This window comes from Halichoeres trimaculatus, unplaced genomic scaffold (assembly GCF_033239565.1).
Source record: "Halichoeres trimaculatus isolate MK-OKI-2021-1 unplaced genomic scaffold, fHalTri1.1 fHalTri1_scaffold_2, whole genome shotgun sequence".
In the NCBI taxonomy this organism is placed as follows: domain Eukaryota; kingdom Metazoa; phylum Chordata; class Actinopteri; order Labriformes; family Labridae; genus Halichoeres; species Halichoeres trimaculatus.
The window spans coordinates 17,350,626-17,406,041 of record NW_027437180.1 but is presented as its reverse complement, the minus strand read 5'-3'; the positions used below and the strand labels follow the sequence as shown (position 1 = coordinate 17,406,041).

The window sequence follows — 55,416 nt, the reverse complement described above, 5'->3', positions numbered from 1 at the left end:
TGAATGTGATATAAACTGACAGACTGGGAAGTGTTTCAAGTACGACCTGGGAAGAGTTGAAAAGAAACCCCCCAACCCACCCCACCCCAAATATTTTGAAGGTTGTTTTCTTTTTGGATTTGCGGCCTCAAGGAGAGATAATATTTGTGAGAGGTAAGCAACTGTGAGGATTATCCGATTTAACAGCCAGTGAGATGGGCTCATATGATCAAGGGGGAGGTTTATACTGGCTGCAGTGCATACAGGCTAAATAAGAGGAGATTCATCAAAAACAGTGTAAGAACTTGTGAAAAACATTTCCAGAAGTTCTCGTGTAGCCTCTCAGTCTGGTGTGAATTTCACTTCTAACTGTCATCATAACTTTGTGTTTCTCTTCAAGTCTCACTCGTCCCTCCTGTGACACCCACCCCCCAGCATGGTGGACCTGTTCATGGACCGGATCCTGCTGAAGAACAACAGAGACCAGGATGAGTTGGACACAGAGCGTGAGATCATCACGCGCCTGCAGAATCGCATACTGATGCTTTTCTTTGCATCTGCTGCGTGTCAGAGCTGCCAGCAGTTTGCGCCCACGCTCTCAGACTTCTTCAAAAGATTGACGGATGAGTTTTATGTAGATCGCTCTGCTCAGCTTGTTCTCCTCTACATCAGGTACAGCACACACACACACGCATACAGATGTGTATTCAGGCGTCGTAGTCATGCAGCAAATTGGGTCTCCAAACTCAAAACTGATCTTCTTGATTGCAACAACAACTTGATTTAAAACTTGGTGTTAATGTGCTAAAAAACATCCTTGATGTCAGGGTTAGATTGGTTTGATTAATGCTGTAATGTGGGATATGTAAAAGGTTGTAAGTTGCATTATGACAAAATACACCAAGGGATACTGGAAATTTTATTTTGCAGGCTAATATGCTAATTACCCATTAGCTAGCCTACTTAACAGCTAGACAACCATCTTTTAGGCGAACCCATTGTAGACTTAAAGTTTAGCCTTTTCTGCTTGTCATGTTGGCTACACAGAGAAAAAAAAGATATTTGCTTTTAGCCACATTTAAGCTAACAGTGACATTAGTCAGTTAGTGTTTGAATGCTAACATTAGCTGCTGTTTAACCATGCAGGAAAAAAAAAAAAATTAGTGGACATATTTCAAACAGAAACCAAGCGTCTGATCAGTGATGACAAATATCGAGCCCGTGTAGAAATGCTAATAATAACTGAACTGCTTGGTGGAAACCAGGCTTTAGTCCAGTCCCTCTAGAGTCCACTCGAGGCTGGCAACAGAACACTGGAAAGCATTTTTACAGCAATAATAATCATGTTCACAACCTGAAAAAAAACAAAACACTTTTGTTCAGTTTTTTTTTAAAAGCTATTTAACTTATAAGTTTTACCTTGTGATGTCGTGACTGACTTGACTGACAGGAGAGTACTATGTAGCAGACTACACATTGGCTAAACGCCAGCCTATTTACCTCATTCTAACTCAAACAAAGCTGAGCTATGTCTGTGTACGCGCGTTTTCATACTGACAGTACGGAAATCATAGTACACTTTGATTTCTCGGCCATTCAAAAAGTTGTGTGTAAAATGCTGGACACTACTCACCCTTCATGGTCACCATCTTGACTATGTAGCAAAAAGGGTGGTAATGGATCAAGCAACAGATGATGGTTTTAATTAATAAACTGTCAAGCAGTTGAAAAAAACGTGTGAATGGTTGTGAAAGAATCATCATTTCCGGAAGGTGTGAAGCAGCAGTGTTTGAATTTAGACAATAGTACGACTACTCGTAAAACTTAGCACACTGTGCTGGCAAGCAGTACACAGTGTATGCAGTGTGCGTCATATAAGTGAACTAATGGAAGTATCTCATTTGGGATAAAGCAACAGCTCGAGTTCAACATTTCTAATATTATCACCATCGGGGATTGGCTTCAAAACGTTTTATCAGCAACAAATGGGTGATGTCATGGACACAACCTCTATATCTTATACAGTCTATGGTTGAAACACCATGATTGCTTACACAGCTGCAGTTGGAAGCTATCATTAGCAAACTTTCTTATGAATAATTACATAGCTGAGAGCCAAAATATGCATTCATTATGCTGACAGAATGATAAATTTGTAATTTACCTGCAGGTAAGCAAGTTAGAAGAATGCTAACATTTGCTGTCAGTCCAGCAGCAGGTGCTTATGATAAACACAAAATACCAGCTCTGAAGTAGACCAACAAAAAATAAATCATAAGCTGGTTCTTAATCTGAAAAAAAAAAAAACAATATAAGTGGGAAAGGATGACTTTTAATGTCAAGAGACAGCAATAGATGGAGAGAATATATCCACTGCTGCACTCACAAAGTTGATTTATTTCCCAGAACAAGATATTTGTCACCTCTGAACACTCTGTGCTATCCCGTATCTCTCAGCAATCTTTTGTTCTTCCATCCAACAGCTTGGACCACTCAGAGGAACAGCAGGAGAGCTTCCTCAAACAGCTGCCCAAAAGGAGCCTGTTCCTGGCCTACGAGGACCCCTACAGGAGGTGAGTGGGACCAACCAGCTAGTTGTGTGCACAACCTGCTGGAGGATGATTGCAATGTAAGTATATCTATCTGTATAAATCCATTAGCCCAGTGCCAGTGTGTTTGTGTGTGTGTGTGTGTCCACAGGGAGCTGGAGGCCATGTTTAATGTGGAGGAGCTGCCCACAGTGCTGGTGCTGCGTCCTGACTGCTCCATCCTTGTCCCCAATGCAGTGGAGGAGATTATCTGCCTCGGCCCAGACTGCTACCGCAACTGGCAGGAAGCTGCAGAGCTCATCGACAGGAACTTCATGATCAACGAGGACTTGGGGCAGAAGTCTATGTGCAGGCTGCGGGACCCAGTGAGGAGAGTAAAATACAAGGTGGAGAGTGACAGGAGGAAAAAGAAAAAGGAGAAGTGGGGGAGAGGGGGAGAAGGGGATGAGGAGGCAGGCAGAAATGAAGGAGGAGCTCCTTTTTGATGGTAAACAAGTGTGCTACGAACCCCTAAAACCCTTTCTGCAGCAATGCTCAGACTGGTACTGTGACTGGTTTAGCAGCTCTGGCAACAGCCTCTGATAAAGCCTAAAGTAATGCACTGGGTATCAACAAGTATTCCTGTAAATAAGCTGATCTCATGTCACAACTAACTAGCCTCAAAGTAGCTTTCAGGCTGCTTTCAGATGAATGATGAACAACCAAAATCAAGTCAATCATTGTTGATCAGCGTTCCTCTCTGGCATGGGGCTTACCCAGAAAGGTGACCTGGGTGGCATAGGTCCAGAAAAACATCTGATCGGCCGCACCTGCCATCAAATCTGGAGCTCTAATTGACCATATTCCAAAATCTAGGTTTGCTTGTAGGTATCAGGAAGAAAAAATAGTATGAAAACACCTCTACCTCTGGTATAAGGGAGTGCAGATATGCCAACAACCCATAAAAAAGAATGTAAAACACTCTCTAAAGGAACACTGGATGCTGCCAACCGATGCTGACCTCAGCGTAGTATTAGCTTTGAACGCTGCCAAGTATAGAGTCAAGCCAAGCTTAGGTCTGAGCCAAGTCTTTGCCATTATGGCTTGTTTTATGACGCCCAGGAGATTATTTGAAACCATTTTCCCATTTCCAAAGACACGCAGCTCTGTACTGCAATGTTTTTTTCTTTTACATGACAATTTGTACCATCCAATCAAAACACACGCATGCATAATCCAAAATCAATGAATTATTCAGCATCATTAAAATAATTTTGTTAGTGACTGTTGTGCTTTGAGTGTTTATGAAGTCTGGCTCTGCTTTACAGGCTGCACAAGAAGCAATCAGAGCCATTCAGAGGGAGTCAAGTGAAATTATGGAGGAACTGCCTTTTTTTCTCCATAATCAGTGCTTTCCTCCTCCTTTCACACTAACGGCTGTTTAGCCTTTGCACACTTCCTTGCACATGTAAACTGCATGGATGGGGGTTTATTTGATCTCCTCTTGCATCATTTCCTGAGCTCTCCAAAGACTAGAAGGTTTTCTTCCTCCTGCTTTCCTCTGACTGACCTGAGCTTTAATGCTGCCATTACTCCTCAAATGCAAATAGGAGAAGCAGTGAAGTGCTCTTTTTGCATTACAGGAGTAATGGCAGTAATGGTTGGAGCAGATGGGGTAAAATTCACAGCAGAGACAGATGATGAAAGCAGAGTGTCATCAGGTGTCTCCAAGGTGTGACTGTTTGATGGGAAGGATTGTGGAAGTATTCACAAAAGGTAACACTTAGAGCTCAACAAAGACCATATGAAAGTTGGTGGAAAAATACTGCATGTCTTTGCTGCACACGATAACTCCCATAAAAGCTGAACCTACACCGGGCTGCTCGTAAAGGACACTGAAGCCTCCATAAACATGAAGCTGTTTATTCCATATCCCCTCCTTTTGCCTGCACAGCACCTTATTGTTGCTCACTCAGAGAAAACCTTTATAATATAGTCGAAGCCCCCTCTATCCCTGCCTCTCTCTTGTCTCTGCACACGTACACACGTGCACGCTGAAACTCACACACGACAGCACACGCACTTTGCGCGCTCCCGAGTGCAGAACGCGCAACAAGCGGAGCAGCGGATGAGAGTGAAAGAGAGAGCGCCAGAGGAAGAAGAGGAGAGCAGGACGGATGCAAGGCGAGGCCAGGAGCGAAAAACCTTACATCTCCTGCTCGTCCAGCTGTTGTCTTTTTATTTTATTGGCGCAGCATCATTTTGAAAGCGTCCTCTACATTTTTTTAGATCTAACCCCCCCGATCCATGCCAATGTCCGTCCTGATGTGCTGCTGCGCCTCATCACGATTCCTCAAGGATACGAAAAGCTGCTGTACTCACGTCGACGCTATTTTCCGAAATAGGCAAGGATGTAACATGGAGAGCGTCTGATCAGTGATGACAAACGTTGACCGGGCTTGATGAGCTGTAAAAATCGACGGAGCGAGGCGGAGCAGCGCGAGTCGACGCGTTAATTTGCGCCTAATTATTGTTTTCGCCTGTGATCCTGTGTTTTTCCCCCTTCATTCATTCACCCATCGGAGCTGTATAAGGCCTGCAGCCCGCACCATCTCTGGGCATGAAACCCGTGGGAATTATGATCCCGACGTGACGCACAGTCACACACACAGCACAGCGGGGGAGACATCGAGCCTCGACAGGACGGAGGGAGGGTGTGAGGTCCGGCCGAGCAGAGACCTGATCACAGGAGAAGGAGGTGGAGGCGGAGGAGGACGCCCTGTTAGTTGTTATTGGACACTAATGACTGGCGAATAGCTCAGCAGAATTATCACATTGAATATATCTTTTTTTAATGCATCGGGCGGAGAGGAGAGGGAGAAAGGGAGGAGAGTACAGTAGGTGCGCGAGGGCGCAGAGAGACGGGATGCGGGAGACGCAGTGAGGAGGAGGAGGACGAGGAGGAGGGAAAGCGGAGGATTGACGGTAAGATATGGATATAGGCTATGGGGATGCACCCCGCCCCTCCTCTCTCTGTCTCTCCCTCTCGCTCTGTCTCTCTCTGAAAGGTGCCCTGCTCCTTTGCTGCTGCTGTCAGGGGCCATTTGATCGCTGTGAGACAGGGATCTGATGTGCTGCTGTTGCTGCCCGGGCCTTTTACCTCTGGCTGCCATTAAGAGCTGGGTCAGTAGTGTAGGAGAGCGCCCTGAAATATTCATGGGCATGTGACGAGCCTCCTCTGGGCCTCAAAGGAGAGCATGCAGGGAGAAAAACGGCATAATCACTCTGGAGGGTCCCACGCTGGCCCACATCAGGGGTCTTTCACAGGAGAGGGGCTGAGTTATGTTGATTGTCACACACACACACACACACACACACACACACACACACACACACACACACACACACACACACACACACACACACACACACACACACACACACACACACATCTTCATTGCAGTGTTTGCTGTGCTGCAGTGAGACTCATAAACAGTTCAACGGGCTCTAAATGCAGGTTTTGGTTGAGTGTTTGCAGGTTTGTTCTGTTGATTGGAACAAGGGGAGAAATAGAGAGGGTCAATATTTCCAGGAGGGGGTGAGAGGAGGAGGAGGAGGAGTAGGAGGCCAGGAGGCAGAGGGAGGAGAGGGAGAGGCAGAGGAGAAGAGATGAATGGGAGAGGAGGAAGAGAGGAAGGACTCCTGCTTTTCTGATACATTTATAACCTTGAGTGTGTGTGTGTGTGTGTGTGTGTGTGTGTGTGTGTGTGTGTGTGTGTGTGTGTGTGTGTGTGTGTGTGTGTGTGTGTGTGTGTGTGTGTGTGTGTTATTGATTATGTGTTAGTCATGTGTGTCATACTAACAGCATACAAAATGTCATGTAGGAGGAAAAACGTGATGAGCTGACTTCATTTGAATACAAAATGTTTGAACTCTCATTTAAAGAAGGTGACTCACCTTGCGTGTGTGTGTGTGTGTGTGTGTGTGTGTGTGTGTGTGTGTGTGTGTGTGTGTGTGTGTGAGCATGAGTGTGTGTTGTTGCTTGCACCGTGTATATTAGGTATGAACAAAAAAAAGAAGCATTTGCACCCGAGCTTGTTTCCATGTAGGGATCATTTACATCAACCACTGATGAGAAATAAAGCAGTGATTTGCTTAAGCCGTTCACACACAAACGCACACAGCTGGGATGACTTTCTGGTCATTCAACTTGTAAAAAGAAACATTTTCATCTGATTTTCATTGGACCACCTCACTCAGGTCATGCTCATGTCTGTATGCATCAGTCAGACACACTGAGTCAGTAGGCCTCTGTTATCTGTGCGTGTATTTTTTAGGCCGACTCACATCAGACACAGCAGCGTCACATGAAAATCACAAGATTTTGGATTGGATATCACATGAAATTACATTCACCTCATGAATAAGAACTGGATTTTTTAGAACCCACCATCAACAGATGCATTTTCTCCAAAATGAAACCAAAGTGTCAACCGCAGCACCTTCACATCACCATACTGCTCGAGCCCATTATCCAGCTCTGCCCTGTTCTGCTTCCTCCAAACAAAAGCTGCTGGATGCACTCAGCCCTGCTCTCTCACACCTCAGCCGACCATCCCCGGAGCACATATTGTGAATTTTCCAGAACAAAACCAAGCTCTGCATCCCTGAGTTTTTTTTTCTCCTTTTCCCTGACATGTTGAAACAGCTCATGTAATAGTAACAGGTTCTGCTGACACACACATCATGTTGAACAAAGAGAGGCTGTAAAGGAAAAACGTGACGAGAGACGGCAGATGTGTCAGCCTGGTTTTTGTCTTAAATATGCCATAAAGCTTTGCTGCTCTGCGTTTGTATCACATTTAACACTGTGGCAGCAATTTAGGTTGGAAATTACATCTGACGTGCACCGCTGCACATTCACCTAATGCATTTTAAAGTTTTTAAAATAACTGTACTGAAAACATTTTCCCCATAAGGGGGAATAGTTCATTAATTTACCCGGAAAATTCTCACGTTTGAACCTTTTACCTGTGTTACATCCACACACACTCCATGACAGTGTGTATTTAGGCAGCATCACACAGGTCGTATGTTGGATAAATGTTACATGTGTCATGTGTAACATTAGCAGTCCATTATAAATAATAAATCATCCCCAAGACATTTGCTTCACTTCACATATTGGAATTCACATTTTCCAGGAACAGCAGCATCTCTTTGACCTTTACAGCAGCGTTTCCCCGCTGTTTTATTGTGGATACTACGAGCTGTGTGTCAGGGTTAGTCACCGTAACACAAAGTGCTATTTTAAAAGAGGATGAATCACCTTTCAAAAATATGTTTAACAGCAGCACAATACTTGCACGCCTGTGTGGTCATTAAAAGAGACTAAAAAAGCTTCTGTTGCTTTTTTCTGTATTTATCTCAGACAGTGATGTGTACTTTATGTTTCTTAAGTGAAACAACCACAAAGGGATATCTGTTGTTATTTTAAACAGTCATCAACCATGATGAACTATAATCACATTTATGTAAAAATACACACATGGCCTTTATTTCTCTAAAGCAGACTGTAGCCTGGTGCAGCTAAAGACACGCCCGATGGCCAGATTAATTTGAAGATGTAGGGAAGTGAAAATGTCATAGATTAATTAGGGGGTAAATGAAGCTGAAATAAGGAGAATACCCCATTTCCTCATGATAATTGAATTTCTCATAATAAGAAAAATAATGATGAAAAACTAACACAAATAATAAATTGATTCAATTTACTGTCAAAACAGAGTGTCTGGAGAAACTGAGATGTCTAACACAGGACACATTTCTCAGTTATTTAATGATTTTGTATTTGAGCTCCAAGTTGAGAAACATTGGAAAGACACCATCACACTAAATGTTCATTGTTGCCCGCCACAGACGACTCCACAAACTACTAACTGAGGTGAAAGAAGTCTGGTTAATTTAACAATGGTTAGTTTACTTCAGAGAAACAGAGAGAGAAAACAAAGGGGATAAGGAGGGAGAGGTTAAAGACTCAAACACTGGAGGCTGTGACAGAGAGACACTGCTCTGGAGAAGGTGCCTTAAAGAAAATCTTGACAGTTCTTTGCTCGGGTTACACTCGCGTTTGAAGACTGACACATGGAAAAGGAAATGTCACAGACTCTGACAGTGATGAGGCAGAAATTTCACCAGGTGCTGCACTGGTTCATGCACTCCTGTTTACCTCATGTTTCTTCACCATCAGTGGGAATTTTTAGTTTGCTGTGAGTTATACCAGCTTAGTTGGCTCATTTAAATAAGAGATCAGTTTAATGAGAGACAAAACAGTCAAGAAGTCTACGGAGCAAAAACTGGATTATATTTGTGCATTGACTTCATGTGGGAGTGGCTGGCACACTCATGAGCACTACATACCCCTGCGTTGATGTGGACATCCTATAAGGACAGTGTTATCTGTATGTTTATTATACTATGTCTGTAGTCACCATAGACTGTAAAAAAAATGGACGTCCTCTTGCTTGGCCCCTTGGTGGCTGGCTGCAGTATAGGTTAAAAAATCTAGCTTTCCAGCCATTCCAGATGGGCTGTGGTCAAACTTTGAAAAATTAATACTCCTCGTAGAAATGTTTCTCACGTCCGATTGTTGTGGTGATTTGAAGATAATATTTGGCTGCCTTGTATTCGAATCCTTTTTTTTGTTCTGAAACGTTTTGTTTGTACGAGGTTAAAAACAAGGTTTTACCTAACATTTAACAACTATTGACAGCTGCCGTCCTTGTGTATTTTTTGGGGGGGATTGTAAAATATTTCGGGAGGTAGAGTCAAGAAGTGATTAGACTCTCGAAAGAAAAAAAATTATTTTTGTCACCCAGCTCCACTCAGATTCTCCCAGAATCCCTCACAGTCTCTACTTAGCAGACTCTGGCTCCACGACTGCTACAATGTTAGCGCCTGTGACGGAGGTATTTTGGCTTCAAAACTGTACAATGGTAAATGTCGGAGCCACGCTGTCCACTCTTTATACAGACTGTCACAGCCATTTTGAGTGTGTTATGATATAACAAAGCTGATATATGTTGCTGTGCATTAAACAACTACTACTACAAAAGAGGATACAGAAAAAATGTCAGAGGAAATGAAGTATGGCTGATATATAACAGTTCTGGAAATGTTGTAAATACTTAGAACACGATACCACCCAGCAGCAACTTGTGTTGCCTTCTGTGAAGGTTTGGGGACTTCACAGACATAGGTTACGTCCTTCATTCAACACAAAAATACGATCAGACTTCAACGACTTCTATGGACAGAGGTCAAACGTGAATTGTAATGTGTGAAACATGATTTTCTGTGTATAGTTCTGTAGAGCGTTAAGTGCATTGGAATATGGGGCTTCCTTTATTTTTAAAATTTAAATAAATAAACCATGCGGAAGCCAATGTAGATTTCATTATGAAAAAGCATTTAACTACATCCTCAAAATTAAATCACTTAATACATTGATGCACCAAAAACAAGACATCAAGTTGAGACCAAAGAGTTCCACAACTTTAAGACTGTTCGCCAAAATATTTTCCTGACACGTTTACCAATTCCTTTCTCCTTGAGATGCTAGAAGAGTGTAGTATCATTTAAAAGTATGTGTTGTTTCTTACCACTTTCTAAAAATCGATATCAATCAAGAGATTTTACAGGTTAAACCTGCACATGTTGGTCTTTTGGCACTGTAAAAATATGCTTGATATGATGTTTCATAGTCAGAGTCTTTGATAATACAGATATTTGATTGATCCTGGAGGAGTACTTCGAGGTATTCCTCCAAAAGATGCGACATATTAGTCATTTATATGGAACACCCAAAACATTAACAACACAACCAAACACTTCTAGAGCTCATCCCCTCAGATCCAACCATCAATAACCAAACTCTTTATGGGAAGGATGGATTTTTGAAATAATTTTTTCATCATCAGACTCTAGTAAAGATAAGGTCTTGTGGGTTGGTAGAGGCCAGCGTCATTTTAAGACCTATATTTCCTTTGTTGGTGTGGAGACGGACATTTTTCACATAAACATTGAAAAAGCACTAATGGAAACAGAATCTTTGAACATACGCAGTCTTTCATGTCAAACCATTCTTCTATGACAGACTTCTCAAAACTCAGAGGCTTTCAGGTCTCAGATTCAGACGGTCATACTTTCTCTTGTTTGGGGATCAGGTTGAAAGAAGACACACTCTTCCTGATGAGATCCTCATACTCTGACAAAGTGCTTATGGGGCACTAAGACAGGTGAGCTTTTAGCACAGTGAGAGTGCTGAGGGCAGGATTACGATCCTGATAAATATGTGAGGAAACTTATCAATGTTTAATCAACCTTCCAGCAGTCTTTAAAAGAAGCTCAGCTCTTTAGCTGAAAGAAAATCCAATAACTTCTCACGCTAAAGTCTTCTCACAAACCGTCCCTGTCTGCCTCATTAAGGGCAGAAATACACAAGTGGAATAACATGGCAGACCTGACAGGGCTTTTGGCTTGTCCAGCCGCCCATATATTTAACATAAATCGCATGTTATCATCCCTCCAGCAATGGATGACTTTGAAAATGACATTTAAAAATGATACGGGTATATCTGGAAGCAATTTACTCCCATTTCCCTCTTACATTATAAACCGCAGTGCTCTCAGGATCATCCAACACTCTGCTCTGAACTTGACCCTGAGTGTCTCCTGTGTTTCTGCCTGCAACAAGAGAGTGATTGACAGAGGGCGACACCTCCACTCCCCTGAGTCCAGCATCGACCAGACAAACATACAGGCACTAAAACCCTGTAAGTGGCTTTGACTGTGGTGTGTAGGCCTCAGCCCTGTGGGAGCTGCAGAGGTCAATGTGCTGGCCGGTCAGAGAGGGCACTGTGGAGTGTGTTTTAAAATTATTTTTTTAAGCTGAAAATATCATCCACAGTGGTGTTATTACTGAGGTGTTTCAGCCAATAAAGTGTCTGCTCTCGCTGTGCTGTCAGGAGTCCAATCCCTCCATCTCGTCCTCAGCTCTTGATTACTCTCTGTCTCCATCGTTCTCTCTCTCTCTCTCTCTCTCACACACACACACACACACACACACACACACACACACACATACACGATCTTCCATTAGGAACCTAACGCTACAAGGCTGTTTTGTCACTTTGTGCTTCATAGCTATCTAGCCTCAGGCACTGATCGCTCTCTGACCAGCGGAAGGGGAGGTTTTGCTCCCTGTGTGTATATGTGTGTGTGTGTGTGTGTGTGTGTGTGTGTGTGTGTGTGTGTGTGTGTGTGTCTCTCTCTCTCTCTCTCTCTCGATCTGTTGATTTTATTGTCTCCACCTCTAACAGTGTGAATCTTTGTACCTGACTCGATTTCACATCAGTTTGAATGATTTCCAACAGACTGACTTTAATGGCTTTCAGGTGTCATTTGCCTCCCGCTGCAGCGAGGCAGTCCACTTTCTTTTTTATTTATTGCTCAAATATCTGAGCAGCCAAACCACACAGGAGCATTTTGGCAGACTTACGTTTGACATCTCCACCAATTAGGCCTGCAAGCAAAGATTGCTTTTATTTTTGATTGTTGGCTTATTAGTTTGATAAATCGGTTAAGATTTTTTTCCTCTCCAAATGTAAAAAATCTTTCAAAAAGTCATTTCAAATTCCCAAAGCATTCAGATGAATTAATCCTTTTTAATTTATTTTTTTCCTACCATCTGCCGTAAAAGCAAACATATTAAATTTACATCAGAAAAATAGCAGAACACTCAATCTTCTCAAGCTGGAGTCTGCCAATATTTACAAATTTTGCTTGATATTTGACTCAATTCAGCACACTTTCTTTGCATGAAAGAAAAAGTGACAGTCATATAGAAGAGTGATAACATGGTTACAGTGAGGGGGAGATTAAGAAGATAAAACAAGTGTCTTCCTAGCAGCTTTATAAATCATTCACTCCTAAAAGCTCACTGGTGTATCATTTCCAGCTCATATTTTGGAGCCAAACAGAGTTCAAATCCATGTAACTGTGCAGAGATCTCTACGATTACGAGATAACAAATATGTCAGGCTGAGTTTAGCCTTATTTAGCCCTCCACTCCCAGGAGGACTTTTAACAGCCCTAAAGCTACTTAAAAGAACTGAAAGGGAAAGCCTGTTTGTCAGGGGACTTTACAAATAATTACTCATAAATCATCTAATAAGTCACTGTTAATTCTGTTAGATGCATGCAGATTAAGGCAGCTTTTCTTTGCACACTGTAAGAGCACATGGTGCTGTGTATGCACATACATTAATGCATGTGTGTGTGTAAAGTATTTCACTCCAGGGTCTCTACTCACACACTCTCACTTAGCGGCTGCAGCTCCTCCAAGTAGGCCGAGCGCTGGCCCGGGGCTGGATTTTGGTTGTACGCAGGGAGCATGGTGCTGCAAACAGGGGGACCGGGTGTGTGGCTTTGTCAAGGCCCATCAGTGTCCTTGCTCTACTTACTCTGCATCAACACTTAAGGGTGTGTGCATGTGTGTGTGTGTGCATGTATTTGTGTGTTGGACGGAGAGAGACGGAGAGAGGGGGCAATAGGGGGCAAGCAAAAGAACATGCTGCCATAAGGGTTTTGGATGAGATGAGACACATTGTGTGCGTGTGTGTCAGTGTGTGTATGTGATGAAAAACAGAGAGGTTCTCATTCTGTTGACTCTTTTATGTGCTATGTTTAGTGTGAGTGTGTGTGTGCATATGTGTGAGTGTGAATGATTCGCTGGTCCTGGGGCTTTTATTACAGTCTTGTTGGTCCAGTAGACTTAAAAGAAAGCAAAAGTCTCCCCTCTCTGTCTTATGGATGTGCGTGCATGTGTGTGTGTATATATGCTCATGTGCATGTGTGTGTGCGTGTGAGTGGGCCCTGTACAAGCCTGAGCGCAAGTCTTTGAAAGCATGTTGGACATTTGTTGAGGACTGACCTAAATCTGTCTGCCATCATTACCTAACAAGAAGACGGAGAGAAAAGGAAGTCTCAAATAAACACACGCAAGCACACATATGTGTTTGTACACATACACACACACACACATGCACCCTGACAGACAGACTGACACACCAACACACACATCATGCTGTGTACACTCTGGAGCAGCAGATTGGGATGATTTGCAGGAGAGCAGGAGATGTAATGTAATGAAATGATGCTGTTCAGCCTCAGTTCTGCCTTCTGTTCAGGGACCAGGGTTCAGTCTGCAGAGGACGGAGACTATAGTCATATCTCTGAAGGATCCTAATTAAAGACTCTTTTTTATTTGGATTTATTTTTAAGAAATATTCTTTCCTGGATTCATATTTTTTGTAGTCTTTGCAATGACTCACATTTTAGTTGCGTGTTTCCCGAGGCATCATAAATCTTTCACTCCTCTATCAGAGAGGAAGTACTATTTATTTTTTTAGACTTCATACTGTCCCTCTGGTACCCCATTAGTAGCTTTACATGATTAACAGCTAAAACAAATCCCTTTCTTTCCTCACACTGGTGTTATGAAGAAAAAACATATTTCAGGCTCTGTCTGAAACACCTCGTCTTATCTGCTGTCTCTTTAAGGCTCCCTGCTCCACAGACCCCCTCCCTTATGCAGTGACCTCATCATTTCAGCAAGTCTCATCAAGATCTCGTGCTGTTTTCAGAACCGACTGTTTTCAGCAATTTATAGACAGATTCAGGGATTTCTAAAACATTTGTAGAGGTTTGAAAATCTATACGTGTAGTATGGTTTCTCCACCTGATCATATTTAAAATATGAGGATTCACGATACTCCCTCTTTAAAGATTACATTATTGGGATAACTGTCTCGCTTTGCAGTGGGAGTGCACTTGCTGTGAACTGAGGCTACACTTCTCATAACTGTAGCTCTTCTACTCCTGGCTTTGACCCTTTGCTGCATGTTTTTACACTCTTTCTACTCGCCACATTAACTGTCCCTGATTTGCACTCCCATCATATGTAAAAATAAAAGCAAAAATTGTACATTTTGTGTTCTTATCACGGGGGGAAAATTTGTGTTGTGCTCTTGTATGAGGAGACAGATGTTATCTCGTATAACCCCATATATCTCTCTGTAATTTAATCATATTTTTGTTGTATTTTTTTTTTCTTAAAGAGTATTAGAATATTTAGCTTGTGTATATGTGCTTTGCTTGAATATTATTAAAATGTGCTCATATGCGGTCATGAATTAACAAGTCTCTTTATAGATGGTTTTAAGCTCCTGAGAGACTACAGATCACCCAGAAATAAAAAGAAATAAAAGTCTTAATATGAGGAATTTAGCTGAGAGCTGTGACAGAAAAGAAATCTTGTGTGTTTGTGTGTGTTTTTCAGATAAATGATGTGCTTTCAGTTTTAACATAAGTGAGCGTGGGTTGCAGATGTAGATGAAAAACAGGAAGTTCAACTGTGGTTTCAAGAAACACAGACACAGAATAGAGGAACTTAAAGGTTTATCTTTACAAAGGTCATGAGTGCATGCGCTGCAAGTATCTGTCAAAAAAACATTTCCTTTGCAGGAGACATATCGATGTTGCTGTGTCCTGTAAGAAGAATAACGACGAGCTCAGAAGCAGATATGTGACGCAAACCAGAGGACGTCTTAGACTAGGATATGATATGTCTAAACTAGGCGGGGCCATCATATATTTATTGGTTCAAGGGAAAGATTAGATTGTTCTTTGTACCTAGGAGACCTGAGGGACAGGTATTAAGAACCACAGATCTGTTGCACATTTTTCAACTTGTAATTAATCAATCTCAGGATCAATTTGGAAACTGAGTCGCCTTTTGTCCACTCTCATCATCATAACACCAGGAAACAAGGTGAGGGTAAAACACATAAAAAAATTTTCTAACAAGAGACTAATTTCTGTTGCATTCCTTATTAATGAGACAAACTTGCCTTGTGTCTCTTGAGGGTTCTGATTTCTGTAATGCCAGCACCCCAGGAGGCACTTTGTGCATTTGAAAATCGAGTCGTATTTCTGTTGTGCCCATTTGTGAAGTCACATTTTTTTTGTGCTCTTATGAAGAAGTCATATATCTTTTCTGCTCAAAGTCTGCAGTCCTATGTCTGAAGTGATTTTGTTACAGATATATTCTCTATGCTAAGCTTTTATACACAAGGCAAATTTCTTTTATGACTGTACCTAAGAGAGGAGATAGATTCAAGCTGTGTGGTCATTATATATTTCTGTTGTATGTTTGAGGTGAGTCTTTGACTTGACTTTTGAAAGAGACGGCACAATTTGGACTACACACACACACACACACACACACACACACACACACACACACAAACACACACACAAAGAATTAGATTTAACATCTCTGGATGTATAATGTCTTAAGATGGAAGAACCAAAATGGAATGTGAAGCATAGATCTTCAGGGATTCTTGTTGGACACAAAATGATGAAAACAAGATTTGCTGCACTAAACTGCCAAGACAATTACAAGCAGCCTATGGCAAGCATGGACATTGGGGGTGGGAGAAAAAATCCAAAATCGATGTATCAGGATTTTATTGTTTGACAGTATCAAAAAAAAGATTCTTTGTCAAAAACAGTTTATTTTTTTAAAACTTCAAATTCTTCATTTCAATCTTTCTTTAAAAACTGGATTGGAAAAAAGTTACCACTTTTCTCCAACAGAGGGTAAAGTGTTGCTCTCTGACTTACGTGATGTGCATGATGTGTTTTATGGGGGAAATATGGCTCCTTATTAGGGATGCACAATATTGGATTTTTCCCGATATCCGATATGCCGATATATCGAAACCCCTTTTGACCGATACCGATACCGATACCGATAATCATAAGTTTGTTTGTTTTTTTCACTGTAAAGAAAGCTTAGTCTATCCTGTACTGGAATTTTTATGTTACTCTAATTGTGACGGTCTTATTTGTTTAAGAAACACACATAAAACAAGACGAAAAACATTTGATTTTATCATAAATAAGAAATTTATTATTTTTTCAAACTCAAGACATTCAGTATTGAAATACAGAAAGATAATTTCTTTAGGTCACATGAACTTTAAATGTACAATGCATTTTTAATCATAACCAAGTTGCATTTGATAATTGTAGAGCTACTGTAACAACCTGGTGACAGACACAGAGCTCTGCAGTGCAAATAAATGAAGTGCTACATTTTATTTAAGGAGCTTATTTTTCAGATGGAAAAAAATAATAACCTTAACTGAATAGCACCTTATCGGCTGTGCATATCGGCAGAAATTTTCATATCTGCCGATACCGATAAACGTGTTTTTAAGCTTTTATCAGCCGATACCGATATTGTGCCGATAATATCGTGCATCCCTACTCCTTATACAGTCTGTAGACATTATCATCATCTTTTAATTTTTTCACATGGTCTGGTGTTAAAAAAGCAAACTAAAAATCGAAGAATTGCAATTTAAATCAAAGCGGCATCCCAAAAATTGTAACAGAATCGAATCCCGAGAATAGTATATTGTCCTAGCCCTAGTGGACATGGTGTCAGTGACATCATCCATTGGTTTCTAAAGAGATGTTATGAAGCCAGACAATGGTGGTCACAATATTTGAGAGCTGGCCCAACTCTTTTAATAACCAGTGATGCAAGCAGAGAGATTTATTTGAGGCAGACCTTTGGTGTCCTGACATCACACCTGTCTGTCAACTCAGTCAAGCCCTATTTGCAAATCTACACACGACTCTCAGCTACAATATCTTTAAAAGAAACAAGCTACAAAAAATATTTTCAACCTGTTGAGTGTGTACAAGAAAAGAAAAAAGTGATTCAGCATTTTTTGTTGTAAGTAGGGATGCCCCAATCCCGATCGCTAGTATCGGATCGGGGCGATATTGGCATTTTTTGAAGTATTGATCGGGAATCCTAGCTGATCCTCTCAATCGATCATTTACGTTAGCTGTCACAAAGCCAACATTGATGCCAACGCGTTGGTAAAACCAAGCGCTATAAGCGCGCCCAACGTCATAGAGTTATGAGAGAATGATAAGATATGGTCCAGTTACGTAGAACAGCAGCCACACTTAACTTTATTACAGAGCACATGTGCACAACCAGACACATTACAGCAACAACATCGGCTTTACAGCACCCTACGGTAACTCTATAGGGACAAACGGCTCAAATGGCGACAACAAACAACCACCATACAGTCTGTTAGCTTAACACAAACAACTCCGTGGCTTCAGTGTGTGGAAAAATGACAAATTAGAAAGTGAAAGTATGCTCTGAGATCTTTTCAAGAGGCGTTCAGTTCGACCAAAACATCCTGAAACAACATGCAAGGTCGTTCACTTACCGGGGAAAGGCTGCTCCGCTGTTGTGTCTGAGCTTCAGTGGAACGGATAAATATCCACAGAGAGAAGACGACAGCGTCAAAAAAAGCTCATAGAAGAGGGTGGGACGCAGGTTTATTTCATCTCAGTTATCCTCGGTATGTCCCTCCGATTAAACACTTGTTTTAACATCCTGTTCCGCTGAAGCTGTACAGCACAGTCCGTAACAAGCTAGGATGTGATGGTGGTGTGTTCAGTTTGACAACAGAAGTTTGTCCTGTGTTTCTGCTGAGCCTCGCAGCACACTTGATTGATCCCTTGCCATGGATGGTTTAGTTCAGTTAGTTATCATCCAGTTTGTCGCAAAATAAATATTTCTATGAAAAAGGGAAATATGAGGTTGTCCCGTTGGTGTCTACAATTGAAGTCTCACACGTCTTCAGAGAGTTGCATTCAGGGTAGCCTCTGATTTTAGCGTGCTGTATTACATCCACCATTCAGGATTTGCCGAGAGCTGTAGTAAATGTAGAATTATATTTTTAAAACTAAATTTAGCAAGCAAACCTGTCATTTTCTGCAAATGTTCTGAGAAGACATGATTTTCACAGCGATATTGATTACATTCTCTGGTCTTGTACAAAGACATGCCTCAAGTTAAGACACGTTTCCATCTTCGCGTGTGATACATTCAAGTACCCTCGGAAACTCGAGAATCTGACGATTACACCAGTGTTTTCAGTTTTTGGATTGTACAAATGGCTTGTAAATGCCAATCATTTAAAAATAAGTGGTATTTTGATCCCGCCGACGGGTTTGGGATCCAGAAGGTTTTAACTTTAAGCTATGACTATTGTTTTTTACTATTCAGTATTGCCAACCCACAAAACAAACAAAAAAAAAAACTGTGCTGCTTCACTCTCTCACTCCTCCAGCAAAGTTTATCTCCCAACCCAAAAGTCAGACCGGGACTCGGTATCAACCGATACTCAATATTAAATTATCAGGATCGGTATTGGGTGCAAAAATGCTGATCAGGACATCCCTAGTTGTAAGTAATGCCAGCTTGGCTAGTTTGAGGCATTTGAACATGGGTGTTAGTGGAGCTTCCTGGGCCTCATACTTCTGTGTGAACAGTTTCAATGTTTAATTCATTTTCAACATTAAAATTGGACAAAAGATCAAGTATTTCATTTTAATAAGTGCATACACATGAAAAGTGAAATAGCTGTTCATAGTAAAAAGTATATGTGTTATCTTGTTGTAACAGAGACCCAGCCCCCCCAACCAACCTTCTTCACACACCCCTGGTATCAGGAGACATGGCTGCATATTTCTGTGGTTCTTACCAGAAAGAAGGATCAATGTAGCACTGTACACTCATAAAGGAGGAATACTCTGTGATCAAACACAGAGCTGTATTTTTATTTTCCTCCCTATTTTTTGGACAGTCTGCATCCTGTGTTTTATAACCCCACATTTCTGCGTCGCTCTCTGATCACCTGCACCTCCAGTCAGCTGTTTACCTCGTTATCCTGCTGAGGAAGAGATCCGCTCCACGACATCATTTATTCAGGATTACTGGAAAGTGGCCTAAGCTCTGCCTGTCAGTGTGTGTATGTGTGTGTTTGATGCATTTGTGTGTGTGTGTTTGTGTGTGTGGGTGTGTGAGAAATGGGATAGAAAGATTAAGACTCTTTTATGGGTCAGTGGCCACTGTTGCTCCCAGCTAATTATGGACTTAAAACACGTACTCACAGGCGTACGCTCACACCCGTGGACACGCACAGATACCCACTCTCTCACAGCACACCTCTCTCTCCCAGACTGCACTGTGCTATCACCATGGTAACAGCAGATTGAGGGACTTTTTTCACTGCAACCATTGCTCAATTGTTATCTCCTCTCCTCTTCCTCTTGGTCTGTCTCTCTATTATTCCATCCTCCCACCCTGCTGTGCTTTCTCACGCACACTCATTCATTGTCAGTGTGTGTTGTTGACCATCCATCACACTCACACGGAAATACACACTGATATGCACAAAAAGAGAGAGTGCAGTTCTTCACTCTCAATCTCACACCTTCTTTTCTTCCTCCTCCTCCTCCTCCTCCTCAGGCTCTCCTAACGCGGTTGGTGGTGTGACGTCTGAACTCTCCTTGCCAAGCATGGCTGTGTCTCTGTGGTTCCTGGGGGTGTTTGTGTTCACGCTGGCTCACGTCTCCCCCTCCAGCCAAGGTAAGCCTCCCAGGGCTGCGGTCCAATCATGTCTGGATATTGATCTCCACTCAACAATCAGAAGAATGAATTACAAAAACTTTAAATGGAAGTTAGAGGTGAAGAGAGAAAGGCAAAGTCATCTTGGCCGAGAAATTCAGTGACCTACATAATCAAAAGCTTACCCAAACGTTTGATGTGTGCAGCTTGCCAAAGGGAGCGTTCAAGAAGCTGCCCGTGGCTCTCAGTTAATGAACACTCAGTCATTCAGCACCACGGACAGTTACACTACACCAGCAGCATACTGATCACACCCACATGTTTGGTTTAAGAGTGGGCTTAATCCTGATACAACACAATCACCTTTTAATGCTCAAGATGGTGTGAACAGCTGGATTAAGGTAGCGCTAATGTGATTTCTCACATTTCTGTCACGGATTATAAATGAAGTCAGGTGAGCTTACACGATGAGACGTGACACAGTAGGATCCAGCCTCATAAATGAAAAAAAAAAACAAGATCTTTCATTTGTCAGAATGTGTTAACCCAGCATCTGACAGCTGCTGGTGTAAGCGTTTTTGTTTCCCGCTGAGTCGAAACACACGATACTGTGATAAAACACACATGGCATCATATAAAAGAGTCAGGATGGAGGTGCAGGGATTGCACCCTGTTTGTATCAAGGAATACTTTTGGTGGAAGCTTTCACACATGTTAGCATCAAGAATAAATTAAATCACGCATAGGGTGTTAACGCGCCAAAGTGTGTGTGAGCTGTGCTTACTGGGCCTGCAGGTATTACTGATTGTGATTTTAATCAGGTCAGGTGTTTCCATAGTGTGTGCTGGAATTGAATTGGTATACCTCAACAAAACTTAATACAGTAATTAAGGTAATTAATTAATTATGGCTATGATTTGATTTGTACATCAGTGATCACTAAAGGGAACCCAAATGTTTTATGTATGCAGAGTTATGTTGTTTCAGTTTCTTTGAAACTTTCTTCAGGTTTCTCCATGCTTTGAGGCAAATTTGGGTTGCAAATATGTAAAAAGTTTCCAGTTAATTTCAGGAATATTTCCTGAAAATGTCCTTGGGAATTTTAGTTTGGGAATACTCGTAATTTTCAGGATTTTGTTTTTGTCAACTTAGGTTTTTTTTTTTTTTTTTTTTAAATGCTGGACAATTTTGGAAATTTTCATTTTTGTACATTTTTGTTATCAATTTAAATGTAATCTTTGTAGCAATGAAGCTGATGGCCAATACAGCAGCTACTGGAGGATGATAAAGTCCAAATCTTTTGAAAGTAGAAACCATCGCCATCATTTGTGAGAGGGCCTTTTTTCTGGAGTGCTGGGGGGAGACTTTATTCTTTATTTTTCACCACTTATGTTTTTTGTTGTTCTGTAAGAAACCGTCACAGTTCTACAGTTTTAAAACTGAGTGTCATTTATAAATGTTGTATCAGGTGTATTTGCATTCATGTTTGCTTATGACAAATCTATTTGCCTATATTCATGACACTTAGACTTAGTTCGGAAAACTTTCCAAAATTTCCCAGAAAGTTGATTTATAAGGTTATTTAAGAATATTAGATTACACATGTCTGCATGCATGTCTGCTTATAAGAAACCAAAGTATTTAGTATGTATACCACCAGGTAAATGCAGTTGATATGAATTAATGTTAATTCTTGTTAATTTCTAAAAATTACTATGGAAAGTTTCCAAATCTGAAAATTCTCATAATTTTACACCCCCACCTCAAATACACAGTATACTTAATCAAATAATAAAGATGCATATCATTGTCTATGCTGCCTTGTTTTGGTTTGTTTGTTTGCTGTGCCTGGAATGTGGTTCTGTAGTGCAGGGATTCTCAAAGTGGGGTCCACGAACCATAGCTTGGGGGGTATGGTATGAACGTAGCCTAACTCTATCATTGCAAAGCACTACATAATTCATTATCACAAAGAATTGATATTATGCTAACCAGTGATATGATAATGGGGTATAAAAAAATGTCATACCTGAAAGAGGTCTGTCAAAGTTTGAGAGTCCCCTGCTGTAGAGTATTAGTATTCCAACAGCTTGATTGATAGACATGAAACTGGAAAAAGCTTTCATGACCCCAAGAGGACTGATTCCAATTTAAAACCTTCAAAGAGACCAAGTCAAGTCAAGCCAAATTTGTTTATAAAGCACATTTAAAAACAACTTGCTGACCAGCATACTGAGGAAACAATAAAATAACAAATTAAACAATCCAATACTGTCCCTGTGAGGACAAGGAGCAGCCACATCTACAATAAGACAAACACTGGCTCACTTATGAGCTTAACGATGCAAAGTAATTGGAATAATTCAAGAATAACCAGAGTAATACAGACGACATTCAAGGCAATAAGGATATAAAATAGATAAGAAGAGACAAGGTCAACGTTAATTGAAGGCCTTTGAGGAGCGATGGGAAATTATCAAGTGACATCAGATCATCCATGGATGAGCAGACTGTGCTAAAGCTCAGGAGCAGCCATCACAAAAGCTCAATCCCGTTTGATTTCAAGTCCCCATCTCTGGACTTCAACGAGACGCTGGATGTTTGACCCACAAGAAATGGTCTAACTGGAGTGTGATAGCCCAAGAGATTGAGAAGACCTTGAAAAAACCTTAAAAAAACATATAGAAAATCTTTAAAACAATACTGAAACAACATGAAGCCAATGCAGAGAGATCAAATCCAGTGTGATGTTATCAAACTTTCTTTTCCCAGTTTGCAGTCACACAGTCACATTTTGTAGAAGAGAATCACAGTAATAAAGCCTGGATGGAATAAAGTTATCCATCAGTCTCTCATTTGGACAAAATAAAGGTTAAACCCAAGCAGCAAAGCTTGACGCTGGCTCCTAGACCATGTACACACCAACCCAAAAGAAGCTGTTTTTACAGCAGAAATAAACAGTTTTGCAGATATTAAGATCGCAAGTTTGCCCAATCAGAGACACAGCTCAGGTGACTGACAGGCAGGCACACTGTGGTAGTGAGGAGGTTCAAAGCCTGCCAGTACGGCTCCTACCAAGAGTTTGCTTCAAAACTCTGTATCAGAAAGAGATGGGTGACATCTCAGAGACTTGGTTTAACCTGAAACAGTTCACTGGAAAAAGCTGGTTTTAAAAAAACTGAAGATCACTCTAAAAAAATCCGAAATGTCTGTTAAGATATCTCTGTGCTATCTTTGTAAAAACATCACCATTTTTGAGGGAGTGCAGATCAATAAATGTCCCAAAATGTTTGGATTCAAAGCTGTGCAGTTTGGTTAGTTTGAAGCTATGAGCAGTATACTTATGCTGGTGTTTGTATCCAGTTTAAGGTAAACATCCTCAGAGAGCAGTTGGCATGGCTGTATGATTGATTTCTGATAGAAGCACGTTGTTGAATTACTAGATTTCTCCGAAGCTACTTTCAGGGGCTGCCACCAATCACATTCCTTCACTCCTCTGCAGAAATGAACACAAATCTGACTTGACCGATTTATTTATGATGACAAGTTTATAGAAAATCAAAGTGTTTCTGTCAGCTGGATGAACCGGCTCATTGCATTTCGAATATAAATTGAATTCTAACAGATTGCTGAAGCCGGGCCTATTTACTTCTCTTTCCTCCCCCTATCACTCTCCACCACTAACCCCTCCCACTGTCACCCCTCATGAACAGCTATGTCCCGGGCTGCCATGCCTTTTGGGCTGCTGCGCAGAGAGCTGGCGTGCGAGGGTTACCCCATAGAGCTGCGCTGCCCTGGAAGTGACGTGGTTATGGTGGAGACGGCCAACTATGGACGCACTGATGACAAGATCTGTGACGCAGACCCCTTCCAGATGGAGAACACACAGTGTTACCTCCCTGACGCACTCAAGATCATGGCCCAGAGGTGTGTATGTGTGAGATTGTGTGAGAGCTTGAAACACAGCAGAGATGCTGTATGGAATTTGTCATTCTTGTGCTGCTGGAGTGTGTGCAAACCGTTTTGAAGCAGTAAAAACAATCAATGACAGTGTCTCTGTTGGTACATGGAGTGTGTGCGCACTGCTGCACAACATGTATGTGGAAACATGGAAACAGTAGACAAAGCCAATACGTGTGGTGTTAGTCATGTGTGTGTGTGTGTGTGTGTGTGTGTGTGTGTGTGTGTGTGTGTGTGTGTGTGTGTGTGTGTGTGTGCGTGTGCGTGTGTGTGTGCGTGTACGTGTGTGTGTGTCGCAATAATCTCCCAGGCTAAGTGTGAGTGCTTGGCTGCACCATTAGCTGTGTACTCAGCGTTGTTTTCCTCCAAGAACTGATCAATATTCAGAGAGAGGGGGAGAGGAGACAAATAGTGTCCTTTGTTTCCCCTTTCCTGTCTGTTAATCACTCTCCCTCCTCTCTTTGTTTTCTCATTCTGTCACCCGTCTGACCATCCCTCTGTCCATCCGTCCATCTGCTGTCCTCCAGGTGTAACAACAGGACTCAGTGTGTGGTGGTTGCAGGGGTTGACGTCTTCCCAGACCCCTGTCCTGGAACATACAAGTACCTGGAGATCCAGTATGAGTGCGTCCCTTACAGTGAGTATGCGTTTGTGTAGTCACACATTAAAACACACACAAATGTGGTTAAATTACTTTGCAGGTGCATGCACATAGATACACACACAGACTTGTCTTACAACCACTGAGCCACGTTAGGCTTTTGAGGGCCTGTGTCCACTAACAGCGTATTTCAATGCACCAGCAGCACCAATAACCTCAATTTCAGAGAACTCACTTGTACTTACGATTGCAGGGTGACACAAATTTTCCTGTGGCACTAGAGACTGGTAATCCATTTTATATTTGTATGCTTCATATTTGTTGTCATATTATGACGTTGGTTCTGCATTTTTGATGAAAATCACGTTTCAGCTTTAGCATTTACTAAGGTTGATTTCAGAAGTCCAGCTCTTTCTTCTTTTTGATTTTGAGGGCAGCAGAAAGCTGAGGGATTTTCTGAGTATGGGATGCTGAACCGCAAGAACCAAACTACATTTTATCAGGGTAATGGATGCTAACAGCGCACTAACGGCGTTAATGGACACAGGCCCTAAAGAATGTTTTTTTTTTTTATTCCACAAGTCTTTGATATCGACTGTTTTGCTGAGAGACTGATGAATAGAGGAGTTTTTTTGTTCTCAGGGAGTGTGTGTGTTATTGTGTGCTTGTGAAGGTGTGTGTGTGTGTGTGTGTGTGTGTGTGTGTGTGTGTGTGTGTGTGTGTGTGTGTGTGTGTGTGTGTGAAAACTAAAATAAGTTGGAAGGAGAAAGTACAGAGAAGGAAATGGTAGGGCATTTGCATATTGAATTGTGAGTTTGTGTAGGTGTGTGTGTGTGTGTGTGTGTGTGTGTGTGTGTGTGTGTGTGTGTGTGTGTGTGTGTGTTCGTGTGAGCGTGTGTGTGAGAAAGACAGAGACAGACAGAGAGAAAGAGCTCATGTGTACTTTCGCGTGCATGCGTGTGTGTTTTCTTTTGCAGACTCACGCCACAGGAGTTGCTCTCTTTTCTCCACAGGAGCCTGATTGAGGGAAGGAGAGATCGGGGGAGGAGGAGGGAGGGTGGGAGGGGATGGAGGGAAAAAGAGAGGAGAGGAAAGGAGGGGAGAGGAGAGGAGTTTGCCGGGCTTCTTTTGTGCTTCTTCCTTCTTTTGTGATCTATAATGTTTGTGGCGAGAATGAGTTCCAAAGTCTTTATCTGTGAAATTCTTTCTTTCTTCCTTTCTTCCTCTTCTCCTCTCCTCTGCTTGCTTTTCTTGCTTCTCTTTACTTCCCTTCTTTCACCCTCTGACTTCTCTTTCTTTCTCTCCCTCTTTTTTTTCCTATGCTTGAGTAGAAGTGGACCAAAAAGGTAAAGACAATACATTGTAGCATCTTGATCTCTCCTTACCCCCGACCCCCTCTCTTTCTCTTCTTCTCTTCCTCTCTCCTACCATCTCTCTCTTCCTCTTACCCTAGGACGTTGTTTTCGTAGTCATGCTGGATGTTGCCCCTTTATTTTCATTTCCTAATTTTTATTTTCCTCATTTTCCATCTCTTGTTGTACGGAAACCCCGTCTCTTATCCAGTTTTATCCAGGTTCTGCACCTCGTCTCTCTTTTCTATCCCTCCTTCTCTCTACAGTTTCTTCCACTCTCCTTCCTCTTTTGCTGCTGATCGATCTCGCTGTCTCTCTTCTCTCCTTCTTTCTCTCCGTGCACACACAAACATAAAGGTAGTCCTCTTCTTTCACCCTCTCTGCTCTATTTTCTAGTACCACACACAAGCACCCCTCTTTTCTTTCTTCCTCTCATCCATTCCTTCCTTCCTTCTTGTCCGATCATCCTCTTCATGCTTATTTTCCCTTTTCTTCCCCTATAGGAAGAGTCCCTTATTTATCTTCATAGGAAAAATAAGACCAAACGTGTGTGATTATTTATCTGTCTGGATGTGTGCTTATCAAGCACTGCTTATGTGTGTGAGTGTGTGTGCATGCCTATCTGCATGCCAGTGTGAGACTGTTCAGTAAACATGTGTGTGTCCATGCAGTTATTGACATGTGGGTGGACCAATCGTTGTGCTCGGCGTAAACTAACCAGCCCTCTCATTCACTTCAAGGCAAAATTTAGCCCCGCCTACTGCGTCCCTGATTCTACCTCACACTCTTTGTCACTCTTTTTGCACTAACCAACACACACACACACACAAACTCACATGCACACACAAACGAAGCACATAATTACACTCACACACCTTTCATTGCAGTGTCCCTGTTGTATTACTCACCTCACACACACTAACAGTGTGTGATTTCAGCACTTTTACGTCTCTCTGCTTGCCTCTTGAGATCAGCACAGGTGTTTTAAAACCCCTCTCTCTTTCTCTCTTCATTCTTTCTCTCTTCTGGCTGAATCAAACGCATCTAATTCATCCATTTTTCATGCATCTATCCATCTTCTTCCCTCACCTGCCTCCACTATCTCTCCACTCTTTTCTCCTGCTTACCTTTTCCTCTTCTTCTTTGTTTCCCCTCCTCTTCCTCGTCTCCTTCTTCCTCTCTGTCTCTTTTCTCACATCCTGCTTTCGCCCCTCCTTACTCCCCTCCTCCAGTTTTCGTGTGTCCCGGCTCACTGCTCAGTATCCAGCCAGCCTCCTCCCTCCTGGAGGCAGAGCATCAGTCGGGGGCGTGGTGTAAAGACCCACTGCAGGCTGGTGACCGGCTGTACGTCATGCCGTGGACGCCGTACAGGACAGAGGTGTTGTATGAGTACGCCTCGTGGGACGACTACCGCCAGAACAGAGTCACTACTACTTACAAGTGAGTCATGTTTGACATGTTTCAGTGATGAAACAGCTGAATTAACAATAAGTTAATTAAATATGTTTGACTGTTGGTTCCTACAAAGAAGATGAAACACATAAATATATTTGTCTGATCAACTGGAAAATATAGGATACAATATTTCTTCAAAAGGAACATTGAAGATAAGAGATAAGTCTGATTTCTTTTGTGGATTTCTGGCTGAGAGCCAGAGTAATGACAAATTACATATACTTAAAAATTAGCATGTGCTTGAAGATTCATAAGACGTACTAAGCTTTTTTTGTGTGTCATTCACCACAACAGGTATTAAAAATACATGATCACACTCACGTTTAAATGTTAAATCTTTTAAAAAAGAGATTCTTAGTCACCATGAATTAATGGTATGAGTGGTCTGACATTTACAAACTCCCACGGCAATGTTCCAAAATTATAGTTTACTTGATAGATAGATAGATAGATAGATAGATGATAGATAGATAGATAGATAGATAGATAGATAGATAGATAGATAGATAGATAGATAGATAGATAGATAGATAGATAGATAGATAGATAGATAGATAGATAGATAGATAGATAGATAGAAAATAAAAATAAAACAAACCAACAAACAGTTCTTTAAGTCAGTGGTCCCCAACCTTGAACGGACCACTTTAATGTCATACAATATTTTCACGAGCGGGCTGTTATTCTGTCTCCTCACTGGCTCTTTTACCCTGCCCAACTCTCTGAAGATGTTTGTAATTTGTCCATTTTGCTAGCTTGGGGGGTTTGGCGTCAAGAATGAGTCATAGACGGGTATGGAATAGAGAACCCGGTCATTTTTCAAAATAAAACATCATTCAGAATCAGACAATAAATCAAACTGAAATAATTTAAGTTGTGTATTTTTTATGTGTGGCCCGGTACCAATTGACCCATGGACCGGTACCGGTTAACAGCCCTGGGGTTGGGGACCATTGCTTTAAGTGTTGAAAAACACAGAATTTCAATAGCCAAGGGGACTGCATGACACACATTAAAATCTCAAACTTTAGAGCAGACCTGAACATCTTTACAGCCTGAACCAAATAATAAATAAGTTTGTGTGTCTCATTTCTCTGTTAGCACTTTTGGGGACTTAAATACCAAAAATACAGAGATTATCAACGTTAGAGCTAGAGTTATGTATAATTGTAATTCGGTGCTGGCTGACAGGTGGGCATGTTGTGGCTGTATGCCAGGAGGCCTCCCTCAGCTCTCTGCCTGTTTCTAGATGATCGCAGGTTAGATTCATCATTACAAATATGGCTCCTGCTGCTAATCATCTTCATTAACTCTTAGAAGAGACAAATGAGTGATATCACTAAGAGTTTGTCTATGTTTCGTACAGTCTATGTAGATATGACCGTGTTTTGACCTGGGCCAGTTAACCATCAGAACAGTGAGGAGCACAGACAGAAATAACAACCTGCACTGAAATATTTAATCTCAAACTTTGATTTCTAGTGTAGATGCATGACCTTTTCACTGTGGGAACAGTTTTCCTTGAAATGTAAGGTTTAATTTATTGTCCTCTCTCCTAGGTTGCCAAGTCGTGTGGACGGTACAGGCTTTGTGGTCTACGACGGAGCCGTTTTTTACAACAAGGAGCGAACACGCAACCTGGTCAAGTACGACCTGAGGACTCGCATCAAGAGCGGTGAGGCTGTGGTTGTTAATGCCAATTACCACGACACGTCTCCATACCGCTGGGGAGGGAAGTCAGACATCGATCTGGCCGTGGATGAGAATGGCCTTTGGGTGATCTACTCTACCGAAGCCAATAACGGACGCATCGTAGTCAGCCAGGTGCAGTAAGAGGAATGAAAACAGTGAGATGAGAGAAAAAGAAGATCAAGTTTTGTTTCTGAATTCTTCCTTCACCATGTGTCTGTCTCACAGGTGAACCCTTACACTCTTCGGTTCGAGGGTACATGGGCCACCGGCTTTGACAAGCGTGGGGCGAGTAACGCCTTCATGGCCTGTGGCGTGCTCTATGCCGTACGCTCTGTCTTCCAGGACGATGAGGGTCAGGCAGAAGGCCGAGTTGGCAGCGACATGGTGGTTTACGCCTACGACACCAGTCGTGGACAAGAGTTACCTGTTCAAATCCCATTCCCCAACCCATATCAGTACATCTCCTCTATAGACTACAACCCCAGAGACAACCAGCTGTACGTGTGGAACAACTACTACGTGCTGAGATACCCACTCCAGTTTACACCCCCACCTCCCACCAAAGGTAAGAGAAATAAGAAAAACAAAAAAAAATGTACTCATGTTTTCATTTTTGCATTTTCACAGTTAAAGTTGAACAGAAGCTTCCAAAAAGACTCAGAGTTGGAGCTTCTCTTCAACCAGAGACATTGAAAAGCAAACTGTCAGCAGAGTAACTAATTCACCCAACTCTGAACCAGCTTTAGTGCAGGCAGAACTGAAGAACTTAACATCCTAAATAGTGCTGAAACAGCAAAACAGTCGCAGCTGCCAAATTCATGAAGGACTGGAAGAATGCTGAATGTGTAAATGAGCAAAGTAAAGATGCTTGTATAACGGCTCCATCATTTGCTCTAGAGAAATCTGCCCTGTAGACGTCAAAAAATGAATAAATTGGCAGTTTTGGTCATATTCTTTCACCTGTAGGCCCGCTGGGCAGAAAGACAAAGAAGAATGACGTAATGTTGCATGACAAAGCATATTAAGGTGTAGCATAGCATAGCATAGCACAGCAAATCATGGCAAAGTAGAACATTACCAAACTTAAAATAGCTAAACAGGGCTTAGCATGGACCAGACCAGCATGAAACAACACACCAAAGTGAAACAATCTAAACATACAAAAAGACAAAACGACAGACACTATAAAATTATGATTAAATTCAGTATGACACAACTTAGCATTAAAACATGGAAAACACAATGTAACACAATGCAGCATAGCATAGTATAACTTAGCAAGGCATCACATGGTGCTACATTACAAAACATGAAGTTAAGGAGCATACCTTAACATTATACAGCATTGCACAACATAACACTACAAAACACTGCATATGCTTAGCATAGCATTGCAAAAAGTAACATAAAACAAAGTGAAATAGATTAAATTAGCATAGCATAGCAAAGCATTTTATAACCCAACACAACTGCACAGCATAGATTAACTGAACGTTACACAACACAATATTGGAAAGCTAAACAAAAACAAACATTAAATAGAGCAGGGCTCGTATAAACGTTCAGTTATTACACGAACAAGCAGGGTAATCCTTCTTTTAGCCCCTGTAATGATCTACATAAAGTTTATTGCTTTTTTTGACCGTTAACCTGTCTCATGCATACCACTTATTGATTTTTTTTAGCTGTTCGCATAAATGGTGGGTTTTCCTCGCTAATGGCTGGACATGCATGTGGTACCAAGTCTTTGTGTACCGCGTCACGCAGTGATAGGCCCTGTGGAGCTTACCCTGGAGATACCTTGTTTTCTTTTAGCTCTGCTTTGAAGCTTCTGCCACAGTCTAGACCTCACTCTTTGTTACATAACCTCAGAGACACCAAACATTATTTCACCATGATCAAGCACTTGGCGTTAGTGGTGAGGGAAGATTTCTTTTAAAAGGTAGGAAGTTGAAGCAGAACAGAGTCATTGTTTTGCAGTCACTGCTGTGACCAGATGGACTTGGAAATGAGATATAAGTAGGTGTTAAAGAGTGGATGAAAAGAGGCAAACAGACACCAAGAAATATTACTAAAGGCAGAGTAAGACCTATGAAATCAATGCCAATACTACAACTATTAGAATTGTGGCTACAACAGTGTCTCCATCCCCACAGGTCCTCTTTCCTCCCTGATGACTACCGTCCGCTCCTATACAGCCACGGTTGCCCTGACTCCAGTGCGCCCTTCAGCCTCTCATCCCATTGGCGTCATCAACAGGGGACCCTTTGACCAGCGACCGATCACAGCCATGGTCCCACTGACTCCACGTCCACCTCTGCGTGTCCCTTTGGCCCCAGGGGGCCCGGGTCAGGTCGGCGGGTGTGAGGGCAGGGTGGCACGAGGGGTGCAGTGGCCGCCCACCCTCAAGGGAGAGACAGTGGAAAGGCCCTGCCCTAAAGGGTCGCTGGGTAACTGAATCTTATGTGGCTCTTGTGGTGTTTTGTGTGTGTACGTGTTTGCATGTCTGTGTCTCCTGTTTCCCTTTGAAATGTAGTCGGATGTCCCCTCTTTGAACTTGCCCTCAGATGAGAGGGAAAAAAAAGAGGTTTTACTGCTGGTACCAGCCGGGTTCATCAACTCTCCGTCTCGCTGTGCAGCTGTCTCCAGCCCAGCACTCGCTGTGAGCAAAAGCTGTTATGCAGATTATGCAGATAAGCCTGCGGTGCATTTAGCCTTGTTCTAATCATGCTGAATGGTTTGGACATGGTTTTAGCACAGAGGTGATGATAACACTGGGGAATGATCTAATGTTTAATCATGTTTATAGCTGAAAATTGGTGTGGCTGTTTATACTTATAATTAATTTGCAGAACTGGTGCGTGACAGGCACTCTAGTCCTATTTCCATAAAATATTTTGTAAACAAAAAAGAATTTCATATAAAAACTTTTAAACAGATCAGGTAAAGCCTCACTCTTAATCAGTGGAGGATCATCACTCGATTGCTGTTCCAGGGAGCTTTTAAGGTTATTAAGCTCATAGTTTTACTTCGCTGGTAGGAAATACCACAGTGACAGTAAATGTGTGCAACACACACAGCAACTAATCAATTAACTGATGATTAGCTGATGATGATAATAATGATGATGAGAGTGAAATGAGATGTAATAAAGAAAACAACCACTGAAACTGTTTGTAAGGATGGAAAAGACTTAAAGAGTGATGATTTAGTTAATATTGCTGTTTTCCTCATAAAGGATCCCCCTCAGAAACCCCCTCAGAATGAGCTATAATGTTGCCTTACTTCTGCAGAGTGTAATATCCTCATTTACACCAAGTCAAGCCTTTCTGATCCTCATATCTGTTATCAAAACTGAAAACTGTGCACAGACATTCTGGAAAATAAAAATCAAACTTATATTTTGGACTTAATATCTTTGCTGTTGGCTGTATATTAATATGGACAGCATGCCTCTCAGCTCAGTGTAAAAAGTGAAGCCAAGGCACTTCTTGATGGATTGACACACTGTGCACTGAGTCCGATCTTGCTGGTGGAGCCACAAGCCTGTTGTCACATCTCTCCTGCTAACCCCAAACACAAACTTAACCTACAAAACTCCAGAGATTCCTCAGGTCAATTTGGTGCTCAACAGAGCACTTTCATGTGTTGATTTGAGGCAGATACTTTAGTTCATGGATGGGGAAATGACACAAGTTTATGTTCTTATTCTTCAGTTTCTTCTATGTCAGTTACTTCTATACTTTTCTAACTTGGTACAGAATGCTACTAATTATGATGATTTTTTTATAACTTTTACTAATATCAATTAATAAAGACTGAAATCCTCCCAAAAAGGGAACTCTTGCACATTCCCCACTGATACAGTTCAACTGCAATGACAGAAAGCATATTTGTAAAATACTGATGTTTTTTGTGTGTATTTGTTTGATCTAAACTGAAACCAACCCCCATTCCCCATCACTGGTAATTGGTTTCAGTTTACTGCCATGGAAGTTAAGGCTTCATTTTAAGAGAACTGTTGTGTCGTCCGTGTTTTCATAAAGTCTTGTTTTGTTAAGTATGCCTCAAGTTTTTCTTTTTGTGTGTTTGTAAACAAACAAAAACTTGTGCAGCTAGTATTTTTTTTTTTTTTTACGCTTCGTCCCATTTAAGTCGTAAATATGTGAAGAAAAGATAGAAGACAAAAAGTTTAGTTGGGATTTTTTTCCCCATGCAAACAGACTCAGGTCCTATCAAACATGAGCTGTCCTCTGTGTCTCTAACTGTTGGCGTCCTTCTGTCTGTCTCTCTGCAGGTATTGCCTCCTATCAGTGCATGCAGACGCCTGTAGGCTGGAGCTCCAGAGGACCTGACCTTTCCAATTGCACCTCTCCCTGGGTCAGCCAAATTGCACAGAAGGTTAGTCGTACACACACGTATCCACACACAAACACGTAGCAGACAAATCCCCTGAAGCACTTCCACAACCAGGTCTCTCTTAAATGTCAGAATATTTGACATTATAAACACCCCCTCTCACTGCAGATTAGGAGCGGGGAGAACGCAGCCAACATCGCTGGGGAGCTGGTCAACCTGACGCGGGGGCGAATCTACGCCGGTGATGTTAGCATGTCTGTCAGGCTGATTGAACAGCTATTGGACATCCTGGACTCCCAGCTGCAGGCCTTGAGACCGGCCAACAAAGAGTCAGCAGCTCGCAATTATAACAAGGTAAATTGTTCCTCTCGTCGATGCTGATGTGTACTTGACCTTTTCTGAAAATGAGAGCGGAAATGTCAGCCATGATGACTCTAACAGAAAATGTTTTTCTGCTCCTCAGTTGCAGAAGAGGGAACGCACCTGCAGAGCCTATGTGCAGGTAAGATAAATACATAGATAGATTATACATGTATTGATTGATGGATTGTACAACTTTTTTTCTTTTTTTCTTTGCCGTTAGGCGGTGGTTCAGACGGTTGATAACCTGTTGGGTCCAGAGGCTTTGGTGTCCTGGGCTGACATGAGCAACGCCGATCAGTCCCGCTCTGCATCTCTGCTGTTAGACGCAGTAGAAAAAGGAGCTTTTTTATTGGCTAATAATCTCTATGAAGGCCGCTTCAGTGACAGGACCCCTAATGTTGGTACGTGCCCGCTCTCAGCATTCTTGATGGTATTGTGCAAACAATTTGGGAATATATAGCCAAGACACTGCTTTGTAAATGTACTGTGTGTGTGTTTGTGCAGATGTGGAGGTGTATGTGCTAAACACAGAGGCAGACATACAGGACCTGACGTTCCCTCATTCCTACGACAGTGATAGCATCCTGCAGATATCAGCGCTGGCTCTGCAGCAGTACAGCAACAATGGTCAGTGACACACACACACACACAAATAAATCGAAACCTGGCATGGTGAAGGCTCAGAATTATCAGGTGAATAAATTAGGGTAGTTACTTTCTGGAAAGAGGACATGTTGAAGAAGTTACAGACATTTTAAAGTGAGGATGAAGACTAACATTCACATCTGGAATGTGCTGATCTGAGCAATAGAAATATGTTTTTTTGATTATTTCTCCCTCGTCTCTGTTGTGTCTGCAGGCCAGGTAAAGCTGGTCCTCACTCTGTATAAGAACCTGGGCTCCTTCCTGACCACCCAGAACTCCACCCTGCGGCTGGGTCTGGGACTCAGCCAGGGGTCAGAGGTCAGACGTAGGAGTCTGGTGGTCAACTCTCATGTCATCTCTGCCTCTGTGCACCGAGGATCCAACAGAGTTTACCTCTCTGAGCCAGTGATCTTCACTCTCAGGCACCTACAGGTCTGCTGAAAAGCTTGTTGCTGTGAAATGAATGTTTGGACTCTGTCAGTTCTTCACTTCTTGTTGAATGGGGACACTGACAATCTATGTTGGGTTTGTCACCACAGCTTGAGAACCACTTTGGCCCCAACTGCTCTTTCTGGAACGCATCAGGGGTTTCTGGGAGTGGCAGGTGGTCCACGCAGGGCTGCCGCCTGTTCCACACAAACAATACCCACACTACCTGCGCCTGCAACCACCTGTCCAGTTATGCTGTCCTCATGACGTATCAGCAGCCCGCTGTGAGTAACTCACACCACAAAAACATGAAACACCGTTGATTTTTTCTTTGATGACTGAGCAGAGCCAGAGCAGTTTGAAGGGTACAGCTTTTTGGAGGACTGTGTTTGGAGGACACAGAGATCATGGTGTAACATCTGATGTTTCTCAGTTAATTTAAGTATAATTTCTTCTATTTGATGACAGTTCTGTGGTAAAGTTTAATTAAAACATTTTTGGAAACAGCAAATCTTTTGTTTATAACCACTTGGACTGAAGTGCTTATTTTAAAACAGTAAACATTAAGGCACAAATTGGCCACCTTTCTGAATGTAACATGAAAATACAACAATAGATTTCAAGAACACAGTGTCTGATTTCTGTGCATACCCTAATGCATGTTTTGAGCATGTTCATAAAAAAAAAAAAAAACAAAAAAAAAAACAAACCAAACCATTTGCTTTGAGGAGTGGACTGTGCACCAGTTTTATTTCTCTCTGCATCTTTCTTATTGGGTGTGATAAGATGGAGGGTTTGTTGTTACACATGAAACCTCCCCGTCCTTCCTGACTCCATCATTATGCTCTCATTTGCATAAGGTGCTCTGAAAAATGTTGTTTAAAAGTCAGCCACAGAGGGAGTGATAATTGCACGCTGTAAACGAGACGGATTGATAAATGCTGCAGGCTGTTTAGTCCTGCCATGAAATTTAATTAAGTCTCTCTGTGCAAGATGTTCTCTTTGTGTAGCGTGATTTAAGTCATTTGAATGGATGTTACGTAACATGTCGACACACAACCAGAGGGAACGGTACACAAGCTCTGAAAATGATCAGCACATGGTTTAACTTTCACCGTCTCTTATAATCAGATTAATCCTTTTTTTTTTCGTACCCTGTCCCTGCTGTCTGTTCTCCTCCTCAGTTTGGTGTGGGTGTGGAGGAGCTTCTCGTCTATGTGGTTTCCTGGGTGGGCATCTCTGTGGCACTAGTGTGTTTGGCAACCTGCCTTACCACCCTGTGCTGCCAGGGGGCGCCATGGCACACCGACCACAGCACCATCCACTGCAACCTGTGGGCCAACCTGCTCATCACAGAGCTGTTGTTTCTTGTTGGTGCAAACAAGACTCAGTACACAGTGAGTGGCTGTGACCATAATGATAAGAAATGCCATCGTGCTGAGTGACGGGGGGAGGCCGAGTGAGGGGAAGCGTTGTTATAGAAGAAACACTTATTGCCTTCTTATTCCAACAGTTAAAGAATAATACATTTAACCACAGTCAAGGCCACAGCAGAGTTTTTGAGTGTTAAAACTTTAATAAAATTTAAATTTCTAACAATCAAAAAAATGTCCTTGAAAGGGAAGAACTGAAAGAGACACAACGATGTGATGATAGACACAAGGGACAAAGTATGCTGTCAAAAGAAAGTGGAAATTAATAAATCAGCGAGTAGAAAACCTTGCAGATACTTGGGAAATCATATCATCACTTTGTTTATTTATTTATTTTGTTAAAAGAATCTAAAAATCAATCAACTTTTTACATGTTTCCTAAGAAATGTCTTAGTGGACAAATGAAAATGTGTTCAGCTTACATTGGTCAAAACAGCACAGTGCAAGAAGAAATGAATTGCAGATAAACTTCATGAAAATGAACTGATTTGAAGATTACACTTAGTTACTGTTTGAAGCAAGCTGTAGCCTTTGGTTCTGAAGTATAAAGACAATGTGAAAGTGTTAAAACTGCAGTTCTACATAACATAGAAAGGAAGAACATTCTTCCAACCTGGTTTAAAAAAATGATTTCTACCTCATCTAGAAATAGGTAGTTATGAACTAATGATCAACCAAAGTTAAGTGGACCGTTTAACAGTGTAACCACAGATGATGGGCTTCAAATTTCTGAAATGTCACAGAGACTACATCCATGTATTACACAGCCAATGACATCAAAACATGAGATTTTAGTGAAATTATCAACTTTAACTTAAAATCAAAATGAGGGGCTTTCCCTTTGTCAACTTGTTCAGGACGTGAGATTCCACTTTACTGAGTCAGGCTTCAAATTTGCAAAAGTAAAAATGAACAAATAGACATGAGATTTTTCTGAAGCACTTTAAAAAATCAAAATAAAACCTTTTAACTCCTCCCTCAAAACCTCCAGGTCGTGTGCTCCATCATTGCCGGCCTGCTGCACTTCTCTCTGCTGGCGTCGTTCTGCTGGTTGTGTCTGGAGGGGGTGGAGCTCTACCTGCTGCAGAGGGAAGTGTTTGAGGGACGCAACTCCAGGAGGAAGTATTTCTACCTGTGTGGATACTCTATTCCTGGGCTGGTGGTGGCTGTATCTGCAGCCATCGACTTCAGAGGCTACGGCTCCAAAACAGCGTATGTATTTGACACTGACGTGTGTGTAAACATGAGTGTGTGAACAACTGTGTGCCTTTGTGCAAACTCTAACTTTAATTCCTACAATAATTGTTACTTTGATTGGTTTGTGTGTGTTTAGATGCTGGCTGCGAACAGACAATTACTTCATCTGGAGTTTCCTGGGCCCTGTTGTGGTCGTCATTACGGTGAGTGTTTACCCTCTCACACTGATTTTCTGCTGGTTTCAGTAATTAATGCACAGTAACAGCATGTAATGAATTAATAGATGCTAATCAGTGCTTGATGTTTGTTGTTTTCTTCTTTAGTTGAACCTTGTTGTGCTGGTGATGACTTTACATAAGATGCACAGCACTGCTGCTTTAAAGCCAGACTCTAGTCGCCATGACAACTTAAGGTAAGTGTGCTGATTTGTTGATGCTAAGTAAATGTACTGTGAGAAGCTGAGGCACCAATCACACTGTCATAAGAAAGAGGGTTTGATGTTACTGCTGCGGCTCTCACATCTTTGGTTTACTGCTGAAGAGTGTGTTTCTTGTTCCTGAGGCAGTCTGTTATGTGACAAATGTGGACTCAAAAGAGACTCTGAGTCAGTTAAAACATTCATAAGTTATCCTGACTGAGTTGGGTAAACAGCGTAAATTACATGAAGCAGATGTAATACGGTCTTTTAATGTTTAAGGAAAGCTTTTGCATTTTGTTGATCAAGCAGCATTTTGAAGACTTTGGAAGACCAAAATAAAATGCACTGCAGCACTTTTGACAGCAGAATAAACTATGAAGTGTTTGCAGTTTTCTGAGCAAGAAAAGGTCAAACCTTAGAAAGGCTGTTTAAATCAAAGGAATGACAAAGGGTGCACACAATGAGGAAAAAAGAGAGCTCTGGTGTGTATTACTGGAGACAAGCAATTTCTATAAATTGGCTGCACAGAAAAGTTTGACAGAATGCAGTTTTGTTTATGGTTTTTTAGTTTTCTGTTGAACATTTTCAATCTAAGTCCTCTGCTGGAAAGTGATTGATTAAGTAATTGTGCAAGTCACCCCTGCTCTTTTGTCATCATGTGACCTGCGACTGCAGAGGCACAGTTTAACCCCCTCAGCAGTAAAACTGTCACAGGCCAAAAAAACTGCAAACAAAAGCATTTCAAAGTGATGAATTTGAAATAATTCAAGAGTAAATGTCTCCTCAGAAGTTAAATAATTGGTTTCCTCTTGTGTCTGTCCTCTTGGTGTTTCTGCAGAGCGTGGGCAGTGGGATCCCTGACGTTGCTCTTCCTGCAGAGCGTCACCTGGTCCTCAGGCCTGATGTTCCTGTCAGCTCCCTCTCTCCTCCTGGCCTACCTCTTCTCCTCCCTCAACAGCGCCCAGGCCCTCCTCGTCACCATCCTGCACTGCACGCTTGCCAGAAAGGTCTGAGTATATGTGTCACAATCTGCGTTTACAGAGCTGCTTAAATATGTCTAACAGGTTGTGTGGAGAGCAACAGCAGGGGGAACACAATCTGTCTGCTACCACGGATAACAATTCATTCCAGATTAGAAATGTTGACCCGAATGTCAAGTCTGTTAAATGCTGGGTTAAGAAAACAAATCTGTGTTTAGTGATTTAAATCCTTGAGTATTCATCCAACCCTTGACCGGCTTTATTTCTGTTCCTCTTGAGGAAAAATCCAACAAAGACTGTTATTTTTTTCATTTATCAAATCTGCATTATGATGTTATTCAACAAAATTTGGACCCATTAGTTGAACAGAGCCTGAGGGAGGCTACTGTGTAAATTTACCATGAAACTGAGACTCACAAAAACAGATGAATGGGGGCTCTTCAGGTGAACATATTATGCCTAGATATCTTAAAACTAGCTGAGCTAATTTCAAGACCATGTGTGACTGAACACAAATTCTCCAATACTTCCTGCAGGGTCAGAAGGACTATGGCCGCTGCCTGCGCCTCTCGCAGTGCTGCGTCACTTCCTCCTCCAGCTCTCCTGACTCAGTAAAAGGCGCTGCTCTGCGCTCCAACAGCCGCTACACCAGCAGCCAGAGCCGGCGAGCAACAGCTAACAGACAGGTACATTACAAAACTCCTACATCTTTTTTTTTCCTCTCTGTGTCTCAGTCAGTTTGACCTTGCATGGATTATTTCTGCTCCAGAGTCGAATCAGGAGGATGTGGAACGATACCGTTCGTAGGCAGACTGAGTCTTCTTTCATCGCTGCGGATGTAAACAACACTCCCACTCTCAACCGAGGTAAATAAAAGTGCTTTTTCTTTTCCTTTAACATCCCTGTGTGCTCCTCTGCTGTTTGAGAGTGCTTTCAGTATTTTAATCTCTCTAACACTCCATCCTCAGCTCCTTTGGGGAACCACTTCCTCACAAACCCAGTGTTGCAAACTCATGCTGGAGCATCACCTTACGACACAATGCTGGCACAGGGATACAACCAACCCTTCTCTGCCACAGGTACTTCACAGTTAGCGCTGTGTCATTCTTGAATGTCTTTGTGTGTGTGGTTTCTTATGGTTTAATGTCCCTGTTTTGTGTGTTTCTTTTATTACCTGTTCTTTTTACTGTCTTTCTGCAAAGCTCATTTTGGTAAACGTTTTCAAGCCTCCTTAACCCTCACCACCACGTCTAGCCATTAACATGTGACTGTTTCCTCTGAGTCACACTGTCAGACGTGCTCCTTTGCTAACAAACTCCAGTATCTGAAGAAATAATCTGAAATAAAACTGTTTGATATTTACTGTGCAAAATCAAACATTTGCTGGGTATTTATTATATGTTTTTCTGTTTATTTTAACAGTTCATTGAGTGCAATTAAACCCTTATAATGTTTGTGTCTCATGTGTGTTTAAAGGTAGGGTCTGCAGGAATTGTCCTTACTTATTAGTTAACGCAACATTCAAACTGGGCTCCTCCTCTTTGGCTCAGTGCCAGCAGCAGCACACACCCTAAGCCTCACACCGAAGCTACGTGGTGAACACACTCACCAGCCCAGTAATAGTATCATACTACACGTTTCTACATAGAAGAGACTTGAGAGCTGTGCACCTGACTCGGCATGTTAGCACAAGCTAATCACTGGTATTTTACACACCTGGTTACCAAAAAGCCAACTTGAGTCGCTCTTCGTCCCGTGCCACTCTCCATGTGCCTGAAAGTGAGTGAAAGTCTAGCCAAGCTTTGCCCTCATTTAGGAAAAATCTCTGTTTGGCGTTTCGTTGCACTTGGTTGTGTCTTTCCCCCTCCCTGTCATGTCCACTGTCGGAGCGGCTCAGGATAGCTTCTTCCACTTGCTGTTATCAACACGCTAAGTCACTTGCACACTGGGCGTGCTGTAATTGGCTGAGGTAACCATGCGTACTCTTCTCCCAGAAACGTCCTGACACAACCCAAGCATCAACATACAGGCAGAGGAGGGGGTTGAGGCAGACACAGACACTGACACACATGTGTAAAGCAGGCAGGAGACGTTCAAGCAGGGTTCTGTAAAAGTCAACATTTTATTTTTTTAGGAAATCCCGCAGACTCTACCTTTAAGTATATATGTTTTATTTTTGTCTTATCTGTAATTGTCTGTCCTCTAAATGTTTTTGACTCTCTGCTTCTCTGTCTCTCTGTCTCAACGTGGACCAGTAGGAACCTTCAGAAAGAGTACGAGCTCTCTTTTGTTGTGCTCACTTGAATCATTGAGCGCCACTTCCTTGTGCACTGTGGTTCAATCCATAGACTCTCTGTGCAACACGTGCACACAGTATGATTCACAGACCATGAAGACATGACATACATCTCTCCCATGTGGCTGCATAAACACATCTCATCAAAGATTCTCGATTATGTGTAAATGTTCTGAGTAAAGCTACACCTTCAGGTGGCACATTGACCCTGAACCGCGCTCATTCATTCATGCGTACCCTTTGCTGTTCTCTTTATGCAAGTTTTCATAAGGTCATTGTTTGATGATTGACACTCTCTGTTTCTTCCTGCAGAGGGCGGCGTGTCCCAGAGCCAGGATTCTTGTGGGTTGGACAGTGTGTGCCTCAACGGAGGCTACACCCCCAACACCTTTACCCTCCATGGGCTGGGAACCACGCCAGGGTCTCGAGCTGGAGTGGTTGGGAGCGCAGATCTCCTGAGGGAGGGAGGGGACGACATCTCCCCCGCCCTCCTCACCCCCCACGGAGCGTCAGATCTGGGCGGTGGAGCAGGGATGCGTCGTAACCTGTCAGATGCTGCTGCGCTGGAGAAGATGATCATCTCAGAGCTGGTGCAGAGCAACCTGCGTCCCTCAGTCCCAATGCCGGTTCCTCCTGAGCGCTACGGAAGTCTAGCAAGGCCTCATCACCACGACAGGGCAGCTCTTACCCACACTGCCACTTTGACTCGCCACACACAGCCGCCACCATCGCAGCAGGAGGGCTGGGCTGCCACAGTCCAGCCAAACGCTCGCCTAAATGCACAGGAGGGCTGGGCACCACCAAGGCATCTTGCACCAGACACTGAGGCACATTCCACATCACGGGGCACAGATCACGCCACAACACCACGCCTACAAGACGGCTGGTCACACTCTCGTGGAGATTCTGAGTCCCGCGAGCTTCTAAAGGACAGTGACAGGCTGCAGATGCAAGGAACTCTGGGTCGCCGTGGGTTGCAGGACCGGCAGCAGGCACGCCCACCTGATGTTCAGGCGCGGCCCTACTCCACCCTCAGCAGGACGCCTGGTACCCTGTCCCGCCATCGCAGCACAGTGGAGCCGAGCGGAGGGACCGACAGAGACAAAGAGCGGGACAGGGAAAGAGAACGGGAACGGTATCGGGACAGGCCCCTCCCTCCCCCTCCTCCTCCTCCTCCACAGGATTCAGAGCCCCTGTACAAGGCTCTGGAGGAGCCACTGCTGATGAAGCAGAGGGAGGCCAGTGTCGAGGCTTGGAGAGGTCAGGACTTGGAGAAAGATGAGACATTTCTCCTGAAAAGAGACGGAATGATGGACGACTGGAGGGCAGGAAGTGAAAGAGGGAGGGATGAGTCCTTCAGCTCTCAAAAAAGAGAAGGGGAGATGGATGAATGGAGAGGCGGCATGGAGAGAGAAAGGGAGGAGTGCCATCTGTTGGAGAAAAGAGGTGGGAGGATGGAGGTGTGGCGGGGAGGAGAGGCAGAGCAAGAAGAGACTTTTATAACTCAGAAGAAGGATTTTGGGATGGAGGGATGGAGAGGTGGGATGGAAAGAGAGAAAGATGAATCCTTGTTTTTGAAGGACAGAGATGGATGGAGAGCAGGGATGGAGCGAGACAGTGAGAAACAGAAGGATAGAGCGTTAGACGTGTGGAGGGGAGGGGTGGATGTAGACAGAGACGAGCCTTTCCTGTTTGAGGGCAAAGATGGAGGTCTGGACGCCAGGAAAAGAGGCTCTCTTCGTTACCACGGTGAACGAGAGGACTCTGACGGCTTCACTCTGCCTTTGACCCCTGACCTTGACCTGGACCCTGATTCCTCCCCTATCTACGCTCGGGATTCAAACCCCTCTCCTCTCTACCCCGGGGACCGTCGCTCACCGCCAATAAGCATCTTCCCAAGAAGCTCTCCACCGACAAACATCTTTGCTCCGCGAGACTCTAATTCGCCTCCAAACAACCTGTACTCCCGCCACTCCCCACAGGTGTACAGCCGGAGCAGCTCCCCTCCTCGCTTCTACACCCGCACGTCCCCGCCAACGCTCTCGTACCCTGACAGCAGCCCCGAAGGTCCTGAGGAGGTCAGCCCCACTGGTCAACCCCAGCGACCGGCTCTGGAGCTTCCCTACAGCCTGGGACGACCCCCTCTGGGGCCACGGCCAAATCACCTGCAAACCTTCTACCAGCCGCCACCGCTGGCAACCAATGGGGACGCAGCTTACACAGCAGAGCCCACCTCAGAGGGAGAGGACGGACAGATGCAGCGGGTGACGAGCCTGTGACTAGGGCGGTGGTGATCGGGGGATAGAAACCAGGCAGGAGGAGGAAGATGGTGATATTTAAAAAAAGACCAATGAAGATCACACTGATGGAAATGATGATGATGATGATGATGATGATGATGATGATGATGATGATGATGATGATGATGATGATGACACTTTAGAGGATAACAACAGATGAAAGTAAAAGTTAAAATGATGACAGTGATTGCTCCTTCCTGCTTCTATCTCCTGGTCACCACGAGACGTCCCCCTTTTCATGTTTTGTTACTTTTCTACGACTGTGATCCATTTTTAACTCTTCCTCCTCCTCTTCCTCTCTCTGTCCTGAAACCCTGCTGTGTCTTCCTAGCTCATTGGTGCTTATCCTTTTTTTCATTTCGGTTCCTTTTTTCGCTCATTGTCTGCGTTTCTATTGGTTGATCGGCCGAGTGTCGTCCCTCCCTGTAGCAAACAAACAATGTGTCAAAGAAGCACTTGTGTGTTGCCAAAAAATCCTTTCAAAGAACATGTGCATGACTTTCTAGTGGCTTTTACCAGGCTACATACTGTAGGAGGAAAGAGTGTGTGTGTGTGTGTGTGTGTGTGTGTGTGTGTGTGTGTGTGTGTGTGTGTGTGTGTGTGTGTGTGTGTGTGTGTGTGTGTGTGTGTGTGTGTGTGTGTGTGTGTGTGTGTGAGAAGCTTGATGAGCATGTGAGTGAGAGCGGGTGCGTGCTTGTATATACATCATTCTTGTATAATTAATGTATCACAGTGAAGCATTTTATCAACATAAAACAGGGGGCCTCTTACACACATGCCCTCTGACTGATTTTGAACTCTTGACCAATCCCATTTTCACATCAAGACCAAAAGCTCCGCCTCCGACCCGAAGCTTCACCCGCCACAAACTGTCAAAGATGAGTCTGGCTGCAGTGGAGTTTGTCATAGCCGCAGAACTTTTGAACTCCAGAGCCAGAGATCATATAAAACCTCAAAACTTTTCTGCAGCTCCCTGAGATCCTTGTACATATTGACCTCAAGTGTTCTGATTGTCTTGTATTGCTATTGAAGTTCAAGTAAACATGTGAAATAAATGATCTTGTCTCTCAATTTTGTGAATTAACAGGAAAAACAATGCTTTAAAATCTAGAAAAGCACTCAGAGGGCGCAGACCTCAACCAAGAGTATTATGACTGTCTCTTAACACTTTAGTCCTACTTTAATGTTATACTTCCTTTCAGCAGACAATTTGGTATTAGTTGAGGGTGTGTACGATAATGTGTTACCTGCCAGTGTTGAAAATGATGATGACCCAGTACATATTTCATATTCAGGATCTTAGCATCCAGAATATTCCCAGGATCTGGATTGTACTTTTACATCTGTCAGAAATTATGTTGACCTTGTCTTGTATTGTTTTACAAAGCAATCCGACCTTTTTTTGTGGAGTTATATACGCATATGGTGAAAACGACCCTATCTCACAATGATAAATAATCCTTAAAAAAAATCCTGGATCCAGACGGTGATCCAGACCCCCACCAAAATTTAAACACTCCTTCCTTATCCTATTTTGAACATTTCCTGAAAATTTCATCAAGATCCTTATGTTACTTTTTGAGTTATGTTGTTCACAGACAAACTCTCCCAAAAACATAACCTACTTGTCGGGGGTAATAATACTGGAAAAAGGGAAGAATACAAAACTGTTAAGGATAAAAACAATAATTTGGAAAAAAAAAAGCTTTCGACAAAATATATTTTTCTCCGTTGTCTAAAACATTTATTCAAATGACAAGCATCTCAGCATCAGTGTCGTAGCTGTTACACCAAACCTCATCGTATTGATCCCGCTGACATGTCTGGAATTTCAGGTTATCAAGTATCAGCGCTGCGTGTCATGCGTAAATAACCCTAAAATAAAAACACATTCATAGATTCTGCTGCAATGGGATAAATGCCTGTGTCTCAGCTCAAAAAAAGCAACATGCAAACAAACTGTTACAACAGTCTTAGTTAAAGCCTCTGTGGGGACTTTCTTCATGATCTTGAAAATGTCTTACTTCTAGATAAATGCCTAATTGTAATCCACAATTTTAAAAGAGATTATAAAGGATTATAAGCTTAATTCTGACTTGTTTTTCTCAGTTTGCCCGTCTAGTTGTCCAGTACTCAATGTTTACAGTAAGTCTTTGAGAAAACGCCACCTAGTCAACAAAGTTTAGCAGAGAGAAGTAAGATGTGCCTTTTTCCTTTGCTGAAAATAATTTCTTGGATTCATTAAGTAGTAATGGTGGACACAGGAGCTGAACTGACTGACAGAAAAAAAGACAGGAGAGCAGAAGAAAGATAAAAGGAAGTGTGATAGAGCACGAGCCAAAGGCTAAAGCAGGGGCTAAGCTGTTTGTGCTAATGTTCATTCCAACCCACATGCAGCAGTTATTCTGCAGTGGTCTGTTCGAACTTGAGAGTCCATCAATAAAATGAGGAACCAGTTTGCTTGGTTGTATATTTTCACCATCATATGGTGGACATTTGAAACAAGTAACTAGATGGTGAACATCGTATATACTTATTTTCTAAAGCATTAACTACTGTTATAGGGCGGTTGAAGGAGGAGATCTACCAACATTCATTGGAATTACACAGTGTCAGTATAAAACTAGCATCTTTACTTCTGAAACAAATGGACCAATTTTACAATTGAAAAACTACGCATTTTATAATATTTTTGCACAACTTTCCAAAGATAAAGAGACACACACACAACCTTTCTTCTAAATGCTACAACACATTTGTTGCTTTCAGTATTTTGTGCTTTCTCTCACAACTGTTACATTCACAGGGTTTACGTAAAATAGAAACACAGCTAAAGGTTATAGAACAAGTTTTTATAAAATATAAAATATAATATATATCTTACAGGTTAGAGTGGTTATTAATACTAATGTAGAGGAAAAGTGCTTGTACACTATCATTCAAGTTTTACAAAGTCTGTATATATTTACAGGCAGTGGGGTGTAGTGGTTGCTGTAGTCTGAGGATTGAGTCGTTGTACCTCCTTCAGGTGTGTCACATACTGTATGAAGCTCAGATCAGTCTAAAGGTGCTGCTCAGACTGCACCACACGGCGCCTTTCCTCTTCCTTTCTCCAAGCTGGTATTGTCTCTCCAGCTGAGTCACATTTAAAATCTCATAAGCTCCACTCCGTCTGTCGCTGTCTCTCTCTGTCTGAATGCTGAGGTTTGTGGTTTACAGGAAATGGTTTCACATACTTCAAATCTTTTGTCTACCCAAACGAGACAACAGGCAGGGCGTGGATGTTGTCTGTCCGTGCAGGTGTCGGTGGCTGATGGTCTAGCAGACAGTATGGTGAGGCGACAGAGGACTGTCAGGAGTCTCAGACGGTGACAGATCTGAACTTGAGTCTTTAAACATGGACGATATGTGGAAGGCCTGGAAAAACAAACAAACATATGACCAACTTTTATGTGCTGACAAGTCAAAATATCACCCAAAAACTAAAGCAGGTGAAGGATACTGACCACCCAGTACGCAGTGAGTGCTCCCTGGATGTAGCCTGTTAGCACATCGGATGGGTGGTGTCTGTAGTCTGAGATGCGGGTCAGACCTGTGTACACTGCCAGAAGGACCAGAAAGAACTGCAGTGCTGGTCTCAGCAGCCGAGCTCCTCTCCATGTGAAGCGTGCCTGAAGGTAAAACTACAGGAACAAACAAACATGTAATCCAGTGAAGAGGACAGAGGACTCAATGGGTGTTTCTAGTTTCTGCTATGAGTTAAACTTAAACTTGTCATGCTGATACACAATCGGACAGTAAATGGTAGTAAATCATAAAAATCTAAATATTCAGTTCAGGTAGGAAGAATGTTGTGGTTGTCAAAAATGTGGGACTCTTTTTTTTTTTTTGAGAAAAAAAAAAATTGATTTAAAAAAAAACTTCATTGAAGTACCTTACATCTACTGGTAATGTCTACAGGGGTAATGTCGTTAAGGGTTTTGGACTCTTAAGTGGCTGAATGCCGAGATAGCAATGGATTTGTGTCTCCATTTAAAACAGAATACTTTCTGAAAGGGCTGAGTAAAGCCATCAGGTAACCACTGTCAATCATGCTCTTTTTCCAATCCAAAATTAATCAGATCATCCTGGAATTGATTATTTCTTTTTCAACAGAAACCCCTCTTGACTCAATAAAACCGTCCTTTAGTGAACAAAATAGCAGCAGCAGATAGTCATGGAAAGTCAGTGCCCACAGCATTAGAGCCTGATGTTTGATATTTTTTTATATTTAGACATAAAACTGCATCAAAATGACGAACTTACCCAACCGCTGTGCAAACACCACGTCATGGTTTTACAACCTGTGGCTAAGACTTAACCTGCAGACTGCAAACAGATGCAGTTTCACTTGTCTGCAAACTGCAGATCTCTGTGCAGATAAAAAAATATTCTGTGGTTGTCTTTATTTGGAAGGATCTGTGTCAAACTGAAGAATTTATGTTTAATTAGTCATCATATTAAGCAGCTTGATGCCCGTGACGAAGTCTTTGGATTGTGCAGAGATTAAAAGGTTCCTGATGCGAAGTGTTGCAATAACAGATGTGACTATTTTTGCCTGTTTTACGCAGGCTTCATGAACCACAGTGTTTTTGCTCCATTCAGGAGTGAGACAGTTGGAGAAACTGAGAACACCAACAAGATATCACATCAACAAGACAGCACACACATTAATACTCTGTATGCATGCACACACACACACACACACACACACACACACACACACACACACACACACACACACACACACACACACACACACACACACACACACACACACATTAGTGACCATAAACAGATTTGAATACAGTCTTACACACACACACACACATGGACAATCAGGAAGAGCAGTGAGGCGGTGAGGCGAGGTCACACTCCTCCCACAGTGAAACAAAGCTGTCTCTGTCCCACACCTCCTCCCAGTCCTCTTTCCCTTTCTTTTTTTTCTCGCTCTTCTCTCTGCTGCTAACTGGACCGGTGATGACTGCCTGTTTTATTCATTTGCACTCCACATTTTCTAGAGATATGGTAATTGGAAATTGGAGAGACATTAAATTTTGTTTGCCAGTCTTTGTGTGTGTGAGATAGAGAAAATGTGTGAAGAGGAGAGAAAATAAATAGCTGGATGGAAATACTCACTGCTAAATAGAGCATTGTGTACATGGCGAATGAGGCGTGGCCAGAGAAGAAGGACTTCCTAAAAAAGGAGAAGTATTTAGAATAATGCACACAAGCAGTGATAATATCACATCTTCTTTTGAAGAAAACAGTACTGGTACCAGCACTGTAACTGACAAACAGCATGACATCAAAGTTGCTGCATGCTAAACAAGGTTGGCCATAAAGCTCTTTGCACACCTTACATGAAATGCTGGCTTTGCTGTGGTGCACACAAGGAGCAACATCTGGTTCAGAAAAATAAAGCCTGTGTAGAAGTGGCAAAAGTAGCTGTTAATCGAGAATCTGCATGAGACTGGCTGTAGAGAGACAGAAGTCACATAAACACCGAGCCAAGAACACCTGACTTTTATGGCATTGAAAAGCATATTTACAGCCTGGTTCAAAAAACACGTCGTAGCCAATGTGGCTGCATCCACAAATTGTTTTCACTTCACTCTATCAGGTGCAGATTGGTGACGTCATGGAGACTACGTCCATGTTTTATACAGCCTATGGGTGCACATCACTCATTTGCATTAGCAAACACATGGCTGCTTGTTTTCATCTGATTTTAACGGCTGCAGCAGTGTTGGTGTCCAAACACAAGCTTTACAATGCCTGTCATCTAAGTTCATCAGGGGCATGTCCACATGACAGATAGTCTAGATTTTCATCTGGAGCAGCAGATTGAAAAATATTCATTTAAGTCCCTGAACTGAGAATTAAAAGAGGACTGCTTTGATTATGGTTTGCTTATTGTTCACACTTTTAATTTTTTTTTAAATGTATCCATGGAAAGGAGTTCAGGAAGGAGGTCACATGCAGCTTTAACCAGGAGTCAGAAGTTAACAAATAATTGATACAAAGTCAAATAGTGTGAAGAGGCTTATGAAGACTTATACCGGACAGAGTCTGACATGAACTTGGAAGCCCTAAAATTTGCGTTGAAACCTTTTATAAAGCTCACTTTTTTTTGGCTTTGTTTGAACTTGGGTCTTCATTTGGTAATTTATACTAACTTAAACAGGACTAAAGAGGTATTCATGTGATGACTTGTATTGTGATTTTTCTTTAAATAAAGGGAAATTTCACCCTCTTACATTGGTGAAGTCTTCTTAAATATATTTATATCCCATCTCATTTTTTTCTCATAAAAAGCAGAGCAACACTTTCCATTTTATCATTTCTTTATATGAACTAGTAAACCTCTAATGGTGGTGTAAAACATGAACAAAATGACAGTTAATCAGAGTGAAGCCAAAATATTATATACTGCTGACAGATAAGCTGCACCAGAGGCCATGATTCTTGCCTTCCTTATGTCCAGGTGTCCAGATGGGACAGGGGTCATAATTAACTCATAAGCTGCCAGCCAATTTCAGAGCACTTTGACCGATCCTTCAAGCCCAGCAGAATATTGTTCTATGACTATGTAAACACTAAAACCACCAAAAGAAGAGTGGACTCTCTTTTTCACGTCTCTCGTACTGTTTTTGCTAAGAAAAAAACAAAACAAAAAAAAGAGAAAACGCACTTTTTAGAAAAGCGCTCGTCTTGGAAGCTCAGTCCTTCGATTCTCTCTCTATGACCTCACAATCACCACTCTCTTTTTCTCCTAACTATAGCAACACATTCTCTGCTCAACTATGAGCTGCCTGAACTTATTCGATTTGTAACATCTCACCGTGTCTCTGTCATCACACATTTTCCTTTCATAACTATGCTGGTCTCTTATCCAAAGAGAGCGTAACTACCACATACGGTAGTTAAGAAGCCTGACATTAAAAAACAAGCTATGCCAGACCTCGCTTCCCCCCTGTTGAAAGACATTAATGACGTCCATAGACGTCAATGGCAGCCGATGAGTTGAACTCAAATTACACTCAAATACATTTTTCTTGGATGGTGCTGCTGTCATTATGGCCAGTTTGTATACGTAAGGCCATGTTTGACAGCTCTGTTGTACCATCTCTTGTTTACTTTTTTTGTCCCAGATTAGCAGAGAAAATGAGCAACATTAAGGACACCTCCCAAATGCTAACTGTAGAGTCACTGAACTTTCCATTACTGGAAATGTGAGCTTCAAATTGAGTTTGTTTCACTTTGGACCATATTGTATCAATCGTATAAAAACCCTCATTTACAAACACACCTGGCCTCCTCCTCCAATCGGTGGTCAGGCTGGCGGCAGCTCACTGTTGCAACGTAAGTTCCAGGTGTGCAGTTAAGTGATGCATACGTGACCCCGCACACAGACAGGAAGTGGGGCCGCAGCCGCCCAACGCTCAGCTTGGCCATGTTGGTGAGGGACTGGCCAATGCATGAGCCAAACAGGAAGCAGCCAAGCTCCTTGTAGAGACACGACACATAGAGGTTCCTAACGAAGGCGTTGGAGCTCACAGTACGAAAACGGACGCGGTAACACTCCCCTAGAGCAATCTGGAGGCAAACACACAGAGTCAGAGGCATCATTGAAAATTCTTTCATTTGTTGGAGGAGTTTGTAAAAAAGCCAATAACTACATCCAAACTCACAGTGAGGCCGGTGATGACGATGCCACCAGCAATGAGTAGCTCGTCAGATATGGCCTCATGGTGAAGGTACGGGTAAGTGATGCTGGGGTCCCCACACATGAAGCCCCTCCTGTATGGACTCACTGCTTTTAGCTCACATGCAAAGAAAGGGATGGAAGCTGCAATGAAGAAAGAGGAAAAGAGATTGGTTTCACAACAGTGCCTTCTGGGAGTATTAAATTCCTCTATCTGATGAGAAAGGGGAGAGGATGTACTGGAGAAGAGAGTGGGAGAGCGGGAAATGAAAAAAGGAGAGATGCAGATCTGAAAAAAGTCTGGAACCGTACAATATGGTACATGGTCGTCTGCCCAGATTCTGATTCACACGTATTTCAGTGTTGTCCACGCACATGTGAAGAGATGGGTGAGATTTTACCCAATTTTTTTGGGACTATTTTTTAGCTTTTGAGCAAAACCTGAACCTTGTTTTGTGAACTCAGCTCTTATGAAAGTCAAGACTTTGTTCTTCATGAAACATCTCAAGTTTTTAATGTTGGTTGGTCCAACATCTTATTTGGGGTGAAACTTGCTAAAATTTGGTAAGGAAATTCACTCAGCATTAGTTGAACATTTGTCAAATTGCAAGCCCTGTTGCTGCACCAGAAGGGTATCCTTGAGAACGGATTATTGACACCGGATGCCACCCTAAAATATGCCTTGTCAAGAATTTCCATAAATATTGTGTGGCAAAAGGTTGCACATTTTCTTCCTTCCTCCGTTTTCAACTTAAGACTTGTAACTTCTTTATATGCCCTTGTTACATAGTCGGTGTTATCAGTCAAACTTGAATGGATAATGGAGATGAAAAGGGAAACCAATGTTTGGCCATAACACTAACATCAATAAAAAACCCTAAAACACTAGCTTGGATTAGATGTTCTATCAATAACAAAGTGACACACAATGTATGTATGTAAAGGAATGGTATGAAACTGAAAATGCAGAAGGATCAGGACCCCAGAAAAAGCTTGCTGGAGGAATGGGAGGTGGTCACACTGTTTCTCAGGAAAATAAGGATGGGAACCCCGGCTTTGTCTCTGGAGAACATCACGAGTCACACAGCTATTAGGAATGTGAGGGTCTGGAAATAGCAAAATTAAGCTAAAGCTCACCATAGACCCAGTTTGGACTGCGCATGTGTGTGTTAGTGTGTGTGTGTGTGTGTGTGTGTGTGTACTTCTGTTGATGAGATGGGGGGGGGTAGTTTGTGACTTCAGTTCAACTCTTCCCTGGAAAACAAAGAGCGAGCGCTGCAGCACAGCCTGAGCCAGCCTCACACTGTCTCCATTTGTCTCTCACTGTTTACCCCCCAACTCCCCCTCCACACACCCCACTCTCCCTCTCAATCTCTCTGCTTTGCATGCCTGCACTCACAGCAGCGAGAGGCAAAGATTTCCTCCCCTCTGCACATGTCCAATCTGCTGTCAGACAGACTACCTCTCCATCCACCCAGCTCTTTCCAATCAGCCAGCATTACATAAGCCTCCTCCTGCCATACGGGGATCATGGGAGAAAGGTCACCAGTTACACTCATGTGCACACTCACACGCTCATCTATACGCGCGCGCACACACATATTGGAGCGCGCATATATTTATTTATACCACATACAATTCCCCCTCGGCTCAGCTCTACCCTGAGAACTGGAGGTTGTCATGGAAACTGTAGAATTCCCTGGGCAATGCACGAGCCGACTGGCACGGAGCGCTCGAGAGCGCGCACGAGCGGAAAACAGAGAGCCAGGGATACATGCTGATGGAGAGTGAAGTACGAAAACTTTCTCTCTTTTGTTCTTTCTGCTTTTCTATTTACTGCTGATATCCCGTGGACCCACATGAACTTAGCCACCAGCTGTATTTGCTGACTGATGAAAAATGGATGAGAACAAACAGAACTCAGCACTCAGGATTAAACACGAATTTCAATATTGATCAAACAGCCGTTTTCTCAATAGTTTATGGCTCCTAACAAGTGTGAGCAAGTAGCCTGGAAGGCAAGCCAAATAAGAGGCTGGGTAAAAATTTTTGTGAGTTTCACAGACACACTTTATAACACTTTGTCAATGGCAGAAGGGTGACTTTGTGCAATTATGACCCTTATACATAGCGCGTGTACTTTTCTATAGCTTGTGGATACAACAAGAAAAATGAAACCAACGTACTGTAGAGTCCAGCCTGCAGTTAAACTTTTAACAAGTGTGATAACGTGCACTTAACGTTTTGTTCTAATATTTACCGAGGAAGAGGCAGAGGAGGTCCAAGCCCACCAGAAGTTTCCTCTTGGATAAAGCTGGTCCGGTTATCTCTATTAGTTTTTTCCCGGCTCCGCTCTCCATCCCCATCCCTGCTCCAGTGAGCCTGCTCTTGTTGTCGGTCAGTTTAAGCTGCAAGTCCGCGCTGGAGACCGGGAAACCAGCGCTGTGTGCGCCAAAGTTATCCAACATTAAGATTGGTCGCGGGCAGGAGTTTGCAGGGCAAAACTTGATGGCATCAGAAAGTTGGGAGCGCTCCTGAACGACTGTGCTGGGCTATGTGGTTACAGTCAGGATATCCACAGGTGGCCACAGTACACTTTCATTATTCATTTTAATTTCATCATATAATGTGCAGCACTCGTCCTGACTCGCTGCGGGGCGTCCGTCACCTTCAAGACATGCACCAAAGTGCGTCGGAAAAACTCCAAACTGATTGCGAAACGCAAACCCAGAGGGAATTCTCCCTGTCTCTCTCTCTCCCTCTCTCTCGCTGTCTTTCACACACACACACACACACACACACACACACACACACACACACACACACACACACACACACACACACACACACACACACACACACACACACACACACTGGTGTGGTACACTGGAAGAGCCGATAAGTGTCATTCTGATTATTTATGGGTATTTTTTTATATTCAAATCCAAGTTTTCCTAAAAAGAACACAAAAGAACGCAGAAAAGTATCAAAGCATTAAACCATCTGAAGATTTGATACCCCAAAATAAAAGCACTGTGAATCTCCAGTTTTGCTTTAACTTAGGTAATTACCAAACCAGAATGAAAAAAGGCTTACAAACCAGAAATACTAGAAAAGCACTCAGAGCACGCAGACCTCCACCAAGCATATTGTGATTGTCACCAACACTTTAGTCCTACTTTAATGTTATACTCCCTTTCAGCAGACTGTCTGCTACAATTTAGTGTTAGTTGCAGGTTTGTATGATAATTTGTTACCTGACAGTGTTGAAAATTATGATGACCCAGTACATATTTCATATTCTGGATCTTAGTATCCGAAAAATTGCCAAGATCTGGATACTCATCCGTCAGAAATTATGGTGACCTTGTCTTGTATTGTTTTGCGAAGCAATCCGACCATTTTTTGTGGAGTTACACACACATATGGTGAAAGCGGCCTGTTCTCACAATGATTAAGAATCCTTTAAAAAACTCCTGGATCCAGACAGTGATCTAGATCACCTCCGAAATGTAATCACTTATTCCTTATCCCATTTTGAACATTTCCTGAAAATTTCATCAAGATTCAGTCGTTATTTAAATTATGTTGTTCACAGACAAACAAGAAGACAGACAGACAGACAGACAGACAGACAGACAGACAGACAGACAGACTCTCCCAAAAACACAGCCTCCTTGGCAGGCAGTAATACACCCAAAACCCAAGGAGCTCCCCCTGGTGACTGATTGCTGTATGGGGCTTGAACAAGCAGCAACCCCTTTCACAGCATTTTTGAGTGTCCCTTTATTGTGACCAGCCTAAGCCCCACCTGTGCAATAATCATGTTGTCTTGTCAACATTTTGATATGCCACACCTGTGAGGTGGATAGATCATCTCGTCCAAGAGGAAGTGCTCACTGGCATAGATTTAGACACATTTTTGAACAATATTTAAAAGAAATTATTCTTTTGTATACATAAAAAGTCATATCTTTAAGCTCATGAGCTGAGAGCAAAAAACAAAAGTGTTGGGATCCAAAATCTGTAACCAATCTGCACAAGAAGAACACAGGTCTACAGCACTATGGATTTATAAAAATCTCCCCGATTATTTGTCCTGATTTT

At 42.5% G+C, this 55,416-nt stretch overlaps 3 protein-coding genes across 7 annotated transcripts; 2 read left to right on the top strand and 1 right to left on the bottom strand.

Moving 5' to 3' along the window:
- Positions 1-415: 415 nt before the first annotated feature.
- nxnl1 (nucleoredoxin like 1) lies at positions 416-3,013 on the top strand. Its single transcript, XM_074682456.1, has 3 exons — positions 416-651; positions 2,463-2,552; positions 2,680-3,013. The coding sequence occupies exons 1-3, from the start codon at positions 416-418 to the stop codon at positions 3,011-3,013; spliced, it is 660 nt and encodes a 219-aa protein (XP_074538557.1).
- Positions 3,014-4,607: 1,594 nt separating this feature from the next.
- LOC141800695 (adhesion G protein-coupled receptor L1) lies at positions 4,608-44,617 on the top strand. Of its 5 annotated transcripts, none has more exons than XM_074683426.1 (26): positions 4,608-5,492; positions 19,984-20,103; positions 23,796-24,009; positions 24,570-24,679; positions 25,975-25,989; positions 27,228-27,435; positions 29,010-29,274; positions 29,368-29,707; positions 31,299-31,592; positions 33,440-33,543; positions 33,670-33,855; positions 33,965-34,003; positions 34,085-34,265; positions 34,369-34,491; positions 34,724-34,941; positions 35,049-35,222; positions 36,123-36,335; positions 37,363-37,583; positions 37,705-37,771; positions 37,892-37,980; positions 38,825-38,993; positions 39,503-39,652; positions 39,736-39,832; positions 39,935-40,045; positions 41,225-41,239; positions 41,575-44,617. In XM_074683426.1, exons 2-26 carry the CDS (start codon positions 20,034-20,036, stop codon positions 43,539-43,541), a joined length of 5,640 nt encoding a protein of 1,879 aa, XP_074539527.1. In that variant the 5' UTR covers positions 4,608-5,492; positions 19,984-20,033; the 3' UTR covers positions 43,542-44,617. The 5 variants fall into 5 exon arrangements, with proteins under 5 accessions (XP_074539527.1, XP_074539509.1, XP_074539537.1 ...); XM_074683408.1 differs by having other exon boundaries at positions 41,222-41,239; XM_074683416.1 differs by lacking the exon at positions 4,608-5,492 and adding an exon at positions 15,256-15,399 and having other exon boundaries at positions 41,222-41,239.
- Positions 44,618-45,294: 677 nt separating this feature from the next.
- On the bottom strand, positions 45,295-53,964 carry LOC141787217 (phospholipid phosphatase 3-like). Its single transcript, XM_074665532.1, has 6 exons — positions 53,570-53,964; positions 51,296-51,453; positions 50,914-51,200; positions 48,741-48,798; positions 47,069-47,245; positions 45,295-46,979 (listed from the first exon to the last, which is right to left on the bottom strand). The coding sequence occupies exons 1-6, from the start codon at positions 53,775-53,777 to the stop codon at positions 46,881-46,883; spliced, it is 987 nt and encodes a 328-aa protein (XP_074521633.1). The 5' UTR covers positions 53,778-53,964; the 3' UTR covers positions 45,295-46,880.
- Between the last annotated feature and the right edge of the window lie 1,452 nt (positions 53,965-55,416).

What these genes read in the sequence shown, in the direction of transcription:
- nxnl1 (XM_074682456.1), top strand. Translation starts at nt 416, where the DNA reads ATGGTGGACCTGTTCATGGACCGGATCCTGCTGAAGAACAACAGAGAC. An exon ending in CTTGTTCTCCTCTACATCAG is followed by an intron (nt 652 to 2,462) that starts GTACAGCACACA and finishes TCCATCCAACAG; the next exon opens with CTTGGACCACTCAGAGGAAC. An exon ending in TACGAGGACCCCTACAGGAG is followed by an intron (nt 2,553 to 2,679) that starts GTGAGTGGGACC and finishes GTGTGTCCACAG; the next exon opens with GGAGCTGGAGGCCATGTTTA.
- LOC141800695 (XM_074683408.1), top strand. Translation starts at nt 20,034, where the DNA reads ATGGCTGTGTCTCTGTGGTTCCTGGGGGTGTTTGTGTTCACGCTGGCT. An exon ending in CAGCTCGCAATTATAACAAG is followed by an intron (nt 33,856 to 33,964) that starts GTAAATTGTTCC and finishes TCTGCTCCTCAG; the next exon opens with TTGCAGAAGAGGGAACGCAC. An exon ending in TGACAGGACCCCTAATGTTG is followed by an intron (nt 34,266 to 34,368) that starts GTACGTGCCCGC and finishes GTGTTTGTGCAG; the next exon opens with ATGTGGAGGTGTATGTGCTA.
- LOC141787217 (XM_074665532.1), bottom strand. Translation starts at nt 53,777, where the DNA reads ATGTTGGATAACTTTGGCGCACACAGCGCTGGTTTCCCGGTCTCCAGC. An exon ending in CCTCCTCTGCCTCTTCCTCG is followed by an intron (nt 51,454 to 53,569) that starts GTAAATATTAGA and finishes TCTTCATTGCAG; the next exon opens with CTTCCATCCCTTTCTTTGCA. An exon ending in CACTCACTGCGTACTGGGTG is followed by an intron (nt 46,980 to 47,068) that starts GTCAGTATCCTT and finishes TTGTTTTTCCAG; the next exon opens with GCCTTCCACATATCGTCCAT.